The following is a 70,809-nucleotide window of genomic DNA, read 5'->3' on the forward strand; positions in this document are numbered from 1 at the left end:
TCTTTGATTTAATCCAAGCTTTCCTCATGTAACCTGAGCTCCCCCAAGTGGACGAAATAAGTATTACATGCCCTCGTCGGAAATGCCGTTAAATGTATAAATATCCTGACCAATAATGTGACAATTGTTTCCTGTTACCAAATGCCTAGAACAGTACAACCGTTCGACCATTGAGGTTCGATTGTGGAAAATATTTGATTATAATATGCGCAAATAGATTTCTTTTTAAACATTAAGTTTAGAAAGGCAGTCCTTTGGGAAACCTGAGACGCCCCCTGGGGAACCACGCCCCAGGCAACAAAAGAGCTGCTCCCTTCTCTTCGCTGTTGGCTCTCTTCCACTCTGCTCGCTGGACACTTCGGCACGCGTTTGGCGTGCCTCGCCAGGCAACGCCCAGACTCGGCCAGCGAAACAGGCCTTTTGTTCGCCTGAAGCTACACACCTGCCACGACATCGATCTGCCTTCAGTTTGTTTTATTTTCTTTATTTCTTTTGTTTGTTAAGGTTATCAGTTCGTTAAGTTACACTGGACTAATTCAGGAACGACCAAGTTCCATTTTAAGCCTTTTTCGTCGAGCCAACTTCACCGAGGTCAGACCAAGCCACGTGGTCTCGCCAGCTACAACGAAGGAAACCTGAAAGCAGCCGAGGACGTTCTTTTCAATCAGACACAGAGAACCCTGGAGAATCCCTAGCAAAAAGCCAGGATCGGCAGCTAGCGTGGGACCCGTGCAACAGGCCAAAAGCAGGCTGTCGACAAGCAGTAAGACTTAACACACGTTCTGTGATTAGATGCCCATTTTAACTCCTAAATTATAGCATTAGTTTACTTTAATTAGCTCTTCTATGCCGTATGAGTCAAATGCTTCCCACAATCGAACCTCCAGGCTCATTGTTCAGCAAATGTTTATGTTCCCTGTATCCAACCATCTTTTTATCACCTTAGTTAGAGAATAAATTCACTGTAATATAATCAAGAGCTGTGTGTGTTGCCTATTTATAGTTCCTGACAAGAGAATTGACCCTTTAGATATGAGACTGACTGACTGATTTAAGATAATTGAGCGATTATTAACTAACTGATCACTAGTAATAATTTTATAATTATTATTTTATTATTATTATCAATTCTCATAAATTTATAAAATTGCATGACTAAAATTTAGGTCTGCTACAATGTTGATACAGTTCATAAAATGGGAGACAGAACAAACTGGTTATTGGGAGTCAGCAGTAAGTGGGAGGATTTTAGAAAAGCCAGACCAGAGCTGATTTATTTTCTAAACCAGTTTGGAAACTTGAAGGGGAAATAAATTGAATTTCCTCTTGGGGATTAATACATTAACTCTTCTTCTAAAGAACAGGAAAAAACTGTGATTAAACAGAGCAACTCAAATGCACAGTTTGTGTGTACATGAAGCAGCTTGTTGTTGTGCAGTTGCCCCTGAATTGTAGTGCAGACAAAAGCTGTGAAGAAACCAAACTGTCCTCAACTTTCCAGTTAAAAATACTGACATTCACTCATTTTCTTCACCACAACTTTTTCAAAATACTACTAAATGGTATTTCATTGCAGGTCATCTATTGAAGTACTTGAAGAAGATCTTATTTGGGTGCAGGTGTGCTCCACTACCTCTCATGTTTTCATTTCAGGTTGACCTATTTTGGCTCAGCAGGGTAACAGGGAAGAGGGCTGACATGAGGATGAGCTTCGAGTTCAATCAGCTAAATAATTGGATAATGATAATACTAAAATGGTTCTGTCAAGTGGTGCCTGATGACTCTGACAGCTTGCTTTCTGCTCTCAGGTCATTTTTTATCCTTAGAGCTGCTTAAGTTGGTTTGCTGTGAACTGATGGAAGGTTGCTCAGCTGCAGATACTTGAGCTATGTGAATTAGTTTTTCTCTTTTCTGTGGACCTTGCCTTCTAAGATGCTTCACTGTCATCTGCACATGGCAGACAGCACAGGAAGGTGCCATGATACCCAAATAATGGAGTGGGGAAACCCCTCTCCTTCTTACTTAGGTCTTATTCAGGATATCAACCACAATGGCCAACACATCTTCCATATCTGAATTTTGTTTTTTAGTTTGTTTAGAACTAATATTGCTCATCTAGAGGAGCAGTTTCTTAGCTGGGTAGGACTAGGGATGGTTTTTGGGAGCTCCTTTACTGTAGCTCCTCTCAGCTTCCTCCACTGAGCCTGGTGGGTTAGAGGTTAATCTATCATTATTGTAGTCCAATGAAGGTTAAAATCAAGGGCAGCTGGATTTGGTTGAAGACTTTTCGCCTCTCATCCAAGAGGCTTCTCCAGCCAAATCCAGTTGCCCTTGATTTTAACCTTCCTTTGATAACTTTGACCTGGATGACTGAGAATCTTCACAGACATCATTATTGTAGATTAATGAGTGCTTCCTAGCCACAAGTGTATTCATTTTTTTCATTACTTAAGCAATATTACAGCAACACTTTATTTTACAGGTCCAAAATTTACTAGAAAAAAAATCTGGAAGTCTCCCAGAAAGAAATATATATTTTGGTATTAAGAGAGTCGCCTAAATTATAAATATAAATAAAAAAAAAAATTCTACAGGGAGGCAAATAATTCAATATATGGAATATTGAGAACTTTTGCAATTTAAATGGATATTTACTTGGATTATAATGGTCTTTTTAAACTATTTTCCCAATAATAATTACCATATTTTCATAGTGTTACTGTCCTCTGACTTGTTTATCTTTTTCTATATGTTCTATTTCTTTAATGCATCAGGTAGCTGGAGGCAGAGTCCATTGACATAGTTGGAAGCACCTGGTGTATAAATCCCAACCGTTCCTCAGTCAGAGTGGAGCTCTTCTCTCCCACACGTCTTTGGATAATTTATGCAACATCATCTCCTAACACACTCTTACCTCTGACTATGCTGTCTACCACATCCTATTGTCCCATTCTTTATTCATTTTGTGTTAGCATTATGTTCTTTGTTAAAAAAAAAGTTATTAATTTGCCCTCAGCCTGCATCTTTCTCTCTCTCTTTTGTCATAACTTTGGAGCCAGGTCAAGACAGGAAACTTTCTAAGAAATTTTAATGAAATTAATCAGTAATGGACCTGTAAAAGAAAGTGTTATCATTATTTTTATTACATGTCAGGGTATGTCATTTACCATGTGTGTTTGCCTCCTGATGTCGGTACCAGACTACAGTTATTCGGGAGAATATGGCTTTCTCTCTGCAGGGAAAATTGATTTTTGGTTTAGATTATCTGCTTTAGTTAGCTTTAGCTTTTCTATTGTTCTGCTGGTGAGTATTTCTCTTCACTTCTTCCACAGTCATCTCTTCCTTTTCTCTGGAGGATTATCTCTCCAAATAAGCAAAGCTGTATAGTAGGTACTTCATCATCTGGACCTCAGTGAGGAGGATATTGTCCTCACATGATGTTAAGGAGATGACAGTACCTTATGTCCGGCTATTTCTGGACCATCCCATTAGACAATCGTATGGCTACAAGCTGTTTGTGTCACTGGAGAAAACCCCACTCTCCTCCCTCTGGCTGCTTGCACATTATTGCAAACAACATTGCATCATTATTCTGTATGTGGTGTGTTCTTTTTTTTCTTATTATCCTGTGCTTATAAGTGGCGCTCTGGGTACTAAAAACAACACCAAAAGCCCATATTCATGTACTGGTGCTTGGCTGACCTTTGTGAGGCCTGCCAGTAAAAAAGTCAGCTCACCAGGTAATCAGAAGCAAGGATGGATGGTTATAAAAGTTGCATGCCGCTATCAAGTTATAGCACCATCTTTGTTTCAGCTAAAGTTAACTTAAAATATTTTTTACATTTACATTTTTTCATACATTTACATTTGTTTTTGATTCCCATTCTTGTGTATTGAAAAAAACCCAGCTTCATCACGCTTCCCCACCCCTCTTTACCAGCAGTGTCTCAGCAGCAGGGAACGCTTACACCTGATTCTCTAAGAGAAACTCTACTATATATGTGTACATGTGCAGCATGTACCCCTACTTCTTCACCACGCATCACTGTCTCACCACAGCCATCACCCTCAGATCAGCCCCTACATACAGCAAAGCCCCAGTGAAATTGGCCATAGCAAACACTACTACCGTCCCCCTAAATGTGGCTCAGACACCACTACTGAAATGGTAAAGTTTTTGCATCCTCCTGGTCTGTCTCAGCCTTTGGAAAGGTTACGGATGATGACTTTGAAGAAGTGTCTTGTCTTGGCAGTTCCAACGATTAAGAGTCTCCCACCACCAACGAGGAGTGTAGTAAAGGAAGTGCTCATAATTAGAGCCTTAAATTGGCATTTTTACTGGACAAGCTTATCACACATATAAATATTAAATAGTAAGAATGAACAAAAGTCATCCAATAAGTGACAAGAACTTTTAATACACAAATGCCAAAGATTTGACAGGTATCTGTTTTCAGAAAAAAAGCTCTAAAATGTCCTAATAGGTCCTGCTCTGTACGTACAGTATCTTGGCCACAATTCTTTAATGACAATATGTAAAGGATGCTTTTCAAAAATATTACATCAAATCAAAATGTAGCTCTTAAAACATCAGTTTACCATCACTGATCCATTGATTCCTGATGTCACTAAATAGCACATCCTATCATAAATATCCCGTCCCTGTTGGAAAATGAAGATGATTGGAGCAGCATAAATCAGAATCAGTATCACCTTTTATCGCTATGTATGTGTACACATACAAGGAATTTGCCTCCTGTTTACGTTACTCTCAGTGTACATAAACAAAACAAGCATAAACAAACAGGACAACAAGCTCAACATAACAGCCATAAACTACAGTGTATAAAAAAACAATTGCTAGTAAGTATAAATATACAGGAGAGTCCCAGAGTCAGTGTCACCGGGTTATTGTACAGGGATTGTTCCTGACACTGTGTCTGCAGTTTATCAGAGTGATTGCCTGTGGGTAGGAACTGTTCCTGTGTCTGTTCATTTTGGCGCCCAGTGCTCTGTAGCGCCAACAAGAGGGGAGAAGCTGGAACAGGTTGTGTTGGGGGTGAGATTGATCTGCAGTGATGTTTCCTGCCCGTTTCCTGACTCTTGACAAGTAAGTCCTCAGCGGAGGGCAGGTTGGCACCAATGAGCTCTTCTGCTATCCTGACTGTCTGTTGTAGTCTGTCCATGTCCTGTTTGGTGGCAGATCCAAACGTGACAGTGATTGACGTGCAGAATATGATTTTTTTTGTTGAGAATACAGCAATAAAAACAAAAAAACTATTAAAAAAGTTAAAAATAGTGTTAAAATCCATGATATGGATATAATACACGTGTGGATTTATTTACTGAAACCTCTTGTTTGTATTATTTCATCATCTGGTGGAGGATCATTTTATTCAATATGGGAGAAATACATGATCATATTTGCACAAAGGCATACAGTATATCAGCGCACTTTACGGTCTATCAGCTCCTCTCATACAGTGTGTGACAGGATAGTTCAGTGTTTACATTAGATTGTAGATTTCATATAAAACCATGTAAACTTTCATTCACTGTGTGCATTCATGCAAGAATGTCAGTGCAGTATTATTTCCTAATACTGTGTATTTGTTTAATAATGTAGTTATATCAGTGCCATAATCTTCTAAATCCCTTCTCAAGATGTCATCTTTCATCATATACCTGTCAGCACTGTTATCATGTTATCACCGCCTTCAGCCATGAAAGAGAAGCGACTTTAATTATTTTAAACAGTGTGTCAGTGTGTCATCTTGAACAGCATGTTTTTATTCTAATGTATTTATAAGGTATTCTTTGAGTGCATGTTTTTTGTGCTGTGGATGCAGCTTTGATTCAATAAATCAGTGACTTTGCATGCAGCACTGCAAAGCAGAGGGCCAATTATTTTGGTTGCTATTCTGGGACGTGTAGCCATATACTCACAAAAACTATTTGACTTTTCAGTATTTGACTTTGTCTCCAAAACTTGAACAGAAAGTCCCTCTGAAACTAGGCCTTGTTCATGCTGCTGCTGCTGTACATGTTTATATGTATGTGTCAGTTTGCGTGTATGAGAGTCAGAGACAGATGGAGAGTGAGTTTCTGTGTGTCTGATTGCATTAGTGGGTTACTTGTCTCGCATTGACGTTTCCTCTCATTTTTCTAATTGACTCTAGCTGGAGACGGTAAAGCAAGATGTCAGAGGGAGCGAACAGAGTGCTAATCAAGTCAGTGTAAGTGGGGGGGAAACCTGAGCCCTCACTTCTACATTCTAAATGTTTGTCTTCCCCATTTTTTGGTACTTATTTCTCCTCCCCTCCTCCCTTAATTCTTCCACTGACATGACATGTCATTACAGGCCAATGTTCACAGGGACTGTACTTGTCACAGAATAAATCACCCAGACACAACTGGGTTACAAAGACACATGTATAATAAATGTGCACACTCAAATCTCTCACATTAGACAAGAACTTGAAGACAAGGCCTCTGGGTCCTGGTTAGACTAGGTGAGACTGTGGGGAGGAGGCCGCCATGCACCACATGTTTGTAGAAACTTCACTCATGCAAGACACACATAACGCCTCTTTCTGCCACACTCACACACGTCCACATTTCCTCTTCTGTCCTCCCTTCTGCGAATCAGGCTGTCACAGGCTCACAGTAAACAACAGCTTGATCATTAGCATCGTTGACACTTTCTCTCTCATTTTGGTTTGCCCCTTTGTCAGAACTCTAGCTGCTGGCTTAATTCTTTCGCTCTTTCATATTTTACTCATTGTCTTGTCCTTCTTTTTATGTAGATCATTTTATGTTTAGTTTCTATTTTTGCATTTGATTATAGTGAAAACACTTTGCATACTCATTAATATGTGTTTGTGTATTTGCATTGCCAAGTAAATTGGTGTACACAATCAAATGGGAAAGTGTTACTACCCAGAGCCCTATTTAGATGTTTCAGTAGCATCATTGTTTAATTGAGCTGATACTGTGTCTTCTGGTTCTTTCGATAGTGTTTTGTGATCTCTTCGGTTTGACGCAAAGAGCTTTTTGTGTGTCTTTCCTCAGGATATAACAGCATCATCAGTTGTGTCCTGCAGTCAAGAGAAGGGAGGTCTTCCAGAAAAGAATCCCCCCAGTCCTGTTCACTCTGAGAGGGATGCACTGCTAATCGGTATGCTGTCTTACTGTATCTCCATGGCATCACTACCACTTCTCCACAATATGTAATAACAATGAAGCATAAAAAACAAAATATTTATTACATGAAAGTTGCATGTACAGAAGTTTGTCAAGGTAGACAAGACTGTATGAATATCATAGTTGGGTCATTTGGGGTTGAGAACCTGCAAAATCAAGCTGAGTGAGTAATGTTAGTAAAGCTATGAACAACCTGACAGACAGTTTTCATCTTTTATTCATTCAGTTTGAAACTTATCTGTGGCATGCACTGTAGGGTGCTTTTGACAATGACATTTTGTATCATTTTATAGTAATTTATTCCAAGTGCAATCAACAGTCTCAGCCATGGTAGCGCCACCACTTTGGTCTGGATTGAAATATCTCAACAACTATCTGATGGATTGCTATGACGTTTGGTACAGATATCCATGGTGCCCAGAAAATTAATCCCAATAACTTTGGTGATTCCTTGAATTTTCCTCTAAGTGCTACCATCACGTTTTTCACTTTGCTTAATAATTTAGTTTAAAATCAAATATCTGTAAAACTAGTAGGATTTCCATCAGCCCCCAGCTGTACATTGATAAGCAAATGTTAGCATGCTAACATGGTAAACTAAGTTAGCTAACACTCTAAACTATCTGATCATCATCATTTTAGCATTGTCATGTTAGTATGCAGAAGTTAGCTTGTAACAGTATAGCCTCGCAAAGCTGCTAGCATGTCTGTAGATTTATCTTGTTAACTCTAAAAACCTACAAGAATGCTCTACGGTATTTTATCATGTCATGTTGAATCTTCTTTATGCTTTTAGAATTTATTGTGTCACATATGTTGATGATGTTCTGATTTTAGGCATTGCTCTTTTACATGTTTATTCAAATTCAGGTTGAAAATTCACCCAAATTTTAGCATTACCCTAAATTTTTATACAATTTTAGGAGTACCAAATAGTATAGCATATAGGGACACCTTCCAATATACAGAAATCCACACCACAACGTCAGTAATTAATGCCTCAAAAAGTATGGTCTCAACAGAAATGTAACATTATATTTCACAAAGGGAGAGCTTACTACATAGCTGTTGAATTAGATTGCATTACATCGTCCCTTGTATAACATAACCACACCTCTAAGACCGTAGGATTTTTCTGATTTCCTTCAGTCGCTTTGAGGTAATAACTATGCATAATTACATAGCCATTAGAGCGAGAGAGGAAGAAAATATGAAGAGAGAAAGAGCCCAGTTTACTCATTAGATTACGTAACACAGTGCGACTTTATGAAAATGGAAAATATGACCAGCATCTATCTCCTGTCTGTATAATAAACAACATTATTTATATAAGTAAACAAAGCCTTGTCCTATTTTTCTGCTTGTTTTGCAGCATGCTGCATTTTCACGTTAATTGTCGAGGACATCCGTTGGTTCAAAGCATGAAAGATAAAACTTGCTTGTTAGGGAGTAAAAGGGAAATGCAAATTGTGCGCTTTCTGCACTTGGGTCCAGTTCTACGGTTCTCCCAGTGCCAGAAATACCTGCATCTACTGTCTCATAGCTATGTGATTGGCTTAAAGATAGTTAGGTAGTCAATGGTGCTTGTCCTCTGTTGATGCCCACTCTGGCTGTTTGCTGAGGCAAAAATGGACCACAGTTAACGATCCTGACACCTCCTTATTTCAGAATCACTCCTCTTGACACCTTGTTTGATGTTGAGTTGAAGTGATCACGGCAGGAAAAGAGGGACGCTTGGCTCCTGAAGGAAAATGTTTCATCAGAAAACAATGGGTTGAATCTCTTTGCCTTTTCTCTCCCTCCACCCAGTGAATGTAGATGGACACAGTTGCATAACATATCAACTGCTCCCTTCAAGAAAAATTAGAAGCAAAGGTATACAAGATGAAGAAAACACCATTGAAATCATCTTTTTGTATAGTTCTGGTTTATTACAACTTGGGTCAGCTTATTATTGTAGGTTTGGCCATAATTTCTGTCATCAGTAATATTTTTTATTTTACTCGCCAAGGTAACAGGGTCAAAGCTTATATTTTATAAATACTGAGGTCAAGAATCCACATTTCCCCAGCTGAATCCCAACCCCAAGAAATATTTTCCTGGCCACCAACCAACTATACTATACTATAAAATGTTCTTATAAATTTTTGAAAAAATATAAAATAAATATATATTATTCATTTATTTGGTTAACCGTTAACCAGTTAGATTTTATTTCTGTATATTATGGTCTAAATAATCCTTTAAAGCCTTCTCTACATGTAATTTGGTGGAAATATCCCTCTTTTATCCTATTTATTTATGTATTTATTTGCCTGAAAACACAAACTTTTTCAAATGTTAAGTCTAAAGGAATTATAAAATTAGCTTTACACATCTAATATGTGTGTAATTGTTTCATGTTAACTCATCCTCATGTCATCAAACCGTTAAAATTAGCAGAAATATTGTGGAGGCCATGACCACAGTGTCCTTAAAGAGCAGCTACGGCCCTGCAAGTTCAATGTTGAAATGTGGCAATACTGCAAAATTGACGATATATGGCATTAAAAGCTGATTAATAATTATATAATTTATAAGATATTATAAGCCCTTTTTCAAGCACATACCTTGAACTTGGCCCAGACAACAGCATATGATTTAAAGTAGGTCATCAGTATGCAAGATAACCACTCCATCATCGCCATATTTTAACATGAGTGTTGCTAAGAAGTCTACCTTCATTTATTTGTGTGTGTTGGGAAGTTATACATAGAGACATTTCACGTAAACCAAAACGAACCTCATTTGTTCCCAGATCTCATCAATGACTTTGGCAAACACAATGTCGTCCAAAACGACCAAAATAAGACACAAATCTGGGAATATCCTTTAAGTTCCTCTTGTTGTTCTGTGCTCTTCATTGCATGCTTAGCCAGTCAGACTTTTGAGCAGATGGGTTTGTTGAGCTTGTGGAGAGTTTCAGTAGCACATAACTTTGAAGAGAGATAACGCCATTAAACACTCCCTCTAATCTAGAGCCACAATATACAAGAGGCTCTTAACAGTGTTGGGAGCCTTTAGAAGAGCCACTCGATACATCCTCGCTTGTTTTTCAGTCAAGAAAGAGGAGGATGAACTATGCAAACTGATTTCTTGAATATTCTGCTGTGGTTGAAAGTCATGTTTGACAGGCAACAGAAGCTCAAAGGCTGGAGCTCTGGAGCTGTGGGACAAGGTGTGTCTTTTCCTTTTGACAGTTTAATGACTTAACATGTCTGCGTGGCCTATTTGTTCAACCCCAGGGATCATTTCAACCTTCCTGCACGTGCACCCGTTTGGAGCCAGCATCGAGTACATCTGTTCCTACCTGCAGCGTTTGGACACCAAGGTAACAGGCACACACGCGCATACACGCACACACACACACACGCACACACACACACACACACATATATCCTAGACATAGTGACATACATTAAATTTTCCTGCAGTGCAGACATATGGGCCTGCTGTATGCCAGGGTCCTGCTGTGCCATTTTCTACTTCTGGCACGCAAACAAACCTGAAGTGCAGGCAAGAGCCATCAGTTACACTGAGACGTTTTTAGCCTTCATTTATCTCAGCAAAGGTTGTTGAACAACACACATGCAGTACATTTAAAGCTGCACAACTTCACTCTCATATGCACCCGTCTTACCAGGTGTATACTGTATAAAGTATGTAAACATACAGGCTATAGGCTTAAAACCTCGAGGTGTTCGTAGATTTAGGGCAAATACTCTGTATCCCGGCTCATCCTCAATTACTATCAGTTTTCTCCAGATTAGTTGTGCAGTCCGGAGTAAAGCTTGACTGATCTTCCACAGGTGTTATTTTCTACCTCATCTGATATTGAAGCCTGACACAGTGCGTGACTTGACAGTAGACAAGAAACTGAGGTGCTGAAGTTAGGGACCGTCTCAAAAGTGCACATGAAAGGCAAAGGTATCACTTTAAAAACAAGTTTTATTTCCATCTTGCCAGTTTAGAAAGAAAATCTTGGCATACCTGGAGTCTGTACAGAACTCGTTAAGAGGGTTTTTAGCTACGCTGCTCCCTCTACCGGGAATACACTGGCTGACTTGCAGCTGACAAATCTGATTTCCATTGGTGAATTTTAACACCGGAAAAAAAAACTTGGAACCAAAAGCTATAAATCGTCAGTCACTGCTTTTAAAATAACTAATTCCTTTAAACCTATGCACAAATTGTTCTTTTAAGGGGTCTTAATGTGATGCTGTTCATTTGTGTATCTTAAGATTTGTTGAATGTCCTTTGGTTGTCGCGGTGTGTCTGGTTCTGATTGAATGTATTTTTTCACTCAACTCAGGTCTTTTTCCACTGTTGATTTCCACCCAAAACATTAAAAGCTGCAGTTTTTATTTAGACCATACTAGACTTTGTTTTTTTACTTTGAAGCTGAGGTTCAAATACAAATCATTAAAAATCTTTTAATATTTCATTAATTACTTTCCATGGTTAAACGTATAGATACTGTATGTCTGGGGAGTACAAATGGCAGCAGAAAGATACAGATAAGACATAAACAGGTATAGATAGTAGCTTTGCATTACACTTCTAGTAGTTTCACACACTGGGAGTTGCCCGATGCTACCACATCAATTGATGTGGGCAGCAGAGCAAATCCACAGTTGCCATTGGAGCAGGGCGGCAGGTTCATTCCAACAGGTATTTACTACCGATGCAGGACGAAACACTGCCGACCTTCCCTGTGGTCAAAATCTTGTTTGTCTCGACTTTTAAGGCCTCAGCTGCTCCGACCTTGTATATAGAAAGTTTTTTGTTACTCCATTAGAACCTGTTGCTCTGTTAGGGCCTGTTTCTATTGCTTTCTAATTTTATCACGTCCCCACTTGCACTACTTATTGATAAATAAATTCATGTTCTGCGTCCGTCTGCTGCTGCTGCTGCCAGTTTAGGCTGTTAGTCAGCCTGATTTCTCTTCACGTTTGAGCTCATTCCTGGTTTATAACTGAGCTGAGCTTGTTGTCACCATGCCTCCAAGACCGTTTGATCCTGATATTTCTAAATATGCTCTCATTACCTCTTGCCACTCATTCTTTCTACAGATCTGACTGGCACCTCCATGACGAAAACATCCACTTGATAAAATTAAAGTGATGATTTTAGTTTATCATGATTTTACAGTAAAGGCCATTGGTTTCTCACCAGGCATTCGAACTGTAATATTATAGACAGTCAGTTTCATTCTGTTCGATCTGATAGGTCTGATACAAACAGATTGATGTGATGTAAAATACAGGAATTGCTACTGCTTTAGGCTGACAATCAGTCTGTATAACTGTGCATTCAGATAAAACGCAAATTTAATCTCTGAAAATCGCTGGACTACTGCCAAGATGCGAATAAACCCAACCTGCGATTACTACAGCAACATGAAACCAAAGTAAACATATTGCTGTGATTTAATTACAATAAACAGATGCCAATTTGTTAAACATATGAATCCATGCTTTTTTAGGTCTGTCAGCAAGATAGCAAGACTACAACATTTAAAATGTTTGTATTCTGAATGTAGTTCGGATTGATCAGGACTGTGCTATACTGCCTTGTTCATAGTAAACTACAACGATAGCTGAAATCAAGTGACAGACACATATTTTCTAAACTTACCAGGTAGTTTAACATGACTTGACAGCAGGTGAAAAACTTGTTTCAGTGGCTTTATTTCTCACCTTGCTGCAGTAATGTAGCACTGGAAGAGTTATACCATTAATATATTGTATATACTAAGAAACATTGTGACTCATTCTTAGAAAGGTATACAAAGAGCAGAACATTCTGGTCTTTGTTCATTTTGGAAATAGGCTTATTGCCAAGACTTAAATGAGAAGACCGATACCCTATGAGGAACCAAAAATGACATATCTATAAATAAATTTAAAAAATGCAGAAATAAATAATTAAATGCAGAAATAAATTAAAATTTAATATATTTTTGTAATAAAAAAGATTTCTGTATTTATTTCTGTATTTCTATATTTATTTATTTATTTCTACGTTTATTTATTTCTGTATTTCCACATTTATTTATGCCTGCATTTCCACATTTCCACATTTATTTTTCCTTGCGCCTGTATGCTAATAGAGTGGGTGTTGCCAACATCAGTCTGAAGCAGGATTGGTTAGCTGGGGGCCGCATCGCAAACCAGACAGAAGCAAGTGATTCATCTACATGACACAAGCCAGCTACACAGTAGATTCCTTTAGTAAAACATATTCAGTGTCAAAGTACATTCTTCCATGGTTATTACAACAACAGCTAGAGTAAGATTCTTCCGCTGTTGGTGTAGTTTTTTGTATTTAAAAGACTTCCCCGTCCAACTCCTTCTCTGGGATTTCAACCTTCAACCAACAGGAATTTTTACAGCGCTATTTTCCTTGTCGAAAGTCTGTGGTAGGTGTCTCTAAATGACTTATTAAATCACTGTTTTGCATTTCAATAGAAGCCGCATTGTAGAACAACTTAATATTGATGTCCACCTACACTGCAGCTGGCTGTATGTCTTAAAACACAGAATTCCGAAGGGCGAATGTGACAGAGTTGATGGCTAACGTTACATTAAATACATGAGCAATGCCCTTACAGGCAAAAGTCAGGTGAAGTCCAGTTGGTAAATGCTCATTACTATAAGTGCAATAAAACCTTTACACGTAAAAAGCCTTAACTTAATCCAACCTGCTAAACAATCTCTCCATTTTTGAGAGAAATATGCATTTAATGCAACACAGCAGGAGGACCTTAACCTAACTTAATGCCTTTAGCTTTGCTAGCTAGTGATAGGGATCAAGACCCGGTTCTATAGGATCAGGTTCCAAGTTTCTCAAAACCAGAAAATTCCGGAGCATAACATTAAATACAGCTAACGTTTTCCAGTCTAGCTTGTGCAGACCTTATGTTTGAGACTGTCATTTAAAACTGATTGAACCTGAAACGTGATGAATAAGAAAGCTAATGTTATTAGTGCTGGCACCAAAATGCGGCCTAAACTGGCCCGGAGCTACAGCCTACTGTTCAGGCTGCAGCCTCTGCCTGCTCTGTGTGGGCTCCTGCACACACACACACACACTAGTGATGTGCGATACCACTTAATTCCTATCCGATCCAATACCAAGTAATACCCAGGCTGGTATTGCCGATACCAATACTTCTTACATATTTTATTTCTAGTTTAATGTGATCTCCCCCCTCCCGTTTCTGAGAGAAATAAGGAGTAGCCTGTAGCCTTACCAATTCAAAATAATAGCTGTCATTTTCTTGAATTATAATGAAAATATCCTGCTCAGATCATATTATTGTGACAGACTTAATCTCAGATGTTTAGCGAAGTTGGCAGTGTTGCCAAAGTATTTCACTGTCTTTGCACACACATCACACACAGCGTCATTATTACCTTCACAGCTAAAATACAGCCAGACGGCCGTAGTCAGTATTCAATCGCGGGAAAAGTAAAGGGCTGCAGCGGCTCATGTTATTTTAATCTGCTCTGTCCAGTCGCTCATCCTCTGTGTGTTATACAAGCACAGCTAACGTTAGCTTGGCAATTAGCTAAATGTTAAAAACAAGCTAAATTGAAATCTGTCTGTCTGTAACTTTAGTCTAACTGTTTAGCTTAGTTTGGACTGTAGCTTAAATTGTGGCACACTGCTATAAACTCAGCTGCTGGCTGAGATGGACCGGCTGCTCTTCTCTACCAGGTAAGGTTACCTGCTGGCAGTAAGGTCAGAGAGAGGAGGAGGAAGACAGGAGGAAAGACTGAAACAGACTGATATCTTCAATCTTTATAAACATAACTCAGTACTGTGGTGTCAGATATCGACTTTATATTGACTTTGCTATTAAACAACAACATTTAGTTGTATTTAGAATGTTTAATATAAACCCTATATTGAATTTCAAAACAACCAGGCAGCCAATATGCGCACTTCAATATTTTTTATTTTATTTTATAAGTGATCATCTCAATATATAACAATGTTATCGCAGATTTTCCTCTCATCGTACAAGCCTACCTCACGCCCTTGTTCGCTTCATGTCTTATTTGGTCTGTTGGTTGTTTGCTAGGATGGCTGAACACGCAAAATGGTCAAAGGCTCGGATACATTTCATGTAAAGCCAGAGATAGTGTTAGCAGTTAATATTTACATATTTACTAATGAAGTGTTGCAGGCTGCGGTTGTTAACGCTGGTTTGAAGTCAGTACATCAGAGAGCAGTAACTGTCTGTTGTGGTAATGATAATAAGTTAAATATTATATATATATAATATACACACACATACAGAAATAGCCTTTACATTTTTATTTATTTTTGCATTTATTTATTTATTCATTCATTTATAGATATGTCATTTTTGGTCCCTCATAAATACCACTCTCATTTCTGGATGAAGATACAACTTGTCATTTTTACTCTAACGTCTTTGTACAGATTCAGCAAATGAGATATAATCTGTTAATTAGTAAACTTTAAAGATGCTAGAAGGCAGATTGTTTTTGCTTTTGGGCAGAGCTGGCCTAGCTGGATACCTCAGTTTCCAGTCCTTAAACTAAGCTATGCTAAGCATCTCCTGGCTCAAGCTTCATATTTACTGTACAGGCATGGGTAAAATCCATTTTCTTATCAAACTCTGTTAAACTGTTGCTTTAAACATGTGTGTGACATGTAGGTGTATGTGTTTGGCATGCTTTATACATGACTGTGTGCGTGTCTGAGTTTTTGTTAAGGTCTGCTGCGGCTGTTTGCCTTTTGTATCTGTTGTTTCAACACTGACTCTACACATCAAGCAGCCCACGGAGTTTTGTCAATACCACTGGCTGGACTCCGCGACAACAAGCCCAATCCTCTCTGCTTATCTACTGGCTCCACACTCACGCAGCACCATTGTCTGTAATGATACACTAGTCCTATCTCCATGATGGGCCTTAATGCATCCTGACATCAGCAACGGGCTTGAATGTTGTCATTAATGCAAGAAGCTGCGGGTTGTCTACAGCAGCTCGTACAGTGAATTTCTGTCTCCACTGTCACCTTAGCCTTTCTGAATTTCCTCAGCCCACCGGGTGGTGTGAGCCAGCGTAAATCCTGTCATGTAGCTCATATTGTCTTGATGCTTGCCCTATTCATTGGGCTTAAGTGAAGGTGTGAGAACTGAGTGTGAGCATAATGAAAATGAAGAGCAGAGATGTGAATAGTGGAGGTGTAAAGATATGTGTGCATGCCTGTGTTATGTGTGTGCCTGCAGATTAACCCCAGCGAGGTGGAGGCTCTTCTTTCTCGGCTGCCGTGCACCTTCAGACAGGAGCTGTCTGGTGTCGGAGCCAGTTTAGAGAAACGCTGGAACTTCTGCGGCTTCCAGGGCATCAAGAGCACATAGACTCTGCCGGTGACACTTCTGGGACATGGAAGAGATGACAGGCATACAAGGCAACACAGGTACATGGAAGACACTGTGGAAATGTGGAGGGAGCCCATAACTAATGGAGCCGCAGGGCTCCACCTTCCCAGACAAGAGCACAAATTGTTCACTGCAGAACTCAGATCAGCAAGGGGTGTTCTGTGTAGGTGGCAGAGAGATAAATATAAAGGTTTTTCTGATGGCAAATTAATTAAATTAATTGGCAGCATCTCTATGGTGACCAAGTGTTGGATGTATCTCTATGGTGACAGTCTCACTCTCTCCTCTTTTTTTCTCATGGGATTCAACGAAAAGTCCCTTCAGAGAGCCAATCTCAGCAGAGTCATGGGATTTGGTGTATTTTTTATACTTGAGCTTACAGTTGGCCCAGCGTACTGGCAGACCTGGACTTAAGAACGACACAGGAGGGTCATCAGGGTCAACTTTCAACCTCGAAACTCTCTGGCGTCCTTTATTGCCTCTACTTGATTTTGTACAATCGTGTAAAACAGCTAAACCTAAACAGCTGCAAATGTTAAAATAAAGATGACAGACATGTTTTTTGCTGGGTTTTTTTGCAGTGAATCTGATCATACCAGTGAAATTCCTATCAGTGTAAATCAAGAAAACTATACATAGTGTCTATCAGAGGACATTCACATGGTGGCTGGTTCATTTTCCAAAGACACACTATTTTCTTTGCGCAGTGTAATTCCAAATTATTGAATGTGAATTACAACAAACTTCTGCTGCACTCATGATTATGGATTCAGCCACGCAGTGAGAGATGATAATCACTGCTTTATTGTAGCACAATGTGGAAAGGAGCTTCCTTTTGTTTGTTAGAGGGCTTAAACAAACAGTTGGGTGTTATTTTTTCTATGCAAATATATTCAAGGCACTAAGTACAGACAGTTAATACAAGCCTGGAAAACAGTCATGACGAAGTAGTTGATTGCGTTAATGACAGAATAAGAATATTGAGCACAGCAAAGGCAATAAATTGCATTTAAAATGAACACATCAGGTGGCACAGAAAGTAATAGAAGAAACAAAATGATGAAAAAACTGTTCATATGCGTGTCCAATGTTAGCTTCATTATCCCACATTATACACATCTCTCACTGGCCAATCCTGATCTAAAACCATGATGAGATGAACCTCTACTGCCATCTATTGGAGAAGTGTAACAATCTAAGCTTTACAATTGTCAGTCCCCTCAGCTCAGTAATGGAAGGCATTGTGCTGATGCTCATTATTGTATTTTAGCAGGTCCTGTTACCTACAGTATGATGCGTGGTGGACTGGTGGTGCATGTTAAGTATTTTGTTTGGGAGTTAATATCAAGGATGTTCAGTATAATGAAAATATTCATTCAATTCCTTTAAAGGGATTTATTTGTTTAACTGTTTGAGTGAATCTTAACATTTCAATGCACAGAGCCAAATATCTTTATATTAACAGCATTATACAACTGGAACATGTATCTTGTGATACCTTGTATCAGTGCGGTTGATTAAAACTTTACCAGGATGAGGTGAAACTTCGACTGTGAGATATTCCTTCTCACTCAATTAAATGATTATGAATTATCTATGGTGGTAAAACAGTGAACTAGCTAATCCCATCATCAACTTCATACTTAAAACCAAGACCAAGCAGCTCTCTATCAAACAACACAATGCCTAAATGAATTGAATCAGTAGTTTTAAGTATTACAAAAAATGTCTCTCTCTCTAACTTTTGCACCTGTCAGTTACCAGTTCAAGACAGATTTCTGTGTAGGAAAAAAAAAATAAAAACACAAACTCCTTCATGATTAAGTTGTTAAATATAATAAAGATGTAGGAATGTTACATATTAAAGTGTGACAAAAAAAAATAATGGGTGTAAATAGTCATCAAAATCTTAGAGTCCAAATGCATTTTATTTAATTCTGAGTCTGTTCCCCTTCCAAGTGGCGAGAACAAATGTTTTCATATGGTTGTTCTACATGTGCTAGGCGTCCATGATATCCAGATACTTGGCGTCGATTACTCTGGGAAGCAGGCTGGTCCTGAGATAAAACACAGAGAGATACCAGATGATACCGTACAGTTACATGTATTATAATTAGAAATAGTATCTCATTTCTCATTTATTTATTTAAGGACAGTGCACATTAATCAACATTTCTGTAAATGTGCCAGTGTTAGCCAGCAGGCTAATTTTCAACTGTAGTCCATATCCAAAGGTATAAATCCATTAGACAAAGACCCAAACATCAATTCTCTTCTTCAAGACTCAGACCTCAGACCTCCCTCTAGAGCCACAGAAGACTTTATCTAACTTTTTTTACACTAAGTGTGACTTGTAAACTGATCTTCACGTGTAAAATCAGTGGAGTGCCCCTTTAGAAACAGCTCAGCATTAATGTTAGACTAGTGTCAGGTCTATGCAGATGTTGTAGATCTGTGTTGGTTTCCATGGCCCCACTCTGCCCCCTGTTGGCCTGGGTCATCATACCTGGCAGGGACCAGCAGGATCATCAGGAGGGGGAAGACCATCTTCATGTAGGGCAGAGGATACATCCCGAATGCACACAGGATCACCAGCTGAACCATCTGCAACCCGGTGAAGTAGTGGACCTTCCTCTGAGGCACACGCCGAATGTAGTGGGTGGGAGGATAGGAGGTCTAGACAGAGAGGTGAGAGTGTGATGTGGCTAAAATGTGACATTTTGCTTTATATTTTGTTTTGCTAAAGCACAAGTAGATTGACTAATAACCATCACAGTTGTAAAGTAAACATTTTTTTGTGTAAATATACACCTTCAGCAAAAATGATAAATTCAGTGGGGAAATTTTCCCTGTGACATGCTTATCTTACTATTTGGTCAAATTGATTCTGGTTTGTATATCAAATTATTTCTGCCACCATGACAAATGTCTTCTGTTATTATGACATATTTTCTGTTGTTTGTTTTAACAAGAAATGTGTTAATTAAAAATCTGTCTCGTTATAACAATACTTCATCTTGTTATGTTTTGAAACTTTGTAGTTATTTCACAAACTCATACAGACTTGTATAAATAAGCATGGTAGGAGACACTGAGTGGAATTGTTTTCGTCATGGTTGCAGCAAAATTGGAATACATTTTACCCTGAACTTTCTTTGCCCACTGTATATCTGGAAATCAAACTTTCTGAAATATCTACTACTGGTTGCTATTTGGGGTGGTCACCATGTGAAGTTTTGTGGATAAACAGGAAAGAAATAATAAAATGCACACAGGCAAACTGACCAACAAATCAAACCACAGTGTCCTCCCTGCTCACCTGTTCCTTAAGCAGCAGGGCCATGCGGTCCACCATCTGGTTCCCATCAAGCGAAGTAGCTGCGATGTAGAGGAAGAGGCCGTAGAGGACGGGTTTTGGGATCCACTGCAGAGGAATGGGCAGCATGAATGCAGACAAGCTGATCAGGATGTTAGCCACCAACGAGGTCAGACGTGTCTCCTTCACACTGACAATACTGTTTGACACAAAGGCAGAGAAAAGTACTTTAAATATCCTAATAAACTCTTCTTATGTGACCAGAGAACATGTACAATACTTACCATAATGACTGTAGAGCAGTTGTTGCCAACCTTTTTGGCTTGTGACCCTCTAAAGTATAACAATGGCTATTTGTAACCCCTAATTACAGCTTATGACTAGTGTAGACACGATTGTCAAAAGATTTTTTACTTAGGGTTTGGTTTTATTTGAATAATTTGTACGGGCCCCAAACAGGTGAAAGTATCTGGTATTTCACAAGAAATAAATACCAATTAGAATTACCCCACAGATGTTTCTTCCTTTGAGGTTTGGAACCACCATGGAGGATTTAGTAACCAGGTTTTTCTTTTTCAGCTACATGGAAAAAACATTTCCTGACAGATTTTCTTGAATTTGATTCAGGAGGACCCGGGTAGCCAGTGGAGGTCACACAGTAACAAAAACCAGATGTGCTCCTGCGTTCTGAAACATTTGTAGGGGTTTCACTGCACAAGCTGGAAGACCTACTAGAAGGGCATTGTAATAGTCGAGGCGAGAGATAACCATGGCCTGTACCAGAAGCTGGGTGGCGTAAAGAGTAAGGTAGGGCCTGATTTTTCTGATTTTGATGTTGTATAGAGCAAAGCAGCATGACCAAGAGACAACAGCAACATGGACTGAAAAGGGTGGAAGGTGGGATTGTCTGGTGGGAAGGATAGGTAGACAACAGCAAAAAAACAATGTAAACATTACACCATGACATCAAAGGACTATCCCAATAGAAATAAGAAAAATAACATCGACCAATCCATCTCAACTCAAGGTCCACTTATTCACCTGTTCTGGAGCTTTTGACCATATGACATGGTCTCCGATGTCAAGCTCAACTTAGTTAAAGTAACATGGACAAGAAGTCCTTGATTTTCTCAAAATCGGTTACCTTTCAAACGAGGAAACTGCATCTGTTGATGAAGACTGTGTTATACAATAAAAAACCCTCTTTTTGTTTTCAGTGGAGCTCTCACATTGTATTTTAATAATTTTACAATTAGCTTTGCAAAAATAACAATGCAAAAGCATATAATATATACTTCACTAAATAGCTATTTAGTTATTTTGGTCAGAGTTGGAACTGACAAAGCATGCAAACAGAATCAAAAGGGCATTTTCAATCAGTCATGCGCTGGATGTCTTTCAAAGCTCTGCTTGGTTTTTGGTTTTTGCCCTTGCTTTAACTTTACTCACGTCGTGTAGAGGTGTCCGTTCTCTACGTGCTGTTCCAGTTTGGCCAGCTGACGGGCGTGTAGGGAGGAATGAGGGAAGGCAGCATGCATCCATGGCAAGCCCAGACAGGACATGAGGATGTTGATGAAGCCAGTCAGCATTAAGTCCCAGTGGAACGCTGTGCCTTTTAGCAACCTGACACACACACACACACACACACACACACCAGTTTCAAGAAGTCTGTCAATGAAAGACTGCAGCTGTACTTCAATTCTTTCATGAGCTACTACTGGAGATGATTGCCAATAATTAAGAAATGCCGTGAAACTGATGTTACTGATGTCAGACATAAATTACATGTTATGTCTTGGCAATGAAATGCAAATTCGGGGGGCTTACTTGTGCTCTGGTACATGTGTGAGTGAGATGACAATGTTCTGATCGATAAAGATGAGCAGTGCAAGGAGGAAACCCAGGCCGACCGCGCTCAGCGTGTTCATTCCTGATAGCTTTCCAAATTGTGGAAAGTTGAAGGTCGGGCCCTCATGGACACTAAACACAGGAACTAATAGGAGCATAGGATTAATAAAAATCAAATATGAACAGTATGGAAGGTAAAAGAAAATGACAACATTACATAGTAAAAGACATTACTGAATAGTGAACTTTGCTGCTACTTAGCCTCTTTTAAGGAACATTCAACCCAGTGTATTTGACCCAGATTGATTCAGAACCCACACTGTGCTGAAAGCTCACTAGAGGCAAACATTTTTTTCCCCCTCCAATAGGTGATTTATGAATAGTGAAAGGTGTTCTGTGCCAAAGTTGTGACTTTAAGTCTCAAGGGTACTCTTCTATCAGTTCTTTTATACGAGAGATCTGTACTCACGCTGTATGTCAAGGAAAAGGTAGGAGCCAATGAAGGAGAATATCACCACAGAGATAGGCAAAGCACAATCAGACACCACCTCTCTGACTCTGTCATTCAGATATGGGCTGTGGGTAAAAGAAAGAAAGCGACACATATTTCAACATTGTGCAACTCTGATGTAATAAATTCAGATACTTTTACTACTGTATTTACAGCAGTTACTCTCTTGGCTTGAAAAATAATCTATAACTGAAAAGTACTGAAGGTTTTGCAACTGAGGGGAAAGAATGATGACATCCCAGGAGTCACATTTATCTACCTCGTGTATTACATTATTATACCTGAAGGGTGAAAATCATTGCTGAAGATTTGTAACCTTCTGCCTGACTCCTGCAATGTACATTTTCCCTCTTTTTCAGGTCCTACCAACTCCATACAATTTATAAGTACTTTAAACTGGTGTACCAGTATTTAAACCGGTGGAAGAAGTAGCCAGATCCTCTATAGAATCCTCTGTAGAATGTAATGTGTAATGTATTGCATTCAAAATTAGATTAGAGTCATATTAGTGTATATTATATTTATTACTAATTATTATTATTATTATTATTACCGATAAATCAACATGTAAGCAGCATTTAATGTTGTTAATGTTGAGCTGATTCTAGCTATTTTCCTCCTGGGTGGTTTCATTCACTGTTTCGCAAAATAATCATCGAAGCTTCCATGTTCGTGCGTGTCCCACCCTGTGAAACTTTGGGCTTAGGCTTTGAGGAGAGCAATACAACTGCTGCTTTTTTTCTCATCTAACACGGTAAATTTATATTGAGTTTGTGATTGTTGGAACAGTGGAAAGACTAAAAATGAAGGTTTTGGTGAGTTTTATTTAGTTTCTGTCCAGTTTCAATAAAGTGTGTTTTTTTACTATGCAAGGTACAATTACTGTTTTTCTCAATGGACGCTGGTGGGCCGCAGTGCCCGCTAGTTTTGGTCTGAGATGCTGATGCTGTAGTGCAACATTTAGTGGCAGTGACTGTTGCATACAGCTCCTGTAATCTGCAAACTATTATACAGCTGTCCGATACATCGCCTGAAAATTTAAGTACCTCAGGAATGTAGTTAAGTACAGTACTTACGTAAATCACTTTCCATCAAACTACATTTCGAAAGGAAATATTGTACTTCTCTACATTCTTCTGCGTTACAGTGACTACTTATTTTATTTATTGTGATTTTATATTCAAAACAATTATCGGTTTATAAAATATGATGCATTATTACACATCAAACAGTATACAAAGTAAAGCTGCAATGATTAATCAATTAGTTGTCAACTATTTTGATCAATGAACCTGTTTGAGTAATTTTAGTAGTAGTCAAAATGGTCTGATTCCAGCTTCTTAAATGTGAATATTTTCTGGTTTCTTTACTCTTCTATTACAGTAATCTGAATATTAATCAAGAAATTAGTCGACAGATTAATAAATAATGTGAAGTAGTTAAAATTAGCTCAGCACCATTATAATACATCTTAAATGTTCCCTTACATAAGTAGCTTTAAGGTTTGTTTTAAGACAAAAAATCTTGTGTCACGCTGACAGCATCGTGTATATGTTCTCTATCTGCATGTTCCAACTCTTTATTGAACATGGCTGACCATTGAATCAAATGGAAATATTGTAGATGTCATCATCCTATTGACATTTCCTCAAGTTTCTGCATTTAGACATTTTGGGATATTTTTGGAAGCTTCAAGCTCTCCACTATATTTAGAAATAAAGTTCTGTGGATTTAAACCATGTTTGGCTGCAAAGCATGAGTTTGTAATGACTGACCCACCAGCAGGTCACTTGTTGCTGATGATACTTTCACGTGTAACCGTGTAACTTTATATTTTGCTAGTGCATGGTGCAAGCCAAAGGGTCGTGCCACTACTTGCTGTATATATTTTTTAAGTGAACATACCTCCTCTTGATGAGGTAGAGGGCATAACCGAGCCACAAAGTCCCCAACATGAGCAGCAGACAGAGGATGGGTCTTTCTCTTGTGGTCAGCACCAGAGACTCAGGCAGGAGGATTAATGCATGGCCTCCTGCATGTCCCATCAGTGACACAGTCTCATTATGATCCCCGAGTGTGTTTCCCGTCTGGTTCTTCTCTAGAATCTCTTTTATTTGCTGAAGCACCAATGTGCTGTTTGTTGTCGCCAGTGTTGGCCCATGGTAGAAGTGCTTAAAAACTAGGAAGTGAGGTTAGGGTTAGGAGAAAGAAAAAATGTTGACAGTGGGGACAAACTTACATCAGTGTATTGCTGCCACCTTTATAAAAGAAAGTGTTTGCACAGTTTCTCATTATAATGCGTCTTTTCTCATTTGTATAAGATCCTTTTCTTGTAAAGGCAATCATTTTATGTACACCCGTTGTTGCAGCATAAATGAAAAACAGTAAGAAAAGATATGCAATTGCCCCTGTGTGCATGTTAATGTACGCAGGGGAAATTGTAAATGTAATGTACATGTCGTTTCTATTAGATCTTTTCCATTTATATTGAGACACTTTTACATGGTTCAGCTACTATACAGTACATCATAATAACATACAAAAAAATCGTGTTGTAAAGTGAAAAGTTTGTTCTGATACACTGATTTTTACACTAATACGAAGACAGACGTTTTGTGATATAACAAGATAAAGTGATATGTTGTATTACAGCAATTATCCTGTAAAAACTGAATAATTTGGTATCTTGTAAAAATGAGAAATGACAGTCATATTAACATGAGGAAGAAACCAAGACTCAACATGAGTGTTTTTATTCTTGCTCTTGGAGACTGACTCATTTAACATATTTTCAAGTCTTAAAAAAGCAAAAAAGAAATCTAATCCTAAAGTAGAGAATATTAAGAAAATACACTTTATGTCCATGTCAAAACAGACTTGGATGTCTTTATACGTATTGTGCTAACATATCGATATAATCGCCCTTTTATGTAATAATTGTCCGTGTATTTCAAGCGCATTCAAGCATTCAAGCGGTGCACTGTGTTGAAACTTTTCTCAGTTTACTGTAGTTTAGTCGAAAACAGCCTAAGGCTTAAAGAAGGAAGAAGAAAGCTCTGAAGAAAACACCATATGCTCATCCATTTATTTACCATCTTGTGACACCTGTGAAAAACATATAAACAGAAGCAATGTGACTCCATTATACTAACATAATAGGATTGTCTATTTTTCAACAGCACACAGGCCTAGTTTGATTTCATGCTTACTTTTCTCTCCACGATGTATTTGTATTTTGGTGGGCTACAATGCCTATAATAAATGTTAAAGAAAGATAGCTCTGCTGCAGAAGCATTCAAAACATGTTTATTGTAGTCTGACCTTGGTGTGACTTACTTTTGACAGTGCCTTTAACTGCATCCCCAACAAATGCTATTGAGATGAACAATGCAATGACTTCTTCTGTTGAGCTGGGAGATAATGGAAATAAATGTAGCATGGTGTGATCATTCATTGTATCAAAATTATGTTTTTTTACAGGCACAGAGACATAACAGTCTGTTCAAGGCAAAATGATTGCCCAGACAGGAAGAGTGTACATTAAACAAAATTAACAATTATGGCTGAAAACAGGAAGTCATAACAGATGGTTTCTTCTATTATCAGTGATCTCATGGCCACATGGTTAGTTACATACTGTTTATTGCAAGTATGAGGCTTCCGTCTATGATATGTCATTGTTACACAAGTTGTCTGAGAGTGGTGTTGTGTATTTACCGTTTAAAGAGTTTCATCAGCAGGCTGACATTGAAGAAGCCTCCGAGGATGAGGAACAGACTGTTCCACAAACCGATGCAGGCGTAGAAAGCATCAAAGTCAAGGTCGTAGTCATCACAGATGCCCCTGATGACTACAAAACATACATAAAGACACACATAAACACTAAATCAGACAGATTATATCATTATGATTAATAACACATCAACTATACTTCTTAATTCCATTTCCTGTATCCATTTATAGGTAGTATAAAAAATGGTTTCCAAGCAGATCTTAAAAGTCCTTTACTCTTTTATTACTGCTATAAGTTAAAGTTTATCAAGCCCTGATATATTATTGTGGTTGTTTTTTCTTTTTTCTTTACTAGTTAGCCAAGCAAAGCTACTAGGTGGATAGTGAATAGCAGCAGCCTGTGGTGTACAGAATGGCCGGATCGAGCGATTGTGCGCCATACAGCGAATTTTCCCACTGTGGGTGGCCTTTGAATTTATAATGCATTTGCTGCATGTACTCAATTGTATGGGACAAAGTTTTGCTGGTGATGCTCCACAAATAAATTCATATGTTAGTAAAAATCTAAATGTGGCTTCTAATCTCATTGTTTAAGAAGTAGAAGTAGTTGGACGCAATACATACCACTTATGAAGATGGCCAGTGGTGCGGTGGTCAGTGGAATGACTAGTGGTGAGCCAGCAAACAAAGCGTAGATCACTCCTCCAATGCCTTGGCCAACAATAGTCTTCTGAACATCTGTCAAAAAACAGCAAACCTTCAGTAGTTTTGTATGCTTTAGATTACATATGTAATTATTAATAATATTATAGGATATTGCAGATCAAGACAGTAAAGACAGTTCTTACCTATCTCCCCTCTGGTGCTTTCGTCATTCAGTGAGCCAAAGGCAATAGCAGGCAGTAGAATGGCAATGTAGAGGAAAATAGCAGTGGTCGTGTACTTCAGCAGACAGCGGTCCTTCCCAGTTAAACCTTGATGGATTATTTAACAGGTTATTAAATATATAACAACCACAAGAGTCAAAGCAGCCAAATCCTCAAGCCATCTTCAAAGTGTGAGACTTTTAAAGAAGAAATGTCATGATTTTGTAGCAGTAACAAATCTGCTCACTAGATATGTGCCCAGTTAGGAAGCAGCTGTGCTATGAGAAAATAGAAATACCATCTGTGAAGTCTGATGGGTAGAGGGGGAGTCTGCGGCGGAGGTCTTCAAATACACCTTTACCGGCTTTAAAGAAATCTGTGCACTGTGGAGGAAAACACAGAACTCAGTCAGAGCCACTGGACACTTCAGTCAGTGTGAAGTTTATACTTAGTTCAGAAAACAACACTTAGTCACATACTGTGTTATGACTAGTTGGAGTCCATTTTCATACATTTGCTGACTGCATGAACATAATAAATAATGAATTTTAAAAAATATTCAGTGTAGAGACACTTGAGGAGAAACATAGCAGTCTAAAATCACATATACTGGCATACATACCTGACTGTCCAGTTTTGTTTTTGTATTATACAAATCGCTGAATAAGTTAAAAAGGTTGGTTACCCACACCAAACCCAAATACATGCATTCTCTTTAGGCAAAATTTGGGTGTTCCCTCTTGTCCAGCCTCCTGCATTTCCTCTTAATTTAAACACTGGACATAATGAATTACTTTATCATTACATGGAACTGCACATATTCTGCTGCCAGAACCATGGCAGACTCGGCAGCTTTTTTCAGTCTGTTTCCCAGCTGCTTCTCATTCCTCGAGCCTGGCTGATAGACTGTGGAAACAGGATAATCAGATAATCTGGCTCAACTACTTTACTTTACTGCATCCCATTTTTATATGCCTGGATGGAGTGGGAAAACAGGTGGGTGGCCTCCACATGTGGAGAGCTAACAGACAGTGGAGAATATAAATGTTGGTTTTACAAGTAACAATTCCTTGTTGGGTAGAGTTAGGTTTCCATATTGTTGAATATTAGCTTTTATGGTTTATTTCTTTTTGGCATCACAGTTCTATAGTTATCCATTTCCAAACAGACACCTATTTCCAGGAAAAACAGACGAAAAATAACATATCCAAAATGAATCAGTAACTAACTCCTCAACCATTAGGCCTATATGCATGATAGGTCTCCTTTGATCGTTCAGAAGTTAATGAATATGAATCAACTGTAAATTAATCTATTTATCTTTCTATTAAAGAGTAAAAGGAGATGCGATAAATGAAAATATATTTTCATCCTCGCCTGGTATAAAATCTAATAGCAATATCACCATCAAAACCATCATCCACCTCGTTATAATGCAACAGAATATCTTCTAATACATCTGGAATACAACTGTAACTGTAAATTTGATGAAAAGAAACTAATAAACAACAGTTATTACATACTTTCAAAAATATACCAGGCGGATGTCCATGTTGTGGCCATATCTACTGTTTATATGTTCACTTTTATTGAGAGTTTTCTTCAAAACACTATTTCTCTCCAAACAACCACATTCCAAATAACATAAAGCTTCCAAAACATTGAAATATTGATAAAAACAGTGAAGACTGATCATCAGATTGATTGCTTTACTGGCCCACAACTTGAGAACAGAACATCGTACTCTCATCCTTCTCTCTTTCTCTTTGTCTTGAGCAGACAAATCGTTTGGTATATTGTCTGTGTAGTTGCTATAAGTTGGCCAGTAAACGACAATAAAGACCGTCTGTTCCAAAGCAACACTTCTTCTACCAAGATGGCAGCCCAGGGCGATCTTTATACACACAGAAAACAGCTGTTTTTGGACTGAAAACAGCGAAAACGGCAAAAGTAAGTCAGCAGTTGTAACTATAAATGTATATTGGTGCGTTTGTTGTTATTATTCCCCGGCTAATAACTCCCTGAGTTTTGCGATTTGAGTGATATGTTACACAGCTGATCAGAGCTGGAGCTGAGCTTTCTTTAGAGTGGTCGGACTGCGGTGTAGGATGAGAGGAGAGATATGTGGAAGGCAATAATTGCAGCCATGTACACTGATTACAGAGTGATTTATGTTGTGATATAAGTTCATTTAGATGCTTGGTGTGGATAAAAATGGTTGGTTTGAGTTTCTAGCTGAGCCTCCTAGCTTCACAGAGGTGTTGAGCGTGGATAGGGTGACAAAATACTGGGATCGTCCATGGATTTTCAATAAATTTTGCACTGATTATAGCACAGAGCCAATTTGTCACCGTCTGTTTTACACCCCCTACTTTGCTCTTCTTTCACACCTGAAGTGATTTCCCTCTACGTGGATCTGGGTCCTCCACTTCCTCTACGGTCGACTTCTCATTGACTATGGAGAGCTGCTGTCGCTTGTAGACCAGCTCCTGTTTGAACTCTTCCTGGGTCTTGGCCTCCAGAAGCTTCTGTCTGAAGGAAATGTCGGAGAACATCGTGGCAAAGGTTCTGCCAAGTTCAATGGCCGTCTTGGTGCTTTTCTGAAAAGGATGATGAGGACAGTTGAGGAGATGCTTAACAGATTCGGGCTATTCTGTCAATTTGACTGTATTCTTTCAATTATGTATTTTTAACCTAGATTCTGCTAAATATCACACTTAGTACTTATTTTTCTTATTTGATAAGGAATTAAGAATAGGATATGCTGGCTAGGGGAATTTTTTAAGCTTTTAAGTTTCACAATCTCACAAAGGGACAATTTTATTTAACATTTGGTTAAAGCTACTTAATGTGACAGAAAGAAAGAGGATCAAACTGACATATAACAAGTGTCAGCAGCCAGATCCAAACTAGGCTACATATAATGGTTATTTTATTAGTGATTACACTGCCTATAATTTTCTCAATTAGCCATTTGGTTATTGGAAAAATGCCCATCACAGTTTCCCAAGGTGATGTCTTCAAGTTGCTTGTTTGTCCAATAAACAATCCAAATTTAAAAAAAATCATCCTTTTACTATATGAAAAAAGAAAGAAGCTAAAAGCAATGATATCAGACAGATTTCCCTAAAAAACAAACAAATAATATATTATCAAAATAGTTGCCTATTCATATTCTGTCAATTAATTAATCAACCAGTTGTTTCAGCTCAACACGTTCCAAGTTCCAGGTCAGATTGCTGGACCTTACTGTTCTGGGAGGGGCCAGGATGAGGATGACGTAGCGAGCCTCGCAGCAGTTGACTCCCCAGTTCTGTGGCCTCTTCAGGCAAGCGATGCAGACGTGACGTTTCTGCAGGCTCCTCACACTGGAGCTGAATTGATAGAAAAATAATTCATTTTGAATCAGCAGTGTATGAATGAGTGATTGTGCAGCATACTGTATTGGCAGGTGTAAATAGAGTAGAGCCCCCCTACTAAAGCCAAAACAATGATTTTTCCAATGAAAATATTTTTGCGTGATGTCCATGTGCAATCATATGAACTCAGCAACTATCAAGAGGGAGATTTTTCACAACATTCACCTACTGAGCTGGAGGTTGGAAGAAACTGGTCAAAATAGCACATAGATATTATTTTAGATGAACTCACAGGATACAGAGCCAGGACTGCTGGTAATGAATGCCAGTGGAAGTAGCAGTCACACCCTGAATGGTCTCTGACAGAAGGTGAACTGCAGGAGCACAAAACAGACTAAAAAGCTATTGACACATCAAGCAGCCTTTGAAGCAAACACTTTCATCTCAAAGTGCTTCAAAGTGTTCTTCTAACATGTTTTACTCGCCATTAAACTCCTTTCCTCCTGCGTCTGTGAACAGCGAGTTCATGACCTCGTCTACGTCACAGATTCTATGGCCGTCCTCCACCACTTGAGTTATCATTTGCCTCAGGACCTCATCCAGAGTGGCAGCTTTCTCATCCAAAATGATGCTTGCTTGAGCCAGGAAGCTGTCTACGTCTCTGTGGGCACGCACTTCCTCCTGGAAGTCCATTGGCTTCACATACTAGTGTAAGCCAATAACAAGAGACATTTGACTGATGGTGTAATAGTGCCAATAACAGGTGAGATTTCAAGGTCCATTTTCAGATTTTTGCTAACTGTATATTGCCCAACAAAAACTAAATACACGCGTTTCCTTCCAGCTCACTTCTGATGCTTTCAGATTTAGCACAGTTGTCAGTAAATTTAAAACATGAAGTGTGAGCTTAGTAGACATTTGGGGATTTTAGCTTTAAAATGGGACAGTTGGGAAAATGATGTTCTGAAAAAATGTAAAAGGAAGTGGCAAAAGCTGCTTTTCTGCATTAAATTATTATGACATAACACAGAAAGGGTGACTGGAAAAGCAAATCTTACTTTTCTTGTTGTATTTAAAAGCCCAAACCCAGGGCAGTCAGGATCTGCAAATGAAAACCACACGGAAATGACATTTCTATTTGTACACACTGTTTCTGACACTTTATCTCTACTATAATCCTCATTATAAAGTGTGCCATCATACTTCAAAAGTTATTAACTAAATGTAGTATAAATAACTAAAGTATAAAATTCATTCTCTCTAGTATTAATAGTTAATAGGGAGCACTACTAGCTGCCAGTTCATGTCCATGAACTTTGTCTCAGTTATTATGACTCAGGGAATCAGAGCTGACACACATGATTTCCTAACTGCAGAGGCTGCAAATTATTCTCAGACAGTGAAAGTCACAAGAGTAGAAACAACCTAATAGCATACCACTGCAATGAATCTTTTTTAATCAGTATTGTTGAATAATGAAGGCATTTGTTCTCTCTAACTTATATTTATTCTTAGAACAAATCCCGCCACAGACCAGACATGTTTAGGTATAATATGATAATGATAATAGTTTAGTACTATTTTAAACACACACACACACCTGAAACACTGATCTGGGTCTGGTTGTCATAGATATGGCCCTGGTGAGTCACCGGTGAATCTTGACTTGAACCTTCCTGTGCCCCATCCTGTAACTCTGTGGATTAAATATAAATCACAGTCAAGTATCTACCAAGTCTCAGATTATACATTATATACAGTACTGTAATTTCAGTTGAGGAGGAGTTTCTATGTCGGAATAACTTTTTGCTAAAATTCACTTTACAATTGACTAAAATAACCAGTATTAAGACAGTGAGATAAACAAATTCTTTCTATCAAGGTTAGGATGTTGTGCTAGCCACATTAACAGTGTCACCAGTAAGGGACAATATGTTTTTGCCTCCCACCACTCTGCCATCTGTTGACTAGCACAAGAGGGAGAAAGAGAGACCCAATAAAAATCCCCCTTAAACCAGACATGCAGCAATATAACAATAGCAGCCCCTTGTAAATTCCTTAATTACATAGATGATAAATATGGCATCTCAATTGCGCGTTTTATGAGTGGTGAAAGAAACAGTCACAGAATTAGAGAATTAACCTTAACCCTTCATGAGGAAAGCATTGAGCTATGAATATTCCCTTTTCCCATCATTGAGTCAGAGATCATCTGCCTCATTATTTAGCCATTAATTAACCTCTCAACACACCAGCAAAGAGACGGGCTGTGCTTACCAGCATGTGAAATGGGTCATCAGTGAGCAGCCAGAAGCATTTTCATTAGCATAAATAACTGCTGCAAAACATTTACATGTGAAATACTACTGTATTGTGTTTAGTATCCTGGAGGAACTTAAACTGAATAAGCTTTTTGTGCTTGCAAGGCAGAGTACTTAAAAGAGCAGGGCCCCTGCTAAGAAAAGCAATAAAAGTAAATATAATATGTATTACTGCAGCTACTCACCCATCTCTTGGAAAACATAGCCATTCTTCGACCTCTCGTTAGATGGAATGTCTGTAGGAGAAAAGACAAATAAGATATTTACACAACTTCATGCTAAATTTTTATTGTAGGTTATTTCACATTCAAAGGCTTCATTATTGTTTTATCGACTTGAAATCTTCAACCACATTATGTAAAGCTTAGATTCATATTAAACAGTTATTACTGCAGAATAAAGAAAAGTCAGTATTTGCAGTCTTAGCAGTATTAGGTACCAGGTAGTGTACACTGGGTTATTCAGAGCTCCTTAGCTGAAAACAGCTGCCTTCTGCAAAGTAGGTTGATGAGAGCGGTGAGAGTGAACCAAAACAATGAGCTGAAAGATGCCGAAAGCTCCACAGAGCTGAAGGAAACTGAAGTCGGGTGATAATTATCTATGGGTTTGTCACTAAGAGCGACCACGTTCCTATTACATTTAGTTATTTGACGCATTCTTCATGTAACAATATTGGTTATTGCAGTTTTAATTCTGAGATTTAATGCAGAACCCAAATCTTTTTTTCTGGCCTTGTTGTCTCTCATGCTATAAAATTTGACACCTGTGGGTAGTGCATGTGCTACAGTTAAAATCACACATATGGTGAGCATTTTTTCCAGGACTTGATATACATTTGACAACTATTATATTTGTTTTCCCCCCACATTTTTCCTGGTAGCGTGAATCAGGCATTAACAGCATTGAGATGACAGAAAATTATATAATAATTTTATGGTTTACAGAATAAATAAGAAATTAACATTTAAAAAAGTAAAAAATAAAACATTTCTTTTGTATGGTTCTGTGGATTGCAGTGGACATGGACTCATGACACCACAACTTTTAAAAGAATATTTTATGGTTAGTAGAGCAGTGACAGGAAATAAGGGGGGATAAGTCTCGACCAGACTCTATTCAGGCACATTGCAGTTTATGATCAGGGCCTTAAACCCATAGGCCACCAATACATACAAACACCGTAACATCTTAAATATTTAAACATGAATTCAAGCACTGAAGTCTCTTTGTTACAGACCTAATGTGTTTTTGTGTAGATGTTGACGCAGAAACTAATCAGCGCATGGTGATAAAACTGCAGAAAACTGGACTGCATGTTGACTGAGAACAGTTTGACCATGTTGTGTCTGCCCTATGCAACAGTAGCGCTTGCAATAAAAAAAAAAAACACTTTGCACTCACCAGCTTTTTTCTACCCTGCAGAAAAATGTCAGTCTTTTTATTCTCCCATTACACACACTGACAGATTTTGTAGACAGAGATTAACATTTTCAATTAAAAAGCTAAAGTTATGCATAACATCTGAGCTTGTGGAATCATTGTTGGCAGCATGTCACAAAGTCTGTCAGACCTTGAAGGCCTTTAAAGTAAGGTAACACATTATAGGATATAAGATTATGGAGATAGAAGGTGGGTGTCAGTTATGGAAGTGTTGACGACGACAAGTGAAAAACGACATGTGACCCCTTCGCTCTCAGCTAACACGAAAATCTGACGCCAGCTGTATCTGATGTTTGTCATGTATATCTGTGAGACGCTGCTGCAGCTCTTGTCTGAGGCAGAGATTATCTCTAGGGGCTCCCGAGCAAGGCTATATCTCAGAGCAGATTAGACAGAACATTCCCAGGCCTCCTCCACTTCACAGGAGTCTGCACAGACAACAGGGTGCCTTATGCAGCAAGCTGTTTGCACCAGAGGTGGATGTGTGGGGGATAATTTAGTCTGCCTGATTGAGACCTTTACAATATTGTCCTATAAAGATAAAGGTCAAGTTTGTAAATACTCTATTATATCTTATCAGCTGCATCATCAACAGTAGAGACTGACTACCACTTAAGAGTAATATCCCACACGTCTCTCATGAGTTCCAATAGTAAAATTGGTGTGAAGACATAAATGAAACTCGTGCCTCAAAAGTAACTCACAGAACAGTCAGTGTGGGGAATGTCCCCTGTAGGTTTTAACTCTACTGTTCATTCAGTGCACAGTGCTACAGTAAAACTCTATCTGATATAATATTTTACTTTCTGCAGGCTTGTAGCTTACGATGGCTCATGCCTGTTCGCAGGCAGGCTGACTTCCTCAAACTGCAGTCTTGTGGCATTGACAGTGACAGAAGTGTGAGTCAAGCCTGGAGTTTTTCCAAAAGGGGAGCAGCAACTTTGACATCGACATCTCCTTAAAATAGTCTGCTCTCTGACCCTGTTTGTGAGCTATTGTAAAACAGGTTTTATGCAGTTCATTAAAGACTAGTGAAATAAAAAATACATTTTATTTTTTTTCTAATCCTGTATCTCTGTGTTAATTTATTTATAGAGAAATTTATTATATATTTGTTGTTTCCAAGATTTAATATGTGCATCTGACAACATAAATATAAATTATTCATGATGTTTTTTACTACATGTACCAACCAACAGATAATACATTATTTTCATCAAAATCTTTCAATCTAAAATTGTTTGGCATCTTTCAGTAAAATAAACTCTGACAAACAAAACCACCACTCTGTTAATTCTTCTGATTTGATGCCTGTAATTCCTCTATCTCGCTGGACAAACAAGGCTACCCCTAGCCTTAGGCATGTTTTATTAATCCCTGCCACCTTGCTGTCTGTGGGCAGAGGATGTCCTTGAGCGATAGGAAGCAGAGGAACCATTGTTGGGTCTCTAGTAACAAGAGCACCGAGCTACAAAGCTGAGAACTACGAGGTCAAATCATCAAGGCAGAAGAAGTATGATGTTTGTGCTTGTAATATGTAAGATTTAAATATGGAGGCCTGCTTTTCAATTTTGTGCTTTGTAGTAAAAATATAGTATTCACTTAATCAACATTTTCAGCACTGAATTTGACCATGCTGGGTGCGAGCAGCTGTACCAAGAACAGTGTGTACTCACAATGCACACATTCATATATTGATAATAAGCAAATAACAGGAAGTGGGAACTACAGCTCATTCCACCCCAACACCTCAAAGACTGACAATAAAGACTGCCTGATGTTCGTTTATCTAGCATGGTGGACATGACCACTGGACCAGCGGTAATCATAGTCACACAGCTTATACTTTACAAGCCAGAGTACTGAAGGGAGTTTTTCTTTCTCACTTAGATATCAGAGAAGATTGTTACATATGGCATGAATCCAGATTTGTTGGATGGCTTAAAACCTGCATAACGGTTGTAAGCCTTAAGATAATAGTAATGTAACGCTGAACCTTTCTTGTGGCGCTAACTATGTAGTGCTGGGTAGACGTGGGTAAAATAAGAGCACGGGGACAACTTCTTCAGGAGAACTGCGTCCACTTGTTTAATGATCCATCACATATCACCTCCTCCTCATATCACTCCGCCAACCTTGGCCGGTACTAACTTTTCAGGCAAGGTGCACCATGTAATGTAGTTCCTGTTAAAGCTCAGAAACAAAATACAACATATGTTTATAGTTAACATTAATTAAATTATGCAACTTATTTCCGTAAATGGAGTCATCTATAAAATAAATAAAATAAATCTCATCTTACATTCTTCCCTTTCTTCAGATGAAATGTCCCCATTTCACAGGTTATAAAAAAATAAAATCTCATCTAAGAATTTAAACACAGCAGAGACAATAAACTCTATAACTGCAAAGAAAATAGCAAAACATTGTAAGTCACCTGTGTGGAAATAACCATTGTACGTATGCTATCATCCATCAACTACCACATTTCGTTACCGGCAGTACAGGTTTTGCAAAATTGCCCAACACTTACACTTCAAACCCATCAAATATAATGAAACCCCTAAACACAGGTAACATATGTATATTGGCATTCAGCAAAACACATATACATTCCAAATGTTGACGTGCAGTTGTTGTTGTTGTTGTTGTTGTTGTTGTTGTTGTTGTTTAAGCCGCTGTGGTCTCCGAACAACCCGACCTGAACGAGTAGTGAGTGTGTCACCAGAACAGTCTGTTCGTTCTGTTGTGGCTGGACTTCTGAGACCCGTCCTCCTTATAATAGAATAGGAATAGAGGGGCAGGCAGGGGCAGAAGCTTGTCCACTGTCACATGGTACAGAGTACATAGGGAGTGAACCAGATAATGACGTGTACCTGGGGAAAGCGTCCATATGCTGGCGAGGTACAGGGTGGTTCTCTGGTGCTGAAGATGTATCAAGAGTGGTACGATAAGGCTTTAATCGATCATAGTGAACAGCTTTTGTTCCAGCTTGGGGATGCCTCAAGTCCAAAAGTTTATATGCGAGTCCATTGTTATCAGCTGAGACAACTTTGTAAGGTCCAGTCCAGTGAGGGTCCAGTTTCTTTATCAGCGTAGTGGGATCGTCCATCCATACAAGGTCGCCCCAATGATAAGGTTTGAACTTAACAGGTTTGTTGAAGTAGTACTGACGCTTGAGTCTCTGTTCCTCACAATGAGAACGAACAGCCTGAAAAACTGTGTCATCTCACCAGTTCAGAGCCATAGTTCTGTGGAGTCTGTGATACCCCAGGTGGAGAGAGATTCACAGTAGCTGGAACACGAGGTTCTCTGCCATGAGCAAGAAAGTAAGGCGAGTATCCAGTGCTAGAATGTGAAGTAGAGTTAAATGAGAGAACCACTGCTGGCAAATAGTGGTCCCATTCACCACCATAATCATGAATGAGTTTAGCCAAGTGTCCTTTTAGAGTCCTATTAAATCCTTCAACCATCCCATTTCCACGGGGGTGGTATGGTGAGGTTCTTTTCTTTTGGATTTTTAGTCTGACATATTGTTTGAATGATTTCTGATTCATATTGTCTTTCCTGATCTGAAAACAGTTCCTCTGGAACTCCATGTTCAGGAATGTATCTCTCACAAAGTAGTTTTGCTACTGTAGTTGCTTTCTGATCTGCCATAGGAAAAGCGTTAACATACTTTGTAAAATGATCTTGCACTACAAGCACATATGTCCCTGAGAAGTGACTGGGAGCTCAGTAATACCAGTGCACACAAACTGGAATGGTCTTTCTGCTTGTATGGATTGTAGTGGAGCTCTGTGTTGTGGTACAGGTTTCCTGTAAGCTTCGCAGGTATGACACATATCGCAAAAGTTATCAATGTCAGACCTCATGCTTGGCCAATAGCACATAGTTAGGGCTTTCTTGAAAGTGCGATCAGCGCTGTAATGACCAGAGCAGGGTGAGCCATGGAGAGTTTGCATAGTCTCTGTGATTAGACAGGGGGGAATCAACACTTGATACACAACTGGGTGTCCTGGTGCAATGTGAGCTGGTCGACAAAGCAAGTCGTCACACAGTACAAATTTTGGAAATTGCCACCAGAGCTTCCTTAGAATTTTCCCTTTTACATGTCTGAGGTAGGGTCGCTTGTGTTGTTGCACCCCTTTGTACATTTCAGAAAGAATCGGGTCACAAAGTTGGTTAGCCAAAATGTCATTTCCTTGACTAGAAAGTGTGTGTTGCAACAGCTCTGTGCCTGTTGTACCTGTCTGAACAACTGCAATGTCTTACTCTGTAGAGCACTTCCAAGCTGTTGTGCTGTCAACAGAAGAAGGCTGCACTGGTAGATTGTGCAACTGTGAAACTGTAGGAGTAGTGTCCAGTTTTACAGGAGAGGAGTGGTTTTCCTGTGAGGGAGGCACTGTTTCCTCTGAGACCACTAGGCCCTGTTGCGAAGAGGGAATCTGTGACATTGCATCTGCGTTAGTGTGTTTCTTCCCGTCCTTGTGTATTATTGTCCAATCGTACAGATCCAACTCCAAAGCACAACGACCTCGTCGTCCTGTGGGGTCATGTGTGACATCCAGTTTCTGTAGACTGAGTAACGGTCGGTGATCAGTGATGATTGTAAATGAATTACAGCTCAAGTAGTGTCTGAAGTGTCTGACAGACCAGACAATGGCCCAGAGTTCTTTGTCATATGTGGACCACTTCTTTTCTGTGCGGGTCAGAACATGACTTGCATATGCTATAACCCGTTCATTCCCATTTTGAACCTGTGAGAGCACTGTGCCAACTGCATAGTTAGATGCATCTGTACTGAGAATGAATGGCTGATGAAAATTTGGAAAGGCCATTATTGGAGGAGAGGTCAGTGCATCTTTTAATGTCTGAAATGCAGTTGAGCACTCCTCAGTGCATTGAAATGGTACATTCTTTTGTGTGAGTCTGTGAAGAGGATGAGCAATGAATACATACTTGTGCACAAACCAGCTGTAATATGAGCACAATCCCAAAAATGCTCTTACCTCAGTTGGTGATCGTGGGACAGGCCACTCACCTACATGGTGGCTGTTGACAGGGTCCAGTGTAAGTCCATCACGTGAAACAATGTGTCCCATATATTTGACTGCAGGCTTACAAAAGTCACATTTTCGTGGATTCAGCTTTAAACCAGCCTGTCTAAATCGTGAGAGAATGTCTGTCAGGTTTTTAAGATGATCAAAGTTTTGTCCCATACAAATGATGTCATTGAGATAAATCACACATGTTGTCCAGTGGAGACCTCTCAAAACAAGCTCCATTAGTCTCTGAAAAGTTGGAGGTGAGTTCTTCAGACCCATGGGCATTACTTTGAATTGGTAGAGTCCGTCACCTGTTGTGAATGCTGTTTGGGTCTGTCTGAGGACTCCATTTCCACTTGCCAGTATCTGTTTGACATGCCCATGGTTGAAAAAAAACACAGCCAGACAGTGCATCTAGACTATCATCCACTCTGGGGAGGGGATGTGCATCAGTGATGGTGACTGAGTTCAGTTTCCTAAAATCAACACAAAATCTGTATGTGCCATCTTTCTTTTTTACCATTACCACTGGGCTGGCCCAGGGGCTTGTGCTGTCTTCAATCAGATTCTGATGTGTTCAGATTCTTCCACCTCACTGATAACTGAAATGTCTGCTCCGGTGTCAACAAAAGCATGCACAACAGTGTCCTCAAAACTGACACATATGTCTTTGACACATCCACTTCAGATAAACTGTCTCTGGTAAAGTCAATGGGTAGGGCATTACTGTCTTTATGGGCCTTGGTAAAGTTAGTAGCTGGCAATTGGCCCTCATTGTCAACTACTTGTAGTTTACCTTGTTCGATCCAGTGTGAGAAGGTGAATGGAACCGTACATGTCAAGGACTTTGAGAGCGGTGAGAGGGATGTCTGTCCTCACGGCGGTCAGGAGAGCGGCCACGCTGTGAGTAGTCTCTGGATGATGGGCTGTAGCCCCGTGCATGGCGCTCAGAAGATCCAGAACGAGTGTGAGAATCCCCTCTGTCGTACCGGTCTCTTCCATGCCTTGAAGGTCTGTAGCCATCATGAGTATCGGTCATAGGAAGAATCTCTGTATTTATTCCTTTCTGGTGAATAGTAATGGCTGCGGCCTCGCCCACTGTCAGGAGTCGAGCTTCGCTGACGATATCTGTAGTCTGATGAGCCACGTCGTGTGTCCTGTCACCGTTGTTGCACCTCCAGCTGTAACTGCTCAACCTTGTCTGAAAGCGTATCCAGTGCTCTCTGCATTTTTCTGAGATCATCTGAGGTTGCAGAGTAGACACCCAGAGAAGTAGAAAATGCAGGAAGGTGAGTGGTTGCCCATGGAGAGATAGCAGGTGAGGTAGGTGTCTGAGAAAAATGCTGCAGAGAGTTTGAAGATGCAAACGCCCTGCTAGCTTGATGGGCAGTCTCAATCTATATTGTGAACTGAAGCGCCTCATCCAGTGTTTTTACACCTTATTCATGACAACGCAGCTGAAGATATGGATCAATTCCAGCAATGAAACGTCTGTATTTTTCTCCATCTTTAGCATTTTGTCCATACGTTGGAAAAGCTTCTTCCACCAATCAGCAAATTTCAGCAGCAAACACTGGGAGGGCCTCATCAGGCACGCGAGTGCATGCATTGACATAACTTTGAAATGTAAACAGATAAGCAGTCTGTCCAAAAACAGCTTTGAGTTTGTCTTTAGCAGCGGTATAGTCCGATTTTGTTGCATCAGATAAGCTATCCCAGTAACTGAAAGAGGCACACCCTAGGTGTGTGGGCAGCAGTTTAGCCAAACTGTCTTCATCATAATCTGGAATAGCCTCTACATACGGGGTGGTGATGGCGCAATGGATAAGATGCCCAGGTTCAATCCCCCACTGTGACCCATCCACCATTGTGTCCCTGAGCAAGACACTTAACCCCTTGTTGCTCCAGAGGCGTGTGACCTCTGACATGTATAGCAATTGTAAGTCGCTTTGGATAAAAGCGTCAGCTAAATGAATAACGTCTGCACCACTTTGAAAAGTCTTCTTTGCCATCTCCCATGAAAACATGTAGAAAACCTCCCTTACAATGTGGCACATTAGAGCCAGAAAAGGGCAGTTCATTCCAAAAGTTATTTTGAGTGGCCATGGTTAATTCCAGAAACCACGTTTTAATTTTTTTTTGGTAATTTTTCGTGTGTAAAGTTCAGAAGAGGGTTTTGACAATTACCAGTCTTAGCTTGATGTGCTAGGCAAGTCCATCTTGAGGTTACAGTATCCAGAGTAGGATGTGAACAACCTTTCCATACACGCGTCCCGCGCAAACAAGTTCACAAGCAGGCCTCCAACAAGTAGACTGATCATCCACGGAGAGCAGTAAAAAATAAATAAATAAATAAATGCCACTTTGCCAGTCTCTGTTACTCACATATGTTGTCTTTTGATGTTGTCTTGGTGAGTAAATGTCCAACAAAGGCCGTTTTATTCCACCAGTATCCAACTGAGTAACTAGTTCAGCTAAATCTAGCTTGTAGCAGGAGCAGTCCACGATGAGGAAAAAAAAGAGAACGTGTCGTGGTAGCACATGCAGCTAACTCGTTAATCCCCGGCAATACTCGAAAGTCCGCAAAAGTTGCAGACCACACATCCGCTGCCACCAGTGTAACGCCGAACCTTTCTTGTGGCGTTAACTATGTAGTGCTGGGTAGATGTGGGTAAAATAAGAGCAGGGGACAACTCCTTTAGGAGAACTGCGTCCACTTGTTTAATGATCCATCACACGCCCGCGACCGCGGAACACACACAACAAACACTGTCAAAGATCACCATGTAGTTCCTGTTACAGCTCAGAAACAAAATACAACATATGTATATAGTTAACATTAATTAAATTATGCAACTTATTTCCGTAAATGGAGTCATCTATAAAATAAATCTTAACAAAATAAATCTCATCTTACAGTAACAAAGAATGGTGAGCTTCAACTAATGATTGTTATGGATGAATCTCCCAGTTATCTTCTCAATTAATTGTTTACTAGTTTGGTCTATAAAATCATTACATCTTCAAATCACTCATCATTTTGTCAGACCAACAGTCCAAAACCCAAACTTCTTCAGTTTGCAATTACATAAGATAAAGAAAAGAATCAAAGCCTCTCATTTGAGAAGCTGCACCTATTAATGCTCTGTATTTTTGCTAGGAAAAAATTATTCAACATTTATCAAAATAGTTACCAGTTAATTTCCTTTCAAATAATTGCTTCATCTCTAGTGTGTTGGACAGCCAGTGGCATGACAGAAGAAGTTTTACTATTGCTGCACTGTTAACAAGACACTATGGCAGCATAAAGTTATAGACTTAATAGACTCCCACTTAATACAACAACAGTTAAACCAAATAAGTACTTTTAAATCAGTTTAATGGACTTTTCTGGAGCGACTCCTTTCCTCAGTGTGGCACTATGAGATTGTTAAAAGAGATGCTAAAAATATTCCATGACAGACAAGTGTACCATTTATTGCCATCTTGTAAATATTGACTCATATCCTTTGCTTTTGACTCCCTGGCTCTTCTGGCAATAAAAACATCTTGCTCATATTCTGTGATTTTACTATCAAGATTGTAAAGACATAAAAATTGTAAATAGAGGTAGGCAAATAATGGAAATAATGGGTACTTCTAAAGATGAAAGCCTGCAGTATATGTGCTTTAAAAAATATATGTGATGCTAACAGCACACATACACACATCCATACTGTAGAGAGGGTGTATTCTCAGGTTGCACGATGAAAAACCTTCTCACTCCACCCCTGTTAAACTTACCAGATGACACAAACTGGAGGACCTTTTTGGCTTCCATGCTCTCCAGGTTATTTAGGTGAGACGCATACCAAAGGTCAACCCATCATCATTCTCTGCTCCCAAATGCTCTGCACTCACTGGTGATCTCTTCTCAATATCTTGCCATACACACACACACACACACACACACACACACACTGAGGTAAAATCACCTCCTCCAGCAGCACATGGGTTTGAGGGTGGAAGTGGGAGTGCAGGAAAAGAAAGTATGGGCTTGAAAGGGGGTGTTTGTTTCTGCTGGGTCCTTGTGCCTATGACTACATACTATGGGTAGCTTAAAATAAATAAGTAAGTGAACTGAGTTTGGTGTTTTGGTAGCAGCAAGATTTATAGCTCTTGAGTCAGCACAAAATTAGGAACTCTTTTTCTGTCTTGTGGTCTTGTCCCTTTTTTTCTCTTTATTATGTTTGTTAATTCATATTTGGGATCTTGATGTTTGGATTTTGTTGTTTACTTATTTACTTACAACTGTTTAATGTTGATATGTGATGTGTTTGGTGTATTGTTGTGTGTTTCTGGAAAAATAAAGTGCTTTGAATTGAATTTGATCCTATGAGAGTTGGTTAGATACAGTATATATGTTTCAGTTTTATTTTTCATTTAAGTGTTTTCTGGGTGGGAAGGAGTTTGATTTTATGGGTGAAAATGAGAGAGAAATGGGGTAAATATTTTACTTAGCTTACTAAATGTTTCAAAACTTTCAAGAAGGGAATCTGAATAAAACATTGTATTTATTTATTTATTAAACATTTCATTATTTCAGTTATTATAGCATTTTCATTATTTATTATGTTTATGTTTGTATAAAAGTGGTGTTACAGCTATACGTTAAAGGTACATTGTGAAGTTTTATTGTAAACAAACAAAATTCAGTTTAGACTGAAATACAGCAAATGTTTTGTATCCTTTCCACCTATATATAAACTTGTTGAATAAATGTCCTAACGTCTAAAACATTTGTGGAGCAGATCTTTAGAAGAATTTTAAACATACATTGTTTCCATCCACATTTGTTAGTTTGCAGTCTTCTACTTTCTTGCCTGTGTCATCACATAGCTGCATTTCTTGGCACATTACTGCCATCGATTGCCAATCAGAGGAATAGTATGAAGCGATCTGTAAGACTATGTATTCAGCTGCGTCAAGATACAAAGACAAAAGCAACTCATTCAAAAAAAAACAGACATTTAACTATATTTTCAATTATTCTCACAGTAGACACTAAGGAGGGTAAATGTCAATCTTTCACTTATTCACACTCGTTTTTCTATGTACATACAGTATTTATTTCAATGATTCATCTTTCCCTCTGACATCATGTTTGTGCAGATGTCTGTGAAATCTTCATAACTGCTGCAAACCCTAATAAATGCACTATGTGAGGAACAAGCAACACTCTGCCCTGTCAGGCTTCATCAAGAATAGACGTGTGAATTAGCTGAAGCCAGATGCAATGACAGACGCAAACAGATCTGGGGAAAAAAAGAAACAAAAAACGCTGTTTTAGGCTCAAACTAAAGACACACTGCCCCCAGCAGTTAGACCACAACTCACTGTCAGACCTGCTGCTCGGGGCAATTGAAAAAGGTAGAGAATTACTATTACTACCTATTAGCTGATAAACAAGGGGAATAGCAACGTAAATATGCATCTTTGTCTTGTGTCATTCATGACCTAATAGTGCTAGTTGCAAGATACTTGGCACAAAAAAGGCAAGTAACAGACAAAAAGTCATGAACAACAACAATAAGATTCAGCACTTTACCTGGCAAGATAGAAAGTAGTATGCACATTAACATAAACAAGCAATATTCAGCAATCAATTATTACATCAGTTAAAAATCAACCAATAAGTCTCCTAATCATAACATCTAGCATTTTGTTCTTAAGTGTCTTATATAATTCTTGATTCAGAGTAAAACATGAACTACTTTGCTATTGATTTACTAGCTGTTACTTCCTGATTCATTCATTCAAATCTACCCAGGAAATTATGTACTTTATAGTACTACTTTTACCCATATACCATTATTAATAATACTTTGACCTATATATTACTTTTCAATAAAGAATCACAACTTTTCCCAGCACAACAATTTTCCAGACAGATACATGCGATGACCAGACAATGGAAACACCATAAGGTGCCACTCTCTAGCAGGCATGACAAACTGAATGCCTGCTTGTTCTTTTTCTAAACGTTACAAGCCTACAACCCTGAAAGGGTCATCAAAAGCAGTTACAGGTGCTCAGTAAACTTTTATTTCATACAGACCAGCTTGAGTTTTGATGGGTGGGTGGATGCAAACAAAATTAACCAAGTTTCCACCGCAGATAAGTAAGCTTCTTAAATTTTGGTGTAAAAGAACTGGGACACTGTTCCCTTCATCTGCCATGAGATGGCAGCAAAGTCTATTGTTCAGAAACAAAAAGGCACCAGGGATGAGGACTGAGGATTTAATAACAAGAAATTGTTTTTTTTTTCATGTTGTATACTCACTTAAAGGTCTCACACTTCCCCACTGGAGTCCCCACTGGATAGAAGTGTTCTTGGTGAAAAAGCCCAATTAAACGTTTGACAATGAAACTGAACATAATGGAAACACATCGTACTCCAAAGTGCACCTTGTTTGTCAAAGCAATTTGTACTTTTCTGTTTCTCTTTATGTTCCTGTTTGGTGATTGCAAATGCTTTGGAGCTGCTGGAGACAGAACCTCTTTGGTTGTTCATTCCAAATGTCTCTCATCTGAAACAGAGTCATAGCTGCGGTATTTTGAGGACCAGTGCACAATGAAAAAGCAGCCAATAATAGCTTCATCTTCTTTAGGATAATTCTATGTGTGAAAACAAGTTATTTGCTGGTATAGTACAATTATCACATCTAGTGCTCCCACAAAGAAAAGAACAAACACTAATGATCTTTCACAGATACTATTGTGACTCAGGTCTGACTTTGATACAGTTTTATGACCCTTACCTTCAGCAAAATGATTCAAAGTGACTCCTGAAATCTCCTCGGTTTCCTTGTTGGTCTTCATCGAGATGGAACTCTTGCAGTGTACACAAAAATCTGATATTTCGGATATGGCAATGGGAACTCTGTACAGAGCTGATAATAATGTGATTTAATAATGTGGTTCCTGTGTGGCAGTCGCAGCATGAATGAATTGTCTTGCAGGCAGGCCCACAAGTAGATGGGAATGGGTAACCACCAATGAATAACAATATAATGTCCTGGGTGCCAATCACAATGAAGCTGACAGTCCTAAATGTAATATGGAAGATGAAGGTGGGCTTTGGGGAAAGAGGAGACAAAGAGAAGGGAGAGGAAAGTGTGAGGAACCTATGTGTAACCCTTGCTGGGACTCTTTGACATTTTAATGTAACTAATAATTCTTTAAATATTGGAGGAAGAAGATCAAATGCTGATTACTTTCTTACCTCCACACAGCTGGCCAATCACTGCATGAAGTGGATGTAAATATTGGACTGTAAGCTTTTTAAAGTTATAGAAATTGACTGAAAGGCTTACCATTAAAAATTTCTCCAAGCCTAAATTGATAACCCAGATGACATCATCATGATTATATTCTCAGACTTGACAAATCTCCTCCAGAGCTACAGAAGACATTTTACAACTGATAGTACTCTCCATTATGACTAAACAGATCTTCGTGTGTAAAATTGGTTGAGTGCCCCTTCAAGCCATCTCTTTACCTCATCTTGAATTAGCTGTTTTGTTGTATTTCTATATCTGTAATACCTTGATACCAGAAGGGAGTCTTTACATCTCTGCCCAGCAGTGAGGTACAAAAAAACACTGGTGGGTCAAGGTGGTGAGTCATGACTGATGGACACAGCAAAAACTTATATGATAAAGAAACAGACCTTGGTAGCACTTGATGATAGGGCATATTTTATTTATATTGTTGTATGCAGTGTTGTTAATTTTTAAATAAAGATGGTGCAGTCTTTAGAGGATTTGTGTAATACAGCCTCAGTAACAACAACATGGGAACCATTTTGAAAGATTAAAAGAAAAATATTAACACAGCAGGTCAGGTACATATTAAAGTTGCAGTAGACGAGATTTCATGTTACACTGATTCTACTCCAATATGCAGTCCACAGGAATTCACAGCAATCATCTACTTTCATGTGTAATCTGTCACTTATTGTGTCAGACAAAGATCACATGCATCAGAGTAAATGCACATTCCCACGACATAATATCTCTTTTCTACTCAACTCAAATCCATCTTGCACCTCAGAAATATGTTTAAGATAACTATTGCTTGAACTTACTAATTTAAAAAAAGGGGGCAACATTATTCAAATGAGTCAAATGACTCTTGTGCTCTTCGTGGCACAGTCCATATTACAAATTTTCGAAATTGCATTGAATGCAATTGCAACAACAGTGACACAAATTACTAGATATCCAAACACCTCGGAGCCTAATTCATAGATACTGTTGTTGTTGTTTCCGACCACCAGTGGCAACACTGAGGCCAAGCTGTGCAGTCGAAGGTCCAATGCATGAGAAAGGAAGAAACTATGTGCCAAACTGTTGCAGGGGAGTTGATCCATCCTGTAGCGGGTATGTATTTTCAACGCTGGTCCGATAAGCAACTTTTATTAGCATTGAATGTATGTTATGGGTTCTTCACTTGGGTAGAAATCTAGGACCTTGACAGATCGTATGATGTTTATTATTTAGGGAGGGACAGGTGTATTTCGAAACATGTTCTTTATCTGTGAAAACACTTGTCAGGTTCAACTTCTGAAGTAACCATCTATGGCAGGGGTCAGCAAATAAATCTGGCATCGTATTACATGGCGGTCCAGAACATAATCAGATTATTTGAAACCCTTACTCATGTGTAGCCTACTAGTGTGCAGGATTCCCGTTGGAAGAGTTGGAAGAGTTGTACATCCTACAGATTTTTTCTCCCTTGTTAAACAAATTGATTATTAGGACACTTTTGCAGATGCTCACAACAAAGCATGTGCTGCAGTGTGTGTGTGCGTCCCAGCGTTTGATCCGCATTTGTAAACCTATGAACCTTAATTTCATTTCCCTGAGGAAATTCAGGGGAATCCAATCACACGTTTACCGTCTTGAACATAATGTCGCTGCCGATTTTAAAGTCTGAAATGGCGACAAACTTCAAAACTACTTGCTTGTATATAAAAGGTTCAGAAGATACTCTCCTAAGGTAAGACCATACTTGTAGTCATTGTGACGTCACCCGTTGGTTTGTGGACTGCCGTTTTGAAGCCTCGAGTTTGGCCAATAGGGCACCTACATGTTGAGTTTTTGCAACCAACGGCACCAGACGTGACGATATCTGAACGAGACGGTGGCGCTAATGACCGTGTGTGGAGCTAGCTAGCTTACTTAGCTCGCTGCTTATAGTGCACACTACAAATAGGCTACAGTTAAGAATAAAACAAGCATCTGTAAATCTGTCATTTTGACAGGGCTAAAAATTATTTTATTAAACTTTAACGTCTTAAAACTAAATGTACTCATCAGAGAAAGTGATCAGCCAGCTCCTAACAAGCTTTTTCAATGGCGCTGGTTAAATTTACACAGTGCCATGGGTAGGAGTCTGACTCTAGCCTGATTGACAGGTCACCGTGGTACTTTTTACTATTCTATTCATTTACTAAATGAACATCATGTTGTATTGAGGAAAAGATAAAACTAGTGATTGAAACCATAAACACAATAGGAAAGTGTTACTTAGGTAGTAATAAATCAGCTGAGAAGCAGTGGGGTGGGGTGGGGTAAATTTTTGGGGAAGAGGTGATGTCCTTTTTGGAGGGCAATTATCTAATGTATTGTGCTTTTGCAGTGCAGGGTATAATTTTACACAAAATTGAATCATACTTTAAAGATGCGCACCAATACACAAGCTGAAAGTTGCATTTACCGACATACGCATTCATAGCCCACTGCTTATAGTGCACACTACAAATAGGCTACGGTTAAGAATAATAAAAGCATTCACAAGCTCATTTAGAAGACGACTGAAGACATTTTCATGGTAGCAGTGGTGCATGTATCAAATAGGCTACATACTTCTTAATGCTTGGCCAAATGTTCACAACACAACATCACTCAAGACTAACAACCGAGTAGCAGACCAACAGAGTAAAAACAACTATTCAGGTAGCCTAACTTGGCCCAGTGCCCTGTGACAGGTGCTGTGGTGCTCATTATCTATGTGTACACAACCGCAGTAAAAACAATAAGGTTACTTCAACGGACTATTCATTCGCAGCTAAATCCAGGCAAGCAAAGCAAAACAAACAATATAACCATATCAAAAATCGTACAAATAGCTGCAGTTCAGTTAAGTTCAGAGAGAGAAGTGACAAGAGAGGTGACATTTCACTCACCCTCTATGAAAAGGAAGGTCATTCTCCTGTCTTTCATGGTGGCGAAGTGGTCAATAACCAAATTATCGAATTTCCCACTGGCTTTTAGGTTCTCCACAACAACAGTCAATTGAAGTGTGGCGCTACCAGCTAACCACTCTGTACGGATATAGTTTACCTCATTGAACGTCCGAAACTCCTTTTACCTCTCCAGGCGCAGCTCCAGTTTTGGCGTTGGTCTTTCATCAGATTTAATCTTAAATTGCTGCTGTAGTGGTAGTTTTGTAAAAATATTAATAACTAGAAACTACCAAATCTCCACCCTCCATAACTGCACCAGCTAAAGTTGCTAACAGCTCCCGTTATTTCATCTGAATGACGTTGATCGCATGCTGTGATTTGATTGGAGTGAAGCCAGACAGTGGCCGGCTTCCCTTGGCATCATCCAGACTAATCACAAGTAGGCAAAGCGACTTACAATTGCTATTCATGTCAGAGGTCGCACACCTCTGGAGCAACTAGGGGTTAAGTGTCTTGCTCAGGGACACATTCGTGGATGGGTCACAGTGTGGTCTCTCACACCAAAGGCATGTGCCTTATGCACTGTTCCATCACCACCCCATGACAGTGGCCTCATCTGATTCGTTAATCATTTAATTTTTTTTCACAAAGGGATGCCAACTCCAGGGCTTAAAGTTCTCCGCCACTGAGCTGGAATTCCGGCGCGGGGTGTTTTTATATTCAACAATATACAATATATACTTATGTCCGTGGAAAATATTCTTGCATATTTTTTTTAACAGTCGTGTTATGTGTGTGTAAAGCGCTAGTCCTGAGGACAATCTCTGTCGGTGTACGCACAAAAGAAGGGGACTGGCACTTCCTGACTACGTGGACACTCACTGGCTATTGTAAGCTGTGGACAGGGCACTGAATTTTCTATTGGGTCAATTAAGGTGTCACTCAAAAGGTCAAGATGTACCGTTTTGGGTTTTTTTTGTTCACATGCTAACTGGAGTTAAATGATGTAACAGCAGTCCGTGTGTATTTATTGATATAAAAATACAGGGGGAGAGGGCAGGGTGGCGAGCCCAGCTGACACAACGGAGGATGGAGGTGAGTGACCCTGGAGGGAAGACAGACATACAGGGTTAGACACAAGAACCAAGAACAGGGAAACAGAGATGACGTAGATTACACAAGAGCTTGAGTGATAAAGTGGCATCAGATTTGGCACAACAACGATCAAGCACAGATTGTGTGGAGAACCGGGGTTGATATACAGGCAGAGATGAGGCTGATTGCTGGCAGGTGTGGCAGGCAGAGGAGGTGGCTGATGAGGTGCAGGTGCGGACTGTCAGCTGGGCTTAGGAGCAGAGAGAGAGAGAGAGAGCACACGGGGAGAGGGGAGGAGACACAAAGGCAGGCCAAAACACGAGGGGAAAACAGAATCACAAGAAAAAAGGAGAAAGAAACAGGACACTCACCGTCAGCCGGGCTGCCACCACAACATATGTAGGCTATCTGAAATTAATACACTAACATTAGCCCTAATACCGGACAATAAACAAGGCAACATGTAAATGGGGAGTGCCACCAGATCTGGGCAATAAACCAATAATAATTATCTCAATCTTATTTTCCTCAATAACAATATAACAAATGCTCAGTAAATGTTTAATTTAATTAATTTGAATCATAGACAAATCAGCACTTATTTTTCTGTTTAGATATTTATTTTGTTGAGGAAAAGGGACTGAAAACAGATTTCACCTAATTTTACTCATGCATATTTGACGATATAATAATCATATCATAATTGTTTTGAATGTTATGAGCTTAGATTTGTGAAGTGTCCACTGTTTGGCATTAAGTGGCACAATTAACTGTCTGGTTTCTCCAACTTTCACTCACGCATCAAACTTGAAAGAAACAATGATTTGAAATTTATTGTGATAATTATCGATATCCAATGATTTCTTGCCATATCACCCAGCCCTTTTCCTACTTTAAGCACTGATTATAGGTGGTGGCAGAAAGGTTTTACCAGAATGCCGGAAATGAAGTGAACCCCCAGATCCCCAGATTGAATATTTCTTCATAACAGTGTCTCGTGTTGTTCTTGCGAACCCAGTATCGTAATTCCTCATGTCTCGTGAGCTAAGTGTATCGTCACACTCCTAATCTGAGCCACTATTTTGAGGGACGAAAAATTACATATCTATAAATGAATAAATAAATATATAAATGCAGAAATAAATTAGAATTAAATATATTTTGGTAATTAAAAAAGGCTATTTCTGTATTTATTTATGCATTTCTACATGCATTTACTTCTATATTTCTACATGTATTTATTTATACATTTATTTATATATTTATTTATACATTTATTTATTTCTGTATTTCCACATTTATTTATGCCTGTATTTCATCATCTTGGATGAGATTTATTGTGAGAGCCTCCTTTACACAGTTTTTTTATTGGTAGCTATTTCTGTGGGTGAATTTACTGTAAGTTGTTCATGATTATTTATTATTACTGAATATTGTCTTGTCTTCTACTCCTTTCACAGTTAATTGAATCTGCCATGACCAAGAAACCTGGTGGAGGTCGTATCATCAAGGCGAAGAAAGCTGGATGGTTGAAGGATAATCTCAGTATTTTTAAACCTGGGCCCCATTTTCACTCATTTTGTTGTTGAAATGACTCGTAGGTACAGAAAGTTTTAAATCAGTGCGGTAGATGGATTCCAGGAGACACTCTGCTTTTAACAGGAAGCTGAAATTTTATTTAAAATGAATGTGCAGTATAATATTTTATTTTTATTTAACCTTTATTTAACCAGATGATCTCATTGAGATTTAAAACCTCTTTTTCAAGAGAGACCTGGCCAAAATGGCAGCATATTAACAGTGCACAGTTACAAATATGAACACCAAGCACACACACGACAACAAGGAACATTTAACAAGGCCCCTAAGATACATAAACAAACAACATTAGACTACTTAAGAGTACAATTTATACATACCGTAAGTTTAAAAGGATTTAGTTATTTTAAAAGCACTGACAACAATTTATGGCATCTATTTCCAAATCTTTCATGCGGTGTTTAAATTCACCAAAAGAAATCAGATTTCGCAACTGCAAATCAGACTGCAATGTGTTCCAGGTGGATGGGGCTGCATAACTACTAAACAACTAAACAGTCAACGATTTACATGGGAAGTGAAGCAACAGGGCCTATTACTGTGCCCACCACTGGCCTCATGCCTGCGAGGCACAACTATGGGCACTACAGTGGACAGATTAAGTACGAAATGTGCTCATCGGCTAAACATAACAAGTAAAGATAATCTAGGATTTTTTCTTAAATGCTCTTACTGTGCAGTTTATGGAGTTAATGAAAGTATAGTATTTTTGTCCTCTTAATTGATTTCCTCAGGAGGAGGAAAAACATTTGGTACCGAATTACCTTATTTTGCCCTTTCAAAGTGGTCGCTCAAGTGTCACATCTCAATGAAAAACAATTTCCATGTCCCCAAAAAGTCTGCTTGACTCTGAGTGCAATAACAATGTTGTGGGGAAAAAACAAATAGGAACGGTAGTTGGGACTAGCCATACTTTTGGAAACAAAAGAGATCCTAAAAGTGTACTCAGAGGTGCTCATCCAGGTGAGAAAGGATGAGCACCTCTGAGTGACCCTGCCGGAAATGCTACCACGCTGTCTCCAGCAGCCTAGTTTGAACAGTATAACAGACCACAGCGAGACTGAGACGTGAAATTAGTGAAAACTTCACAAAAATTTATTCATAATGACAGATACAGGTGACATTTTTGGTTGAGCGGGTCTGAGGTAGCGAGGCAGCACTAATAAGGTGACAGGGAGAACATGGATCAAGGTGGTTTGGCTATGCGACTGACTCTTCTATCGCACAGAAAGGTTGAGAAGAAGTTCTATCCAGAATCTTTTGTCTATAACATTCAAAGGAAAAAATGAATAGCTTTGTATTGAGGTCTTGGTTTCCCATCAGACTTATCGGGCAGTAAAAGACACAGCATGCAATGAAAATCAACACGCTGACTTATAAAGTAAATTAATTTAACTGAATAAGATTTTTATTCATTGTTATTAAATATGATTAGTCAGTTTGACAAATAGTTTAGTCTGACAAATGCCTGTAGGAGTTCAAAAAAATCCAAGTTAATATTGTCAGATTGACCAACAGACTAAAACCCGAAGATGTTCAATTTACAGTGATATAAAACATAAAAAAGCAGCAAACCCTCACATTGGAGGAACTGGAACGAGAGAATGGTTAGCATTTTTGCTTGGTAACTGACAATTAATTAATTATCAAATTAATGACAATTAACTTGATCTGTATATCAACTTATCGATTAATCGACTAATGTTTTCTACTGAGCCTGACTCTGACTTACAATCTTTTGTGTTTTGTTGTGTATAAATACCATAGACTGTATATAAAAAGGTAAATACATTTAAAAAACAATGCAAAACATTTAAATTTACATGACAACTAGAATCTGGTCTGGCAAAACCGCTTAACAAAGATGTAATCAAAGAATGTGGCAAGAAAACTATTTATCCATATTTTATCACAATGCTGTATGTTACCTTAATGCCACTTCAACCTTACATTGACTTTTATGTTTTTATGTTTACAGACCTAACATATAATGCAGGTTTAGTTTGACATATTTTTTAATGAACTTGATTGCTTTACATTAGAACTGTCATGGATTTTCATCTGGATAGCCAGAATTTAAAATAGAAAGTTGTGGCACACTGACAGAAACCAAAGTAGTGTTGTTTCTGAATGTCAGTTTTATTTGTTTTAGTGGTTATGTTTGTTATTGCCTTAATTTATGTGTGAGAAGTTGTTGCCAGTTGTAAGAGCTCTGCCCTTGTGTGTCTCATATAACCTCACACTGTCTGGCACAAAAGCTTAAAAAGATATAATCAAAGAATTTGACAAGAAAACAGTTTTCTCCTTCACAAGTCATTGCATAATTGTCAAGTATAACACAATGTGGTATGTCACCTTAATGCCACTGAATTGTGCCCCGTTTATTGCCTTTGCCAACTCAACACACAGTTACACTTAAGTGCACAGATTTCAATTGTTTGATTTCAGTGACAGCAACACTGATGTGGCTCTGTTCTGTAATTCTGGATAAGTACTGTGCTGCTTGTCCAAAGCATTAGAGGGCAGTATAACCCAAATACACGGCTCTCAAAACAGCCTGTTTCTCAGAAGAGCTACACTAACTAGAAATGCCTCTTTTCTGTTCTTTTTCTTGACTTTTCTTAATAGCAGAGGCGTTAGTTAAGTAATATTTTGAACTGAGGAATAATTAGAAGAACATATGCAAATAATATTGTTATTGTTAATATTGTTCTTTTATAATGAGAAAATGGATGTGGCATGAAGTGGCATGAGATGACAGAGTTGTGGTTGTCTGCCAAAATCAGAATCAGAAGGAGCTTTAATGCCAAGTAGTGTTTTACACATACGAGAAATTTGCTTTGGTGTTAAGGTGCTACACATAGACAAACATTCAGTTGACATAAATAAATATAAATAAATAAATATGGAATAGACAATGCAAGTTATATAAGAATAGATGGGATGAAGCTGTTTTTGTCCTGATGGACCGCAGCCTCTTGCCAGAGGGGAGAGTCTGAAACAGGGTCCAGGGTGGGAGGAGTCAGCTGCAATCTTTCCTGCTCGCCTCAGAGTGAGGGGGGCGTACAGGTGAGTGATGGAAGATTGCAGCCAATCACCTTCTCTGCAGAGTGAATGATACGCTGCAGCCTGCCCTTGTCCCTGGCAGTTGCAGCAATGTACCAGATGGTGATGGTGGAGGTGAGGATGGACTCAATGATGGCGGTGTAGAAGTGCACCATCATTGTCTTTGGCAGGCTGAACTTCTTCAGCTGCTGCAGGAAGTACATCCTCTGCTTGGCCTTTTTTGTGAGGGAGGTGATGTTCAGCTCCCACTTGAGGTCCTAGGAGATGATTGTGCCCAGGAAGCGGACGACGACCATCTCCAGACTGTTCTGGCTGCACCAGGTCACCAGATGGTCTACCTCCCACCTGTAGGCGGACTCATCGCAACTAGAGATGAGCCCAATGAGGGTGGTGTCGTCCGGTGACTGGAGGTGCAGCTGTTGTTATAAAGGGAGAAGAGCAGAGGGGAAAGAATGCAGCCTTGAGAAGAACTGATGCTGATGGTCCTGGAATCAGAGACATGTTTTCCCAGCTTCACGTGCTGCTTTCTGTCTGTCAGGAAGTCTGTGATCCACCTGCAGGTGGAGTCAGGCACGTTCAGCTGGGAGAGCTTGTCCTGCAGCAGGGCCGGGATGATGGTGTTGAAAGCAGAGCTGAAATCCACAAACAGGATCCTGGCGTAGGTTCCTGGGGAGTCCAGGTGCTGGGGAGGATGTGAAGGGAGAGTAGTGTTTACTGCATCATCTACAGATCTGTTGGCTCTGTAGGTGAACTGCAGGGGGTCCAAGAGTGGGTCTGTGATAGATTTAAGGTGGGACAACACAAGGTGTTCAAAGGACTTCATTACCACAGAGGTCAGTGCGACGGGTCTGTAGTCGTCTAGTCCTGGGGTCCTTCGTTTTTTGGGGACAGGGATGATGGTGAAGGCTTTGAAGCAGGCTGGCACATGGCATGTCTCCAGTGAGGTGTTGAAAATGTCTGTGTCACCGGAGACAGCTGATCAGCACAGTGCTTCAGGGTGGATAGGGAGGGAGAGTCCGGCCCAGCTGTTTGTGGGCTTTCTACCTTCTGAATAGCCTGTTGACTTCCCCCTCTGAGATGGAGAGAGGAGGGGAGAGGGTGGGGCTGGCCAACTCTGAGGAGGGGGGACTGGAGTTAATGGTGCAATGGTTCAGCTCATTTGCCAGGCGGGAGTCGTTGATGGAGTGGGGGACTTTGGGTTTGAAGTTTGTGATCTGTCTGAACCCCCTCCAGACAGAAGTGGCATCGATTGCAGAGAACTGATCCTTTAGCCTCTCTGAGTACAGTTAGCTTCTCGCAATTCCTTGCTAAACCTGCACTTTAGCGCCCTTCACCCGGCTCCGTCCCCGCTCCTAAATGCCTCCTTCTTTTCCAACCTTAGCTGTCTGAGTTTGGCTGTAAACCAGGGTTTGTCATTGTTATAACTCACCCTGGTGCATGTTGGTATACAGGTGTCGTCACAGACGCTGATGTAGGGCGTCACAGCATCAGTAAACTCATCCAGATTGTTGGTAGCAGTCCTGAAAACATTCCAGTCAGTGCAGTCCTAACACGCCTGAAGATCCTCTATAGCTTCACTAGTCCACTTCTTTGATGTCCTCACTACAGGTTTACAGAGTTTAAATTTTTGCCTGTAAGCAGGAATCAAGTAGATCAAGATATGATCAGAGTGTCCCAGTGGACCCTCTCTGGTTGGACACTTTATAAACTGTCTGTATTTGGAGAGTTCTTGGCTGAGAACAATTACAAGGGAGTCCGGGTTTGTCTGCTCCTCACACAGTATCCAGTTGGCCAGCATGCGCTGTGTGTCATGAAAGTTGGCCTGAAGCGGAATGTAAACACCGACCAGAGTGAATGAAGCAAACTCACGGGGAGAGTAAAACACTTTACAGTTAATGATAAGAAATTCCAGATTAGGAGAACAGTACACCAGCCAGTGAAACAGACACCTCCACCTTTTGTTTTGCCGGAGAGTTCTGTGTCGTGGTCCGCTCTGTACAGTTGGAAGCCAGCCAGTCTCTGTTTTTCCCTACCAGAAGCTGAAGTTCGTCCAGTTTGTTGCACAGTTAGCGCACGTTGGAGAGAAATATTGCTTTTAGTGTTGTGCGGAGAAGACGCACAAGCGACCTGGCCCCTTTTCCTCTCCTCTCCTCGCCATCTTGGAGTCACTCCAAAAGTGATCATAAATATGACTCAGGAGGAACAAGTAGTCTGAGAGAGTAATTTGTTCATTTTTACGCATGCGTGAATAGTCTTGGACTCTTGCGTTCACTCGTCACATGGCAGCTGCATGGGCTCCGTCAGTACAGGAAACAGAATTGATTAGTTCATGACTCTTAACTGTAGATCTCTACGATTGAGTCGGTCATTTGCCCCATGACAGCTCGGCCACTGTGGAGCAGACATAAACTATTTGTTCACCACAGCGCCGGAGGATGAGAGGCAAGTCGGTTGTCAGGTAACAGTCACTGGACTGACATTATCTATTTTGGTAATTATGTGACATTTTATAAAGCATAATGTTATTACAGCGCAGTGATGCTGTGCTATAGTTTTAACACAGCCATACCGTAAATTTAGTCCTGCTAGTATTTACAGTTAACCACTGATGAGAGTTGTTCTGGGTCCGCTCCACTTCGGGGCACTGACATGGTTCTACCGGGAGCCGAATTACCTCCAAGGTAATCTCCTCTCCAAAACAAATGGACCCGGTCATTAAAACATTAAAACACAGCCACATAGCAACGTTAACATTAGCCCTGTGATGTGTTTCCGCCAGAAAACTTTTACTTTTTATTTATCAACAGTGCTGTTGTTCCACAGCTCTTTACTGGTGAACAACGTGGCTGTGTTTGAGAACAATGTGCTCATGTTTGTTTCTCTCTGTCTGCAGAATCTGGACCTGATGTGGTCTATTCTGCATCCAAACTTGCCAAACCGCTGCGTTAATATTATGTGTTAATATTTCTTTGTGCCTTTCTCTGTGCTGGAATCCTTTTAAGAACTTGATGGCATTATCCAGATTGTTATTAAATTTGTTAAATTTTATTAATAGTGTGTTTTTCATATAGCGTGTCAAGCTTATTACTTCAATATATCCCCAACAAATCTGATGGTAATATATAGATTTTACTCATTGATAGGGACGTTAGTCTACTGTGTGAATGAGCACTTTAGAGATATAGTAATAGTAATTGCAAACGTAAGGTCTGACGTTTGCACAAACATTTGTTAGCTTGTAATTGGGACGTTTTTTGGCGGATCAAAATTCCCTCTACAAAATTTTATCGGCTTGGTCCAGAGATGGTCTGTGCAAACTTTTGTGGCGATCGGACTTGCGGCTTCAGAGGAGTTAATTAAAATAGGTTTTCAAGTTTTTGCAAATTCGCAAAATGAAAACGTCATCGCACAGACTATACCATATCCTATATCCTACCATGTCCTATACCATCGTAATCGGCAGCATCCCCCAAACACGTAGACATAAGGTTTATGAATGTGCGATGTAGTGGGCCGTAGTTATGAGGTAAAATGTCCTTTGGTTGAAAATCCCATTGAAATGAATGGGATTGTCTGACCGTATTTGAACTTCGATTATAGCGCCACCTTTAGTCCGAATTGCACCAAATCTTTCAGGTGTCATTAGGGCCCAATGGGGAACAATTGACCCAAATTTGGTATCAATTGGACATGTGGTTATGGAGATACAAAATGCATGTAAGTCAATGTGATTCTTCTGAATAGCGCCAACTAGGGGCTAACTGTACCAAATTTTGCACAGCACCTCAGGGGGGCATGCCACATAAGGTCCTCAGGTTTTGTGTTGATCGGCTAAAATGGAGACATAAGGTTTATGAATGTGCGATGTAGTGGGCCGTAGTTATGAGGCAAAATGTCCCTTGGTTCAAAATTCCATTGAAATGAATGGGGTATTTGAGCTTCGATTATAGCGCCACCTTTAGGTGGGATTGCACCAAATTTTTCAGGTGTCATCAGGGCCCCGTGGGGAACAATTGGCCCAATTCTGGTATCAATCTGACTTATGGTTATGGAGATATAAAATGCATGTAAGTCAATGGGATTTTTTTCAACGTCTTTAATCTGCAATAACAGCGCCACCTATGGGCATATTTGGGTGAACTTTTCCACAGAGTTTAATAAACGTTACGATCCGACCGTCACTGAGCTTGTAGCTGTTTCCTCCACCTGTTTGTTGGGCAGCGATGTTTAACTCTTTAAAGTAAGCTCAGTTTCACAGCATCGTCCAGATAACTCCCACTGGTGTCATGTTTTGCAATCCTCTCAGAAAGATGAAGATGAAGACAGGTACAGGATGGTCTCCCTCAAAGCCAGAGGTGCTTATCAGCTCACGCGTGGCGCTGTCAGTGGGACAGTGTCCGTTTAACGTTAGCTTGCTGTTAGCGATGTTGCTAACCTGTTGCTATTTGTAGACTAGCACGGCTCTCACACAGTACAGTACACAAAACTGTGTATAAACTTATTATAAACGAGCCAGGCTACTGACTGTCTGTATAATTATTAAATTACACTTTCTGTCTGCTGCAGCTTGTGGCTAAGTTACCTCCAGAGAAAAACACATGCTGGAAGCAGCAGGCTAACTCGTAGCTCTGCTCTGCCTGTTAGGCCCGCCCCTTAACCAATCACAAGTTTAGAAAGGTGACAGGTATCTACATTAACGAATTGGAGGCCTCTCTTAAAAAAACCCATCACAGTCAGTCACAGCTCAGGGTCAGAGGTTACCCTCTTAAAGTGACAGAGCATAATATGACAACACCTACATGCTGCTAAGACATTTTAACTCAAATACAGAAGTTACATAATATAAGAGCTTTATTTGACAGGTATGTGTACACATACGAGGAATTTGACTCTGGATTGTACATTGCTCACCATGCACTTACTTACTTATAATACTTACTAATAATACAATAATAAAATCATACACAGGCTACAGTATAGAGAACACATATATACACACTATAAACAAAGACTGAGACAATAGGCAAGGGATGCAGGAGTAAATTATTATTACCATTATTATGTATATGTTGGAGGTGGATGTGATATACAGGTACACATACATGAATACATGTACACAGTGCGATGGAGCATAGTGCAAAGGATGCTGGAATGAATAAGTATTATGTGCAGGTGTTATGTACTTGAGGTAGGTGGGTTTGGTAAACAGTATATACAATATGACAATATAGCAGTATGAACAGTGTGACCAGCACTGAGATAGAGAATGATGAATAATGAATAATGAATAATTGGTAACCAGTAAACAGGTGGCTGATTAGAGACAGAGGGGGGCAGAGTGGCGGGGCTCCTCCTGAAGGCCTCGATCATCTCCACATTTTTGAGCGTGTTAAGCTCCAGGTTGTTCTGACCGCACCAGAGAGCCAGCTGATCAACCTCCCGTCTGTAGGCCGACTCAACACTGTCCCGGATGAGGCTGATGACCGTTGTGTCGTCAGCGAACTTCAGGAGTTTGACAGATGGGTCCCCTGAGGTGCAGTCGTTGGTGTAGAGGGAGAAGCGCAGTGGGGAGAGCACACACCTCGGGGGGGCGCCAGTGCTGATAGTCCGGGTGCTGGATGTGATGTTCCCCAGCCTCACCTGCTGATTCCTGTCAGTCAGGAAGTTTGTGATCCACTGACAGGTGGAGGCTGGCACAGTGAGCTGGGTGAGTTTGGTGCTGAGGATTTCTGAGATGATGGTGTTGAACGCCGAGCTGAAGTCCACGAACAGAATCCTTTCATGTGTCCCTGGAGAGTCGAGGTGTTGCAGGATGTAATGCAGTCCCAAGTTGACTTCATCATCCACTGACCTGTTTGCCCTGTAGGCAAACTGCAGGGGGTCCAGCAAGAGGCCTGTAATGTCCTTCAGGTGGGCCAACACCAGTCTTTCAAAGGACTTTATGACTACAGATGTCAGGGCGACGGGCCTGTAGTCATTTTATCCAGAGATGGAGGGTTTTTTGGGGACCAGGATGATTGTGGAGGGATCTTCACACAGCTGGGGGGGAACTTCACACAGCTCCAGTGAACTGTTGAAAGAGATTTTCAGGCAGGATGGAGACATATGTACAGTATAAATCATTTTATGCATATACTCCTCACCGGGGGGGTCCACTGGGGTAGCCACCAATTTTATTAGGGTGGCCGGGGCCCCCCGTGGCAGCACCACTGGATGGGAAATTTTTTTTTCTGATCAATAGCTTCATTTTGTGCATTTATAGCACCTCCTAGTGGTCGATTTGAATGAAACTTTCAGGGCATGTTTCAGTTACTTATGAGGAGATATCCTGAGAGATTTGTGATGATTGGAGAATGAATATGGGATTTATAGTGTAGTTTGTGTAATGCTAAGCACCTGTCTTGCGCTTGTAGCGCCCCCTAGTAACGTATGTACATCAAACTGTCCAGGTATATCCGGGGCACCTATCTGAACATATCCTGTGAGTTTTGTGATGATCGGCCCTACGGTTGCAAATTTGTGGTCATTCATGTCCAAAGCCACGCCCCTTTCAAAGTTCATTGGTCCATATCTTGAAAAGTAAGTGAGTTATCGACATGCTTTATACAACTTTAAATAGGCTTCATCCAATGATGATTCACTGAAAATTTGGAGGCAATCAGAGCTACGGTCTAGGAGGAGAAGTCAAAAATGGCCAGCGCGGCAGACAACAAATAATAATAATAACTAAAACACAAAAACATAGAAGGGTTCTACCGCTACGCGGTATGAAACCTAAAAAATCTGCGATGCCTTGCAATCGTGGGTTCCCAGCCCACTCAGGCTTGGACCCCTAAATATATGGCTGATCTGGTTGTATACTCAGGAAAGATTGTGAAAATGGACAGATTTAGTTAGTTTAGATAGTGGCGATGGAATATTGACAACATATTTCTGTGTTTTTTACATGGTTTGTATTTGGCTGTGGCCCCATGGGGCTTTATAGAACAATGATAGAGAATTCCGTGTTTGAGGACTGCGCTGTTTTTTAATCGCCCACTAGAGGGCTGCAGCGCCGCAATAACCAGCCTAGTTCAAATGAACAAAATGACTCAAAAAAAGATCATTTCAATTAACGAGATTTGAAGATATGAGTAAGTAAAAAGCTTCAAACTTACCATCACTACTGGCAATATTGGTTGAGACAACTCCAATGATCCGACACTATTGTTTTGACGTGAGAGACCCCTAGTGGCAGAAAATTACATACTGCGCGCTTAACCAGTGCTTTTGCTATGGTCAGTATTAACTGTATATTACTAGAACAAAATGTTGAAAATGGGCTCCAAAGACACATTGATTAGTTGATTCACTGATTTGTCAATGGGCAGAAAATTTATCAGCAACTACTCTGACAACTGATGAATCATTTACGTTGTTTTTTATTGTTGTCATTTTTGTCATATCATTTTCTTGTCATATATGATAGGAAATTTAACATTTTGGGGCTTTACACTAAGCATTAATGGAAATAATGTTTAGCTGCAGCCCTAACTTGATGTTTAATTTGATGATTTTTACATGTGTTTGAAATGTAATGAAATAAGGAAAATACTTTAGAATGAAAGGTATCTCCAAAGTTTTGTGCATGAAAGCCTGTGATGATATTCACTCCTTTGGAGAACGCAAAGGTGGTTTTATCAAGGCTGACTGGATCAAGTGATATGCTACCAATGGGCAGGTGTTGGCTTGACTTACATCTGGAACTAAAGCTGTGGAAAAGCTGTTCAGCAGTTGGTGGATGGCTGCAGGAAAGGGAGAGACAGAAAGAGAACATGCCAACCTTTAGTTCATATCTTGGACTAAAGGTTGCAGAGACTTCTCTTCTGGGCAAATAGCTGCTTGGCCTAGTCTGAACAGCTTTACTACATGATAGTGACTGAGTGAGGGCATGACTGGTATCAGAGGTGGATGTGAACTGACATCCACATACAGTCAGCCCACCAGCCTGTTGCCTTCAGAATGTCTCATTTAGCAGTAGAGCAGAAATACAGACAGAAATGCTCTGAAAGATTACTGTCAACGAATCAGTCCAGGGTCAACACTTTATATCATTGGGAATGTGTTTTGTGCAATGTGAAAGCATATGTATGTGCAGCTGTGGACTTTTGTGTGATGTGTATTAAGGCCGATTAATACTCCTGCGCAGGGCCATGCATTTATACTTGTGCGTAGGTGTGTCAATCATCATTCTGCAATTACACCCCCAAACGCTAGTCGGCAGCAGCGCTACAGCGTCCACTGTCTTGACTTTTGCCGGCCGAGCAGTCTAACTTCCAGTTTAGCCCTCCACTAACATAAATGGGGGTAAAATTGTAAACGTGCGGCTGGTTTAGCCTTTTCAAATGTTACCGACCGAATGGATCACATTCTGATAGCGAAACGAGTCATTTCGCTCGGGTTGCGACGGTCAAATATATTGATTCACTGTGTTACAGCCGCCGTTTTGGCCGCTAGTAAATGTTACTTTAAAGCACGGGATACTTCCGGTCCGCTCGGAGGCATTGTGAGGCTACCCAGCCGACCAAAACTTGAAAAACTCAATTGTGGGGTTTAGTTAATTAAATATTACATTGAGTGTGTTTTTACATTTATTCATTAATAGACTATAGCTCTAACTTCAAAAATATAACTGGTAATATTTGTAATTTAATTGAGTAGCCTATAGGCCATGAAATTATGCTATATTGTTGTATTATAGATATCAGGGACAACTTGAAGTTCTAGCCTCCCATCTTTAATTTTTTTTAACTGGCATGATGTTTACTTTTGGGTCTATTCTGTAGATTAAAATTGTGCTTTTATCATTTACTTTGTGTACCCAACTGTCATTTATAATATAAAAAATAGACCAACACCAAGCTACATGTTTTATTTACATCAATGTTTTCCTCATATTTGATGCTGCCATAAATGTTTTGTTTTTCAACAGTTAACCATTTTAAAAACACAGCTTGAGAGGCAGTTTAATTGAGTCACGGTGGCGCTGCAAATTCAAACATGAGAACCAATCAAAAGCATCAGAACAGCAACAAACTTTACTAAACAACTGTGGCTGGAAATGGCAAAGGAAGACAATGTGCACATGAAATACACGCAAAGCAACAAAATGAATATTATTCAACATATAGCCAAGCTTTTTAAAGAAAATATTCAGATGGCATCTTAAGCATTTTCATAAGAAATTGTGATTTAATTACATATTTTACCAGTCGGTCTAACTGTAACAGATAACACTTACATTTACGTTTGTCTACAGTTGAACATTAAATGGTGTTCTTGGTATAGAATCATGGGAGCTTTATATTTATATGAGCATTAACAATAAGCTATGCAGAGTGGGAAATTACGTTTGAATCATTGTATAATAGTATGCTGGTTTCTCTTAGCGTAGAATCCCGATGGAAAATGAAGAACTTCACTGAGGATCTTAAGATTTTTAATTTGGTGTTTTGTACTTCAACAACAATGTAATTGCTAAAAAAAAAAAAAGTGCAGACATAAGGTAACATAGTATCTTATAACTCCTTTAGGATTACATTGATTAGTAATGCATTAGCATGATCAAAATAATCCAAATCATTATGCAGAAATATACATTTAAAATACATTGCCAATAAAATAACCACAGGCAAATGCCTATAACAAATAATAATAGAAACTGAATAAGCATGAAACAGCTCTAATACTTCAATGATTCATTTTATAAGTAACTGTAGGCCTAATACAACCATTTTCACATTGTGGGGAGGTGAAAGCATCATCTTCTTCAGTGGAATTTTATAGGATAGTGAATCCAAACAATAAAGCACAACACAGGCTATGAACTGTAGGCTACTCCAGAGTTCCCAGTCACCACAAGAATAAAAGCATTTAACACAGGCTGTACAAAGCATGACTTGAATTTACTCAATAAAGTTAAAATAGGAGTTACACTGACAATGGTGTATTGGTGGCGACGTACCTAGTGACGACGTGTGTATCACACGGTTGTAAGGCGACGTACCTAGTTCAGACGTATTTAGTAGGCGTATATTTATACAGGAATTCGAACATACGCCGCCGTGACGTCGCCGCCGGAAGACGTTGATTCCATGCACTCGCCGCCAAGTCGCCGCCGGTCTCCCGTCTGCAGTCCCAATCACTCCCATTCAAAAATCCACATGGTCTGGCGGCGACGGCAGGGTAGACTGCTCCTTCTCCTTCTCCTGGTAATCCTCGCTCTGACACTATCCACCCGCCATACTACGTCGTCGATTTGACGCAGAAGTATAAATTGCCCTTTACATGTGGCAGAATAGTGTGTAATGGGGTGTTTCAACAAGTTTAACCCTGTGACTTCTAACAATATGCTGGATGATGAATCAAATTGCAAACCCTTTGCACAAACTTGGTAATAAAGTGCTTTGATTGATACGAGCCTGGTAATCTATACTTTGCCAATCAAGAGTCATTTCGACCCATAGTCCTGGGCTTTTTGTTTTGCCTTCAAGTCATTCAGCTAATTGCAACAGAGGCTATGCTTCTGTTGCCTCTGCTTTCTTTCAAGCTGAAAACACAGTACCCGCCAATTAAATCCAATGGGAATAGAAATAACCACAGGTGAAGAGTTTCATTTAATTATTGCACTTCAACTTCGACTTGGGTTTTCTATTTATAGGACCTTTCTCAGTGTGATCTCACCTGTCAAATGTATGTTGGTCCATCCATGAATACACTGAGCTCTAACAGGAAGCAAAGAACACTATTTGCCGTAACTGGTCAGTGCTGAAAGGGCACGGCAGTTCATCCTAAAAAGGACATTACTCAACATGTGATTATTTTGAAGCAAAGCTTTTTCACCAAGCAGGTCTAGGTGAAATCTCTGATCCCTGGTTGATCAAATATCATCATGTCCACTTAAGTCACAAATGGAAAGCTGTACATGAGCACAAGTAGAAAAAAAGGGGGATGAGTATTGTATTGTGCAACTGTAAAATTCATGCAAAACACCTATTCAAGGCATATCCAAAGTAAATTGAATGTAGTTCTTGAACCATTTGGAGTATATGCATGGTTTCGGGCTTCTCTGAAAGATATCACTCTGGAGTGTCTGGTCTAACCCAAAAGTCAGAATGGCAGCAAGCGGCTGCTGCTGCATCGCTTCGTATTAGCTGGTAGCTCAACACAGATGTGTTTTTTTTGCTGGTAGATCATGAACTTCCTACTTAAAAGCTGGATATCGTTATTTTCAGAATTTTATTGGCTACACGAAGTGCCAGTCATCGGCACAATTGCTTGCAATTGCCTCGGCCAACCCACGAAATAACGGGCTGGCCCTTCGTTACAGCACAGGCTCTCGTTGGCTATTGTAAGGCTGTGAAAGGGACATGTGAGCTCCTCTTTGGTCGGATTTGGTGTCACTTGAAAGGTTAGAAAGGTTATTTGAATACAATATATCGTAGTTGTTTACATCCAAAGAAGAGTTATTACGGTTATAATGACATACGAGCCACGTCTGCCGGCAAATATGAAACGATGCGGCAGCAGTCCCTGGGGATTTATTGATGGAATAATGTGTTTTGGACTAAGTATTTTTACTGGATTGGATGGTCTGGACCTTCGACTACTTAACAAGACCATTTTTGTTGAAATATAACCCAGCAAGCAATAGCCGTCATTTCACCGTATAGGTTTACTATAGACCTGATTTAGTCCAGCTATGAGTAACCCACATGTGGTTACATGGCGATTTTGTCAAAATAACTTGCAAGGTGTATGATAAGCAAGGTCTACAGTGATTACAATTTTTTTTTGTTTCATTTCTTTCACACGTTTTACGCGCAGCCTGTGCGTAGCCACGATTTAGCTTGTAAACAGACCGGGTATTTCTAGCCCACTTTTAGTCAAAATGGTCATAAATGATTGGTTGATTAATGGTTTTTGCCCTGGCAGCACGTGAGATGGTGGATATCCAATTATTTTTGCAATGTCAATAATATCTACAAGATATTAAGTGTCATTAAACTGACATAGTCTATCTGTAGCCAAGATTTAGTTCTTATTTGGACAGGCTGCGTGCAGTCTGCTTTTAGCCCACCCAGCGAAATAGAAGCAATCAGTGGTCTAAAGGCTTGGCTGTAGCCCTGTTTCAGACCAAATTGGTTGCATGTAGTTTTCACCCATGCAGCTGTTGAGGTGCGTGACATCATATCATCAAATGCAAGTAAACGTTTGAAACATTTAAATTATCTTTATTTTCGCTGTAACGTTCCCTGCATTAACTTTCATTTGAATTTAAAACAAAATGCAATTACTATTTTCAACCGCTAGATGGCAGCTGTAGCCCTACTGACACATGACTACTGGCAACGCGAGACTTGAAAAATTAGTAGACATCAGGGACGGCCCTGGTAGACATCGGAGAACCCAGATCTCGCGAAAAACATAGTGGCCATTTTTAAACGAGGGATACGTTACGACTTCAGCCTTTTAGCGAGCAACGGGTGAGAGTTTACTGCAAATACTGGAAGTAAAAAGACATTTACTTTGGTCTTGTAAGTCTCTGTGTCTTTGTTTGACATGTCTTCATTATTTATTTACATTATTTGTTAACGTGTAGGAACGGTGACATTTCATCGGGTAACAGTGTAGAATAAGGCACGTTGTGGTTAGCTTAACATGCTGCATGCAAGTGTAACTTAACGTTACTCCATGATACCCACAGGTGCCCTTAAAAACTCTTACATTATATTATCTGAATTCAGAGGGGGTGAACGTGAAACATGTGCAACCTTACCTATTATAATTTATTATGAAACACTTACATTAACATAGACATTACATAGCTCTCTCAAAAGAATAAAAGCGGTTTTCCCAATTGTCTATTTGGTTGTTCTAATACAACATGATGGCTAAATCATGTGACCTGTTCCACAGAGGTAAATGGGTCAGTAATAAATAAGTGCTTTTAAATTAAAAACAAAAAAACCTTATAAATGGGGGGGGGGGGGGTTTTACCTTCATTAGAATGATAATTAGAAATATACTGTATGTTTTCATTTAAAATCATTTGTTGATAGTAGTCATGTCTTAACAGAACAGTGAACATGGTCACTTATAATGTTTACTTATATTCATATTCTTACATATTCAACAGTTATGGATCCCATTTACCTGAGAGACTGGCGCCACCCGAGAGACCCATCTGATGCTCTTACTGCATCAAGTAGCAGCATAGATGAAGATCTAGATTTGGATGTAGCCAACCCATTTATTTTGTCAGCATTTATGTTTTTATTACCGCATGTTGTTAAAATTGTTTGTATTTTTATATAAACTGTTTTGTATTTATAATAATATTTATATATTTTCATCATGTTGTATTATCTTGAGTTGTCTATGTTGTAATCCTTTTTCTTAATAAAATCTTTGTATTTAATTTGTTTGCATGGATTACCATTTATGAGAACGTTGTTGACACGAATGTTTGAGGGAAAAAAATCCTTTAGCCACTATTCTGTTGTCTATTAGAGGTAGATATGTAGTCATTCAAAAGCTGTGTATTTGGTCTATTCTTGGGCTGTGGTTAGACATCTGTTAACTTTTCACTGACAGCCCAAATTCAACCTTGTTTTACCCTCGACCCATTTTCACCATCTAATACACATCTATATGTAGCTGTTCAATGGTGGCCTAATTGATGACTAGACTATTTTTGGGCTATGGTTAGACGTCTACCAAACTTTCACTGACAGCCCAAATTCAGCCCTGTTTTAGCCTAGACGTCTGGGCTACGTTTAGACGTTTATTAGACGTCTTTTAACCGTGAAATTGAAGCTTCAATTACAGTGACCTCTCCTGGCGAAGTTCAAGGCTACAGGCAAATTAGGCAGGCTAGCTGGTGGACAGAAGGCTTGTAATTACGCACGCCCTTCAATGAGCAGTGTTGGAGAAACTACTTTACTTTTGTAGAAAAGACCATTAGTTATAAAGCATCTTTGCTTTAATCACCCTTGGATTTAAAGTATATTTACTTCGAAAATTCTTTGATGCACAAACATTAAGAGTGAACATCATGTTCTATTTACAAATAAAGACTGATGAATGCATGTATTGTGTTATTGAGGAGAGAGTGCTGGGAAATATGGCACAGGTTGTATGTGTCACACTGACACTGAAGCACACTACTATGAGGCTTCAAAGGTGAGTCGTGTCAATTTTGATTGTACTGGCTGGTCTGACAGAGGCGTTGATTTTACTCGCTGTGGTGATTGTATCTTCAAATGGTGTATCATGAATATGAAGTTAACATAGCAGCTGTGTGCACATACCGAAAGCTGAGATTTGTCCTCAAAAGACTTAAGACTTGACTCGGACTCAAGGTGCGGGACTCGTGAACAATGTTTATTTTTAGGAAACCTCTGAGGAGCTTGCTGTTATTCCCCTCACTGTGTTAGATTTAACCTACCTACGTAACACATACTACGTATCTGCTGCACAGGGCCACACGTGAGACGACAACAAACATCCATCCATCCATCGTCAACCGCTTATCCAGCGTACAGGGTCGCGGGGGGGGGCTGGAGCCAATCCCAGCTGACATCGGGCGATAGGCGGGGTACACCCTGGACAGGTCGCCAGTCCACCGCAGGCCACACATAGACAGACAACCACTCACGCTCACACTCACACCTAAGGACAATTTAGGGTCATCAATTAACCTAGTCAGCATGTCTTTGGATGGTGGGAGGAAGCCGGAGAACCCGGAGAGAACCCATGCAGACACGGGGAGAACATCCAAACTCCACACAGAAAGGCCGGGGGACCCGCGACCTTCTTGCTGTGAGGTGACAGTGCTAACCACTGTACCACCTGGACAACAAACATGTTGACAGCATATTCAACAAGGCCCAAACAAAAGAATCTCTGAATGCAAAATAGGTTATCGTTGGCTACAGGTTAGGTTTATTGTGGATCATGTAACGTTACAGTTTTATTTAGTTAATGTTACACTGGGTTTGAGAGTCTCGGGGTGTGTTGACTTAAAGTAGTTTATAAGCTGTCATTAGTTGCATTGCACATAACATGGTTGTGCTCTGTAAGTGAAAAACTGGTTACAGTTACAGAATTCCTTATAGCTAAGCAGTATATTAAACAGCCCCCGGATGGAATGCAGCAAGTGATACAACATTCATTATAACCACAAGAGACCTGAATTGGACTCTAGCTCAAAGACTTGAGACTTGACTTGGACTCTAGCTCAGAGACTTGTGAGCATTTCTGGAAGGTAGAAGCAGCAGTTTAATGACTGAAACACTTCATTAAACAGTAAGCCTCCATTCACTACAGCACCTTCATTTATATTGCCTAAATAAATAAGTGATGTTTTCTGGATTCATTTCTTTCATTTCTTTCTTTTGATTATAAGTTAACTGATAACTTGGGCTGCACAACTAATCAAAAACGTAATACGGCCAGGTGCAGTATCCAAATTGCTGGAAAAAAATGCATGACAAAACTGCATTATAATGCAGTACTGTAGTGCTGCAGAGACGCCATGGCCTACAAAAAGAAAACATGTTTGTTTGGTACAAACACATGTCACATCATGATGATTTTAATAGTTTTTTGAGTGAAAATAAAAATTGTAATGTGAAAATGATCATTCCCACTAATTGTGAATCATATCACAAT

General features: G+C 39.6%; 2 protein-coding genes across 2 annotated transcripts in view; one reads left to right on the forward strand and one right to left on the reverse strand.

Annotated features, from left to right (window-relative positions):
• Positions 1 to 17,223, forward strand: part of LOC119888424 (ecto-NOX disulfide-thiol exchanger 2-like) — a 206,533-nt gene extending 189,310 nt beyond the window's left edge. Inside the window, exons 8-11 of the mRNA XM_038698979.1 lie at positions 6,180 to 6,236; positions 7,072 to 7,177; positions 10,488 to 10,573; positions 16,511 to 17,223. Of these exons, the coding sequence (XP_038554907.1) occupies positions 6,180 to 6,236; positions 7,072 to 7,177; positions 10,488 to 10,573; positions 16,511 to 16,642 (381 nt within the window). The 3' untranslated portion in view covers positions 16,643 to 17,223. The remainder of the gene's footprint in view (positions 1 to 6,179; positions 6,237 to 7,071; positions 7,178 to 10,487; positions 10,574 to 16,510) is intronic.
• A 1,411-nt stretch (positions 17,224 to 18,634) lies between these two features.
• On the reverse strand, positions 18,635 to 46,117 carry LOC119888370 (sodium bicarbonate transporter-like protein 11). Its single transcript, XM_038698928.1, has 20 exons — positions 45,905 to 46,117; positions 32,802 to 32,852; positions 31,896 to 31,991; positions 31,354 to 31,397; positions 30,781 to 31,000; positions 30,588 to 30,669; positions 30,187 to 30,310; positions 29,327 to 29,536; positions 27,235 to 27,319; positions 26,919 to 27,044; positions 26,695 to 26,808; positions 26,056 to 26,188; positions 25,675 to 25,748; positions 24,244 to 24,517; positions 22,297 to 22,403; positions 21,807 to 21,972; positions 21,429 to 21,602; positions 19,983 to 20,178; positions 19,170 to 19,339; positions 18,635 to 18,720 (listed from the first exon to the last, which is right to left on the reverse strand). Exons 1-20 carry the CDS (start codon positions 45,963 to 45,965, stop codon positions 18,663 to 18,665), a joined length of 2,565 nt encoding a protein of 854 aa, XP_038554856.1. The 5' UTR covers positions 45,966 to 46,117; the 3' UTR covers positions 18,635 to 18,662.
• Positions 46,118 to 70,809: the final 24,692 nt, after the last annotated feature.

Source organism: Micropterus salmoides, unplaced genomic scaffold (genome assembly GCF_014851395.1).
Source record: "Micropterus salmoides isolate LMB-PRFRI ecotype aquatic unplaced genomic scaffold, ASM1485139v1 Ms_hic_scaffold_5, whole genome shotgun sequence".
NCBI classification, from domain to species: Eukaryota; Metazoa; Chordata; class Actinopteri; order Centrarchiformes; family Centrarchidae; genus Micropterus; species Micropterus salmoides.

What these genes read in the sequence shown, in the direction of transcription:
- LOC119888370 (XM_038698928.1), bottom strand. Translation starts at nt 45,965, where the DNA reads ATGAAGACCAACAAGGAAACCGAGGAGATTTCAGGAGTCACTTTGAAT. An exon ending in AAGCACCAGAGGGGAGATAG is followed by an intron (nt 26,809 to 26,918) that starts GTAAGAACTGTC and finishes GTTTTTTGACAG; the next exon opens with ATGTTCAGAAGACTATTGTT. An exon ending in CTGATGAAACTCTTTAAACG is followed by an intron (nt 25,749 to 26,055) that starts GTAAATACACAA and finishes ATTATCTCCCAG; the next exon opens with CTCAACAGAAGAAGTCATTG.